Raw genomic sequence first — 72,089 nt, 5'->3', positions numbered from 1 at the left:
TCGACCCCACCCAATTGAAATGGAAAAAAATCTTATTGAACTTCCATCCCTTGCATTTCTAACTTTACATCTTGACATATCCCCTCACCCTTGATTTTGAACTCATTACCTACCATGACCCCGAAGGACTTAGTTCCATCGATCGGGATTTCCAATTTTTGCACTAACCCATGTGAGATAAAGTTATGTGAGGCTCCACTATCTACTAACACCACCACCTCCTCGCTTCCAATCTACCTTTGAAGCTTCATGGCTTGATTTGATGTAATGCCCACAATGGAGTTCATGGATAGCGATAGAGGATTACCTTCCGCGGAGTTTTTTGTCTCTGGTTCACTCACGGTTTCTCCTCTGTTAGGTTCATTGTCATCCATCAGCAATAAAACTTGAAGAGATCGACTCTTACATCGGTGATTTGGCCCAAATTTCTCGTCACACCGGAAGCACAGTCCCCTTTCGCGCTTATATTGCAGATCTGCCTCTGTCAGTCGTTGGAATCCGTCATTGCAGGGTGGGGTGGTTGTTCCTCCCATCGTTTTTTCTCTCCTGTCCCACAGTCGGTTGTTCTGTCCTGTTTCAGTGGGTTTGACTCCCATATTCCACCCATTTTGTCGTCCCAGATCTGGAGAAATGGAGACCCGATTGTAACTCTCGGGTTTGCCCATTTGGGTTTTAAAAAATCTGGGCTTAGTTTTGTCTAGGACCCAATTTTTCTCTTCTATTCTGTGGGCCTGGTCAATAAACTCAAATAAACTGTTGGATCTACTCACCCTTAGCTCAGCCCTTAATTTTTCTCTAAGCCCATTTGCAAAGATGCCCATTAGGAGATCTTCTCCTAACTCACGCAGAGGGGCTGATAATTCTTCAAACTGTTCAAGATATTCAGTCACAATCCTAGTTTGCCTCAACGCCACTAGTGCTTCAAAAGCAAACCCCTTATACGATGGTCTGAATCTTTCTACTACGCTGATTTGAAAGAGCTCCAGGAGGATATTGGCGACCAAGATTCGACACACTGGTACCAATTCAAGGCTCGACCCTCCACACGCACCGCCGTTGCCTGTACTTTCTCTTCTTCCTCGTATTGATTGATTGTGAAGTACCGATCAACTCTAAAGGTCCATCCAAAAGGATCATCTCCGTTAAATATTGGCAACTCCAGTTTGCGAATCCTCTTGTCCTCCTCATTATCTTTGCTATGTTTTCGTTCAGATTCCTTGTCTCGGCTAGAATTCTGATCCTTCGATGACAAGGATGATTTCTCCTTCTCCTTATTTCGTTTTTCATCCCTTTCTTCCCTCATACACATTAATTCGCGCATCTCCGTTAAGTACTCCCTCATACTTCCTAGGTCAGTTTTCATTGTGTCCACACTTTCCTTCACTGTCTTCATTTTCTTTTCAACGTTTTCCATTCTGTTCTCCATCTTGGGTTTTACCATTCCTCAACCTTGCTCTGATATCAAATTGATGAGAACACAACCCAATGCTTAATAAAATGCTATTAGTGAAAACTCAACAACACAGCTCTGTAACTAGAAACTAAACTGATATATATATTGAATTGAAAATGGCCAAACACTGCAAATAGAAAATAACAATGACAAAGAAAAGATAAAAAGAGTGGCTAGCACTTCAAGGGTCTAGCGGCCTCCCAACTGATTCCAGATTTCATGATGTCCTCAGCTAGCTATTGCTCTCCCTTATATACAACTAAAATCACACTCTCCGCACTCCCTTACGTGGAGATTCCTCCTAATTAATTTCTAATCTGAATTCCCCTTACTGCCCCTTTCCACTGAATTTCGCAGGCTGCCCTTTTTCTTCTTCTTCTTGTACAATTTAGTTATAGGAGGCCTATCAAGTTTTAATAGAACTTTTATTGTCTTGTGAAGAATGTCTATGGATGAACTTCATATTAGGACCAGAACATTCAGTTCATAGATTCAAGTGTAATTTTATACACAATGAAACTGGGTTTGAAAAATTTTAGGGTTCAAATGGTTTTGGGAAGAAGAGATTTCAAATTTTAGGGTTTTGAAATTATGGGGGAAGTGGATTTTATATTGGGTTCGGCTAATATGTGAAATTTGGGGTTTGAAAATTTTGAAGTTCGAAATTTAATGGTTAAATTTTATTTTATTTTTTTAAATTTAGGGGCTTGAATGACGTGGGTAACACGTGACGTGAATTAATTGATATTTCTGCTTCTATATCATTTACAACTTCTCTCTCACAGCAAAATCTAACAAGAAGTTTTCATTTTCTTTTTAGTTATCATTCAACAAAGGATAGGTGGTGGCTAGGTTTTACAAATTGAAATTGGGTTTGGAAAAATTTAAGGTTCAAATGGTTTTGGGGAGAAAAGATTTCATATTTTAGGGTTTGAATTATGGGGAAAATGGATTTAATATTGGGCTTGACTAATATGTGAAATTTGGGGTTTGAAAATTTTGAAATTTAAATTTAATGTTAAAATTTTTTTTTATAAATTAGAGGCTTGATTGACGTGATAAACTAGTAACGTGACTGATGAGATGACATTTACCACGTCAACTGCAGATAAGGGAAACAAGGGGAGTAAGGCAATCATCACTCTAATCTTAAAATGTAGCCAAGCGATAGTGGGCCCACAACAAATGGTGGTGAACATTAATATCCAGCTTCAAATTTTAATTCAAATAAAGAAAGAGAGTCAGAGAGTGGTGGTGTGGGAAAGAGATATTTTATCAGCGGCCAGCCCTAGACAGTAGTTGATAAGAGAGCAGTCACGGGAGCGTTCGTCGGAGCATGAAGCGAGGGCCATCCACGGCCAAGAAATCCGGAAATGAAAACGGCAATGGAAACATCTCCAACTCCAAGCCTGCTTCTCCTCCTCCTTCACAATCTTCTGTTGGTGGAGAGAGGACTGTTAAGAAGCTGAAATTACGAAAGCCCTAACTATTCCCGAGGGAACTATTGTCTCGATGCTTGTCGCCGGATGGCCGCTCGCCGTGTTGATGCTGTTTTGTTGACCGATGATAATGCTATTATCTGGAATTGTTACGACAAGGTTATTGTATTATCATTTTTTTTATGAGTATCCGTGTCTTCATTAATTTCTTTCTCTCTTTATTTTTTTTCCTTTTCTCAATGTTTCCTTCCGTTTTTTTTTTTTTTTTGTTTATTAATTTCGAAGGATGTTGCACTAGAGTTATAGCGGAAGGTTTGAGACCGGACCAGACAATTGTTTTAAAATCATGACGCGCAATCCTATATTTGGCACTTCGGATTCGTAGCCATTGAAGCTCTCCAGAAAATGGTCAAGGTTAGCTTCATTTCTGTAATTCTTCCTTTCGAAAAAACAAATAAAATTAAACATTTTTTAATGTACGCAAGTGAATTGGGGACTCGTTTTCGCTATACTGTTTAGACCTACTTATTGATTCTTTTGGTAGGAGAAGTTTTTAAAAGTTTCATGTAACTAAGAACTATAGCTAATGTTTCAGCGTGAAAGAGTAGTTTCTGTGTCTTATTTTACATCATGGAGATGGAACAAAATATTGGGACCAGTTTGGGCTCTAAAGGATATTTATTTTCTTGTTGCTTTTAGTATAGGTATCATGCTAAGGTTGTTAAGAGTTTAGCGTTTATTTTATTTTTATAAATCATCTATTGTATGGAGATAAGATTTGACACTTTGCCAACTTTGGACTTTTGCCTTATTTAAGTCATCATTCTTCGGAATACTCAGGCTACTGATGATCAAGTCAACTTTTCAATTCTAATGATGCAAAATATAGCATCAGGCCACTGGTTGCCTTACACACGTGTGCACTAAGAAAAATGTAGTTGAGGGGATGAGAAAGGACACTTTGCAACAATTATCAATTTGGTGGCAAGTAGCATATTTATTAGCATAGACATGATTGTTAAGAGCTTTACCTTATTATATTTTTTTAAACTTGTGGTGATATTTTTCCTTTTTGATACTCCATAATGCTTTCATATAAAAGGACTAAAATGACTTAATATATTGCTTGATTCTGATGAAATGTGGCAGATGCACTATTTGCAAATAATCAGGCGACGTCTGATTGAGTTAGTTTTATTTGTCAACAGGAAAGTGTCAGGCATCTCCCTGTTGTCGAAAATGTGAGGTTATTGCCATACTGGATATTACAAAGTGCCTTTATGATGCCATTTCGAGATGGAGAAGGCTGCTGAACAAGGGGAGTGCTATCGCTGCTGCAGTTGAAGGTGTGGAACGCCAGGGGGGAAGCAATTTTTCTGGTTAGTATATATTTTTATTTAGACTAACAACATATCACCACTTGTTCCTTTGGTACATATCACCACTTCACTAACCAAATGCTCGTGTTAAACATTTACAGCTTCTGTTTCACTAATGAGAATTTACTCTGTTGTATATATCATTTTATTCCTCTGTCAATGGGAATAGGGGTGGGGTATTATAAACTTATTTTTCTGACACTGTTTAAATACCCTCCATTGAATTCAATCCAATGGTTCAAACATTTTATAAGCTAACATTTTAATAACTACTGCTTAACTTCCTTCTTTCAACTATTGGATTGAATTAGATAGATGGTTATTAATTGGTGTCGAAAATTAAAAGTTACACTATCCTGACCTTATAAAAAGTAAATTTTTTGATCTCTCATACAGAGAAGGTAGTATTCAAAAGATTGTGATATACAAGGAGAAAGTTATGGAGAGAGAGAAAAGAGGAAGATTCTTCATACTCCTACGGCTTTTGGGGAGATCTTCAAGAGATGTTCGTAACAATATTTAATCAGTTAAGATGAACACTTACAGGTTATATGACTTAGGAATCTTGAAAGTGGATGGTTATAATTTGTTTGTTGGCTGTGCTTACTGTAATGAGGATTATGGTTTAATTTTTTTTGTAAAGGTTTTGTGATGGGTGTAGGGGAGCAAGGACTGAAACTAGATTACAAGGAAATAGTTATAAAAGAAGGATGAATAAAGAGTAGAGATAGAAAAGATGAGAGAAGGAAGAGAATATAATAAAGAAATAGTGAAGGAATTAGAAATAAGGAGTAGAATGAAGAGATAAGAAATAGGTTAGGAAGACAAGAATTTGAGTGGAGAGGAGATGGATAAGAGAGAGGGAAAGAAACAAAGTTAGTATAACTATTTTATTTATCATTCAGTTAATAGATAAAAAGAAAAAAATTATTAAGTTTGTTTAATAAAAATTATTAATGGAAAAATTCTTGATGAGATTATGATGAGACCCTGAGTGTGCTGGTTTATGTAGGAAACAAAGGTTGGGAAGGAGGGGATTTTGGTGATGTGGCAGGAAACTTCCAGGGGTTAAGCTGGGACAGGTGGCGATTAAGGGTTGGGACAGCAAAGGATTCAGTTAGGGAGAGAGAGAGAGCTGGAGGATAAAGGAGAGGAGACAGCGATTACAAGGGGGGAGAAATTTAGGGAAAATTGGGAGGAGCTAACCCTCGAAGTTAGCAATTAGGGAGGAGCTGGCCCTCGAAGTCACACATATATGTTTTTCCATTAGTTTCCATTATTTGTTAATTGAATTCTTGTAAATGACGTTGAGATATGTCATAGTGAGTGTAATTCTGAACTTCTCATGCAATATATACTCTGTATTTGGATGTTTTACATGATATTTGCAATGAACCGTTGATTACTTTGGTGTGTTAGTATTGTGTATGAGTGAGCAAGAGATCTGGGTAGGTTCGCATCAAAATGGTATCAGAGCAGTTTGGTCATGGGATGGTTGGTACAAAAATGGAAGTTAGAATAGAAAATGTAGAGAGGGAAGTGTCAAAACTTGGGGAGAGATATTGGTGTTGTCTGGATGGTTTAATGGGATACGAGAATGGATGAGGAGAGAAAGGATGAAGAGACGAGAGAAAAAGAGGCAGAGAAATTTCGTCGAAAAGACAGAGGTCAAGAGGAAAAAGACAGGGACGAAATATGGAGTACCGAGCGAAAGAGAAAACTGTAGAAAGCTGGTAGGCAAGTCGAAAAACATGGGTTGCCGAAAACTAGAGCTACCCATTTTTTTCGGCGAGGATCCTCACGGGTGGTACTCCGAGCCGAACAATTTTTCAGTCAATGGAATCACGAACCAGATCGTCTCGCAGTAGCGGCCACGTGTATGGACGACGATGCCGTAAATTGGTACCGATGGATGGAAGTTCAAGCTCCGATAACTTCTTGGGACTTAAATTGTCGCTGCTTACCATTCAGGGGTCACAGGAGGGAAGCTCATATGAAGAACTGATGGGAATCCAGCAGCTGGCATGGTGGAGGAAGATCGTCGGAAGTGAAGCGATCTTTGCTCCGTTGGTTGAAGTGAAAGAAGAAGTTTAATGGTTGCCTTCTTAATGGGCTGGAATCAGAAAATGGGCCGAAATCAGGTTAGCCCAACTAATAATGTAGTTCACTTGTTAGATTTGGCCCAACAAATAGAGAAGAAAAATTGGGCCTGGAGGAACTTAAAATTTGGGTTGGACAAACATGGGAAAACAATTATAATGGGGCATAGGCTTGGACAAACTGAAATTGGGCTTGGGAGAGGGATGGGGCAGCAAACTTGGGGCTGGGGCAAGGAACTGGGTCAGAGGAATTGGGTCAAGGGTCCATTTCCCTTATAACAAAAAAAATCGCATGACTCCAGATCTTCCTTCTCCTCGACAGTCCAAAATATCCAGCCAACCCAAGCCGGCACGCCGATCTGGGAGGAGGCGCGTTCTAATTCCATGCCAACCGTCGGTTACCGGAGCACAAGCTTGGAAGCGCTTCGAACGACGATTCCAACATCCTCAACTACGAACATCCTTTCCGACGAATGACAAAAGTGGATGAGGGATTTAGTAAGGAAGTAGAGGGCGATGAAGGAGTGGAGGAGCGGGTGTGTCGGGTAACCAATTTCCCTCCTTCCACTGGGACAGGTGGTACTGCTTGGGGCGGGTAATGATGAGACCCTGAGTGTGCTGGTTTTTGTAGGAAACATAAGGTTGGGAAGTAGGGGTTTGGTGTGTGGCGGAAAGCTTCCAGGGGTTTAGCTGGGACCGGTGGCGATTAGGGTTGGGACAGCAAAGGAATTCATGTAGGGAGGGAGAGAGGCTGGAGGATAAAAGGAGAGAGAGACAGCAGTTATAGGGGGGAAATTAGGGAAAATTGGGAGGAGCTAACCCTCGAAGTTAGCAATTAGGGAGGAGCTGGCCCTGAAGTCCAGCATATATGGTTTTCCATTAGTTTCCATTATTTGGTAATTGAATTCTTGTAAATCTGACGTGAGATATAGTTCCATAGCTGGGGTAATTCTGAACTTCTCAATGCAATATTACTCTGTTATTTGGATGTTTACATGATTTGCAATGAACGTTGATTATCTGGTGGTAGTATTTGTGTATGAGTGAGCAAGAGATCGGGTAGGTTCGCATCAGATTATAGAGGAAGATACTGATATTTATGGATAAGATTGTTCTTGCTTATGTGGATATGTCTCCAATGAATTTATGGGAACTCTTTTCTATTGAAGAAAATTGGGAAGCATAGTTACATTGGATTTGGGCTTTGGTATTTTAAAAGATTTCTTTTTAAGTGGACTATTGGTGCATTTTTTTCGAATTTTTTGTATTAATGTTATTTCTGTTGTATTAGAAAAATCTTAATTGAATTTTCTCGAATATTAAAATTATACTATGTTTGTTTGCTTACAAAATGCTTTTTGCTTTGGAGGAAGAGAAAATGCTTTGGTATTGTAAAATTTTGACAAATGACTGTTCTGGGTTTTACGTTACTGTTCTGGGTTTTATGTTGGAAAGAAATAGAAGAATTTTAAGATGTTAGGAGGAAGAAAATTTTATTTTTACAGGATAAGCAGTTTTTTGGGTCACCATATCTTGGATCATTAAATTTTAAAATATCTATGCTTTTATCCAACAAAATGGAAAGCCATTGTCAGATGAATGCTTCGACTTATTTGAGGTTTTTTTTTTTTTAGTAATACATTTACACCATTTTCATACATCATGATGGGCAAATGTATAACCATACAAATTTTAATTTTAATAATAATAGAATTTTGTGGATTGTGGCATATGCCACCAATGAGTAATGAAAATGGTGAAAAGAGTGGTGTACATGTAACATTATTCTTTTTTTTTTTCTTGCTTTATAATGAGCAAAGATCAGTGGATACTGGTCCACTTTTGTGAATTAACATGTACATCAAATTTTTATTATTTTTTTTTAATATGGAAAAATGGAAAAGATTGTAATGTTGGTTGAAGGGAATGTGATGGACTAGAACGAGGTGTTAATCTTGGGGCATGACTTGGTATTGTTTTACAAAGTTGTCTTCTGAAAATGGATTTAAATGAGATGGGAAATTGGAATTTTGTTTTTGTTTCATTTTTGTTTTTGAAATTGGGAGCATATATAATATTGATGTGGCAACCTAAGAGGGTGGCTGAATTGGGTGTTGAAAGTTTGGTGTAGTGATGACAAATCTTGGTAATCGATGCAATTCCTGAATGTGTACGATGTGAATCTATAAAATAAGTTGAAAAAAAAAAAAAGTATTAAGAGTTTGAGGACATGCATTGGATATTTATTTTGATTCAACTAATTCTCTGCCTGCGTGCATGCTTCCATGCTTTAGATAGATTATAATATATAATGTTTGTCATATTCAATTTCAGCCCACTTCCATTCATGAAACTTTGAGGGAGAAGATGTTCAAGCCTTCCTGTCTACCATCATTGCTGACAATACAAGTAATTTCCTAATGAGCTATTTGTTAGCTTCTCTTTCGCAAAATTTAAGTTACTATTTTGATATGGAGTTGGCGTTTTCTTATTTCAAGCTTTTAATAGTCAGGGTTGCCATTGTGTTGCCATCTGATTGTTTATGTTGCTGCAAGAAAGATGCGGAATTGCGGTGCAATTCAGTTATCATTGTTACCGGAAATAAATCAGGGAATACTAACGTATTGTTCGTCTTCACGGGCTCTCATAAGTAATTTGAATATTTTGTTAGTTTGTATGCCTTTAATGACATTTAACTTTTCATTTGACATCTATGGTATTTAATTATGCTTTTTATCCTTTTCATTGTAGTTCGAAGGATATCCTTATGCGAGTTGTGGCACAAATCTTTCTCCTGAGTTGACTTTAGTGGAAAAGGTTCATTTGAGAATTTATTCTGTTCATATGGATATAGTTATTTTTTATCTGAATCTTTACGTGGTTAAATTGCAATATCTTTCTCACTCTTTTACTTTTTTCTTTACTAATAATGTCAAAAATTATATTGAGGATTTTTTTTTAGTTTGAATATTGTGGTTTACTTGTGTTGGTCTATAATTTACTGATGGAGGAGCAATGCCATGATTTACAAATTGGTTTTCCTTTTTTGGTGTTCTTGTGTGAGTTTGATTGGGGGATGATTCCTTGGTGATAGATAAATTTTTTTGCAGTAGGATTTTGCTTTATTTTGTTTCTTTTGCATAATCCAAGATCAAAACCATATTGATTGCCATTAAGTATAAGTGCTTATTTGTATAGCACTGAAAAAATGCTAAGCCTTAATTATTGGCATATTCAAACTTTTATGAACAAAGTAAACCTACAATTATGATATGGAATCAAGGTTTCTCCTCAAGTTTTCGCCCAAATTTGGCACGTGGATAGGTTAATGCATTGTTGTATTCAAGTAGGTACTCTAATGCTTGTCTTTTGAGATGATTTGATGTTTTTCGTTCTCCAATTCAGTCTTTAACTGTAAGGAAAGTAAAAAGTTTCTAACGTATAGTTTTTACGTGTTGGTTGAAGTGTTTAAGAGTTTAGATAAATAGGGTGTTAAAAGTCTGTGTGTCTCGTTGCATTGATCATCATTGTGCATTTGGAGAAAAGCTCTGGTCTTTTGGAGATGTTGTAATCTGGCTGTTTGGGATTATTTGGGTTGATGAGATAGGAGGATCGTTGATGCTTCGTGGATCAGGACGTGGATATGCTCTGAAATAGAGTTTGTATTCCTGATTTTTGTGGGTTAAATTGCAAGAAAGAGAAATGTAGGGATTTCTTCTTTTCTTGGGTGAGATGGGATTCTGTCCATATGGCGTGGTAAATTGATGTAGGATGTAGGATAGATTAGTTTTTTTTTTTGTTTTTGTCTTGGTTTTAGGGATTTGATATTTCAAGATTGTTTGGAGTTTGTTATGTTCTGAGTCCTTTTAGAATTTATTTCCTATTTGATTAGGAGCACAGTGTGTGTTATATAACAATTATGTTTTTGTTTTTGATTGGATTTGAACTTCAGCTCAGAAAAAGAGGCTTTAGTTATTAAAGAAGAAGAAGTCTCTTTGTCTCAAAAGACTTGAAGACGCTTCTTTTTCCTTATCCATCTTAATGGTTAGGGGTGCAAGTTGATTCTTGTTTTTTTGTCTTTTCAAGATGTAGTAAATATATTTTTGTTTTTATTCTCTGCAATAGGTTATTGAGGTTCATTTTACTCTTTCTAAGGCGTTGGACCCTAGTTAGAGGGTTCTTTTGTAGTAGTGCATACCTGGGCCACTGTTTTTAGTTTTTTTACCATATATGTTTTCATAAGAAAAAAAAATTTAGAATGTATTGTAATATTAATTTGTTAAAATGTTGTATTTTAAATATTTATATATTATTTAATGTGAATGCTGATTATTTGTAATATATTTATCACTGTTTAGTTAAATATTGAACATTTTTAATATGTGTTTTAGGTACAATATGCATAATATATTTCATGATGTTTTAGTTAAATTTGTTTGTTAGGTAATATGCTCATGTTGCTTATTCCTAAATAGTCTACGGTTATTTATGGTCATTTTATCGTTCTTTCTTAGCACACGCAGAAATGAGGGCATAGATGCATTTTATTAGCATTTCAGGTAAAGAATGGGGTTTTGCTAAGGGATAGTTTATGTATAACTTAAGGGGTAGTTATGTACAATTTAAGAAAAGGGAGGGGTTATTTTTGACAAATGGGGACAAACTTGACATTTGATTGTCAATTTTTGAAAACCCAAGAATAATAAGGATTGCGCACCTGTTGTTTTTTAATTTTCTAAGTCTTTGTGATTGGTGTATTTTTTGTGGTATCTTTGTAAATTAATTTTAGTTTTGATGAGAACACAACCATGCTTAATAAAATGCTATTAGTGAAAACTCAGCAACACAGCTCTGTAACTGGAAACTAAACTGATATATATATTGAATTGAAAATGGCCAAACAATGCAAGTAGAAAATAACAATGACAGAGAAAAGATAAAAGAGTGGCTAGCAATTCGAGGGTTAGCGGCTCCCAACTGATTCCAGATTTCATGATCCCCGCTAGCTATTGCTCTCCTTATATACAATTGAAATCACACTCTCCGCACTCCTCACGTGGAGATTCCTCCTAACTAATTTCTAATCTGAATTCCCCTTACATGTCCCTTTCCACTGAATTTCCCAGACTGCTTTTTTCTTTTTCTTGTACATTTAGTTATAAGAGGCCTATCAATACCCCCTTTCCCGCCCCGCCCCTTTTTTCCTTCGAGACCCACCTTGTCCTCAAGGTGAAAATCTGGGAACTGCAGCAAGATCACGTCATAAGCCTCCCAAGAGGCCAATGGTGGGAAGTCCTGCCATTTAATCAGAACTTCCAGAGAACCATCCGAACTTGCGAGTGGAGAGCGGCTTCAGGTTGCACTTGTGTTCTAAGTCTTCAGTTAAAAAAGAGGGAAGCTGTTGAACAGGGATTGTGAGAATGTAGACTTGGTTTAAGTTGGGAAACATGAAACATCGGGTGGTGCGAGAAGTAGAGGAAGGTCCAATCGATAAGCCACTGGACCAATTCTGTCGAAACCTGGGGCCATAGAAGAGAGGGCTTAGCTTTCATTGAGCTTCCTAGCTAAGGACCGAAACTGATATGGTTGGAGCTTCAAATATACGAAATCCCAGGTTGAAAAAGACATCTCGGCGGTTGAATCCGCAGATGCTTTATTTGATCTTGGGCAACAGCCAAATTGTGCTTGAGTTCTTCCAATATGGCATTTCTGTCCCTAATCGTTGGTTGACATCTTCAATCAAGGAGGGGCAATCAGTGAACTTTAATAGATGGGAGGGTCCCTGCCATTAGAGCCTTAAAGGGGGTCATTTTGGTGGAGCTGTGGTACGTAGTTTTGTACCAAAAAACTCAGCCCACATTAACCATTTGGGCCACTGTGGGGTTGGGAACTGCAAAAACAGCGGAGGTAGGCCTCTAAGCATCGGTTAACCACCTCTGTTTGCCCATCTGTTTGGGGATGGTCGGCGGAGCTAAATTTAAGAGATGTACTGCTGATTTAAACAATTCTTGCCAAAATTGGCTCATGAAGACCTATACGCGATCAGAAACAATAGATTGTGGAAAGCCATGAAGTTTTACCACCTCACATATAAAAACATTAGCGACATCTTAGGCAGTGTAAGGATGGGTTAACAATAGGAAATGAGAGTATTTCGTGAGACGATTGACCACCACAAAGATAAGTCAAAACCTTTGGCCTTAGGCAAACCACCTATGAAGTCCATTGAAAGATCATTAACACTTGGGGTGGATAGGAAGGGGCTGTAACAACCCTGTAGGTTTGAGTGAAGAATGTTTGTTAACTTGGCAAATGGCACATGTCTGAACAAATTTTAGCACATCCAGTCTGATACCCTCCCAAAAACACAACCACAATTTTGTATAAGTCCGAAAGAAGCCAGAGTGGCCACCACTGGACTACAATGAAATCTCCAGTAGCTTAGGAATGAATGTTGGTTTTAGTGAGGACCAACTGTTTTTAAACACATAAACAACCTCACGGAGTTGGTAGTGAGGCGACTATTGGTCTTGTACAATAACTTGTAACTTCGGATCAGCTTGTGCTTCAGCCGCTATAGCATCATAACCATGAACCGAACTGTGGTAATGACAGTGAGTTTCCTTGTGTCCTCTCTCCAGGACAAGGCATCAGCTAGCTTCTTAGAATTGCGGAAGGTAGTGAATCTCAAATGAGTATCCTATGAGCTTTGAAATCCACTTGTGCTGATCTGGTGTTTTAACCCTTTGGTCTGTAAGAATTGCAAGCTTCGCTGGTCTGTCTTGATGATAAATTTGGGCCAATGAGATAATAACTTACTTAGAACGGCAAAGACAATAGCCATAAGTTCCCGTTCATAGGTTGACTTAAGCCGAGATTGAGAGGAAAGCCTTACTGATGAAAGAATAGGCCTAGTATCGTACTAAAGCAACACCATTCCAGCCCCTGAAGCATTGTTGAATTGAATGGAAGCTCAAAATTGGGTATCGTTAAAACGGGCACAGTGGTCATGGTGGTCTTAAGATTGTCAAATGCCCCTGAGCTTTATCAACCAGCTAAAGGATCCTTTTTTAATAATGGGTAAGTGGTTGAGCTATGGAACCAACCTTTCACAAACCGCGGTAATGCCCGTAAGCCCTAAAAACCCTCTCAAGCTTTTTACATTGTGCGGTACAGGCCAAGATACATTGCTCAATCTTTTGCGGGTCAGCCTTTACCCCCTTGGCTGCTATTAAGTGGCTAGTATCCAACCGTATTGAGCAAAAAGACTCTTCTTTTGGTTGACAACCAGTGCATTATCCTGCAAAATTGGAAAGTTTGTCGCAAGTGTTGAATGTGGGTAGTATGTCAAGGCTGTAGATGAGAATATCGTCAAAGAAAACCAGAATGAACTTCCGTAATAATGGCCGAAAAATTGTATTCTAAGGGCCTGGAAGGTAGATGGTGCATTCGTTAACCGAAGGGCATCACCAAGAACTCATAATGGCCCTCGTGGGTGTGAAAGGCTATCTTTGGAATGTCCTTTTTAACTCGAATTGATGATACTCGAACTTTAAATCTAACTTTGAAAAGACTGTAGCCCCTGCTAGCTATCCAGCAGTCTTCAATAGATGGAATAGGGAAATTGTTGGGTATGGTAATGCATTTAACGTCTCCTAATAATCAACTTGAATTTAATAGTCGAACCTGAACGCAAACTAAGCAAGAGACTTTTTCCCCATAATCATCTACATTGTTATCGATGCCAATTGTGATCTTTAGAATCTTATCAACAAATTCTCCAATTAATCCTTTTGAGCAACTGGTGTCAAAGATGTTAGACATGTCCTCAAAGCACACTTCAACCCAGTGAAATTCTACAGAAGTTGATACAAAGAGCATATGAAATTTGTATTTCAAATAATTGTTAATCAAACAAAACATTATGACTTTTAAATAATTTTAAAAAATCAAGCTCAATATCACATTTTATAATCTAAATGAATACCTCTTTAAAATCTTTAAAAGAAAATTTATCTACCATATCTTTAAAATCCAGGAATGAGAACTATAGGATGTACATTTATGAGAAATTAAGGTTCCCAATGACTAAAAGTAAGATAATTTCACCATATTGGGGCCGTTTGGATCGGGGGTAAATAAGATAACGGGGGTAATCTTCGTTTATTTTGCAAGAATCCTGTGTTTAGTTAGCAAGTAATAAAATATTACTGGAATCTTTTATTGCAAATAGTGATTACTGTTGGTAGTATGGGGGGTAATCGTATTACCTTGCTAGAGGGTGTTATTAAAATATTACTAGGGTCATATGATTTTTCTACCCATTTTGCCTTTAATTAAAAACCATTTCGGACACAATTGCCCTCAAATGTCTACCAAATAACAATTACCCAACCCCCCTACATTTGAGAAATTAGCTAAAACACTCCAACCATAAAAAAGTTTAAAAGTTAACAAAATACCCCCAACCACCCATGACCACTGCCAGCCACTGACGTCGGTCGCCGTAATGGTGCACGACCAGCAAGACAACTAAAAACGACTAGATTTGGTGTTTCTATGGCTGTTTCACGGCCACAAATCTGGCCTTTTTTTTACCATGGATTTGTAATCCATGGCCCTTTTCGGTTTGTCGATGCACAACCAGCCATATACGGCTAGTCGTGCGCCATTTCGTTGACTGTCGACTGCTATCGGTGGTGGTGGCTGGTTGCCGGCAGTGGCTTGGGGTGGGTGGGGGTGATTTTGCTATAAATTAAAGTTTTATATGGCTAGGGTGTTTTAGCAAAATTTCAAATGTTCGGGGTTAAAAGTGATTCAAAAAATAATAATAAAAAATACTATTATTAATATTTAAAAAAGATGGCAATTTAATAATTTATATAACATACCCATCCATTTATCCTCCCATCCAAACATATTATTCACCAATTTATTCGAACCAACCAAATCCATTTTCTAAACATTCCTAGTAATCTTCAAGGTGATATTTCTTTTCGTTAATATAATATACCCCTATAATAAAACATTATATGATCCAAACAGTCCCATTAAGGTAACCTTGGCATGCATCAAGCAGTACTGCAAACTCTCTAACACTTCGCTGATCCTTGCTTTTTGCAATCTCAATCCAAGCAAATCCCAACAATCATAATTGTAACAACTTTGAATTGTAGGCTGGAATCAATTATGATAAATGTCAAAATAGTCATAATAAAATCAATGAGTTTGGATCTAATGCCGCTTTAATAGATCAAATCCAAATGTGTCATTAGTTAAATTAACAACCCCAATTACAACAAAATTTAACTCATCTATCTAAATTTGTTATAATAATAGGACCCTGATGAACCAAAATAGGCTCTCAAATAAATCTTAAGCAAGTAAAAAACTATGAATCATATATTGGACGTCCAATAAGTCACCAGTTCAACGGTCAATCTCAAAAGCCCAACGGTTGTTTAAGGCATTTTATTTGATCAAATAAAGTTGAAACAGCTGAGATCACACCCTTGACATTAAAACAAATAAAGCAACGATCTACAAAAGTAACAATTGAAGAACTAGAAAACATTACAAAAATTTTTAATCAAAAACTCAACTTGAACAGTAAAACTAGAAAGACGAGAAGATGGTAAAAAAAAAGTTATGAATGAACAAAACAAGATCTACATGAAAGAAAATATGGAAATAAAAACAGAAATGTGCAAGATTCGCATTAAAACACAAAAACAACAACAATAATCAATGAATATAAACTTAGAAAATAACAATTACCTAGATGCTAAATTGAGATGTAGAATTTGTGGAAACACAAACTTAAAAGGGTACTCACTTACATGTACAACTGAGATGTTAGTACAGAATAGAAACGATCAAAGACAAAACTTGTCCGCCATTGAGATCCAAAAGAGTGAAGAGAGAATTGTTTTTGCTACTTGGGTAGGATTAAAATTATATTTGATATTTCTGCTTCTATATCATTTACAGCTTCTCTCTCACAGTAAAAATCTAACAAGAAGTTTTCATTTTTCCTGTTAGTTTATCATTCAACAAAGGATAGGGGTGACTAGGGTTTTACAAAATTGAAACTGGGTTTGGAAAAATTTTAGGGTTCAAATGGTTTTGGGGAAGAAGAGATTTCAAATTTTAGGGTTTTGAAATTATGGGGGAAGTGGATTTAATATTGGGTTCGGCTAATATGTGAAATTTGGGGTTTGAAAATTTTGAAGTTCGAAATTTAATGGTTAAATTTTATTTTATTTTTTTAAATTTAGGGGCTTGAATGACGTGGTAAACAAGTGACGTGAATTATATTTGATATTTCTGCTTCTATATCATTTACAACTTCTCTCTCACAGCAAAAATCTAACAAGAAGTTTTCATTTTTCTTGTTAGTTTATCATTCAACAAAGGATAGGTGGTGGCTAGGGTTTTACAAAATTGAAATTGGGTTTGGAAAAATTTTAAGGTTCAAATGGTTTTGGGGGAGAAAAGATTTCATATTTTAGGGTTTTGAAATTATGGGGAAAATGGATTTAATATTGGGCTTGACTAATATGTGAAATTTGGGGTTTGAAAATTTTGAAATTTAAAATTTAATGTTAAAATTTTTTTTTATAAATTTAGAGGCTTGATTGACGTGATAAACTAGTAACGTGACTGATGAGATGACATTTACCACGTCAACTGCCAGATAAGGAAAACAAGGGGAGTAAGGCAATCATCACTCTAATCTTAAAATGTAGCCAAGCGATAGTGGGCCCAACAACAAATGGTGGTGAACATTAATATCCAGCTTCAAATTTTAATTCAAATAAAGAAAGAGAGTCAGAGAGTGGTGGTGGTGGGAAAGAGATATTTTATCAGCGGCCAGCCCTAGACAGTAGTTTGATAAGATGAGCAGTCACGGGAGCGTTCGTCGGAGCATGAAGCGAGGGCCATCCACGGCCAAGAAATCCGGAAATGAAAACGGCAATGGAAACATCTCCAACTCCAAGCCTGCTTCTCCTCCTCCTTCACAATCTTCTGTTGGTGGAGAGAGGACTGTTAAGAAGCTGAAATTATCGAAAGCCCTAACTATTCCCGAGGGAACTATTGTCTCCGATGCTTGTCGCCGGATGGCCGCTGCCGTGTTGATGCTGTTTTGTTGACGATGATAATGCTATTATTGGAATTGTTACCGACAAGGTTATTGTATTATCATTTTTTTTATGAGTATCCGTGTCTTCATTAACTTTCTTTCTCTCTTTATTTTTTTTCCTTTTCTCAATGTTTCCTTCCGTTTTTTTTTTTTTTTTGTTTATTAATTTCGAAGGATGTTGCCACTAGAGTTATAGCGGAAGGTTTGAGACCGGACCAGACAATGTTGTTTTAAAATCATGACGCGCAATCCTATATTTGTCACTTCGGATTCGTAGCATTGAAGCTCTCCAGAAAATGGTCAAGGTTCAGCTCATTTCTGTAATTCTTCCTTTCGAAAAAACAAATAAAATTAAACATTTTTAATGTACGCAATGAATTGGGGACTCGTTTTCGCTATACTGTTTAGACCTACTTATTGATTCTTTTGGTAGGAGAAGTTTTTAAAAGTTTCATGTAACTAAGAACTATAGCTAATGTTTCAGCGTGAAAGAGTAGTTTCTGTGTCTTATTTTACATCATGGAGATGGAACAAAATATTGGGACCAGTTGGGCTCTAAAGATATTTATTTTCTTGTCTGCTTTTAGTATAGGTATCATGCTAAGGTTGTTAAGAGTTTAGCGTTTATTTTATTTTTATAAATCATCTATTGTATGGAGATAAGATTTGACACTTTGCCAACTTTGGACTTTTGCCTTATTTAAGTCATCATTCTTCGAATACTCAGGCTACTGATGATCAAGTCAACTTTTCAATTCTAATGGATGCAAATATAGCACAGGCCACTGGTTGCCTTACACACGTGTGCACTAAGAAAAATGTAGTTGAGGGGAGTGAAAGGACACTTTGCAACAATTATCAATTTGGTGGCAAGTAGCATATTTATTAGCATAGAATGATTGTTAAGGCTTTACCTTATTATATTTTTTTAAACTTGTGGTGATATTTTTCCTTTTTGATACTCCATAATGCTTTCATATAAAAGGACTAAAATGACTTAATATATTGCTGATTCTGATGAAATGTGCAGTGCACTAGTTTGCAAATAATCAGGCGACGTCTGATTGAGTAGTTTTATTTGTCAACAGGAAAGTCAGGCATCTCCCTGTTGTCGAAAATGTGAGGTTATTGCCATACTGGATATTACAAAGTGCCTTTATGATGCCATTTCGTAGATGGGAAGGCTGCTGAACAGGGGAGTGCTATCGCTGCTGCAGTTGAAGGTGTGGAACGCCAGGGGGAAGCAATTTTCTGGTTAGTATATATTTTTATTTTAGACTAACAACATATCACCACTTTGTCCTTTGGTACATATCACCACTTCACTAACCAAATGCTCGTGTTAAACATTACAGCTTCTGTTTCACTAATGAGAATTTACTCTGTTGTATATCATTTTATTCCTCTGAAATGGTGAATAGGGTGGGGTATTATAACTTATTTTTCTGACACTGTTTAAATACCCTCCATTGAATTCAATCCAATGGTTCAAACATTTTATAAGCTAACATTTTAATAACTACTGCTTAACTTCTTCTTTCAACTATTGGATTGAATTAGATAGATGGTTATTAATTGGTGTCGAAAAATTAAAAGTTACACTATCCTGACCCTTATAAAAAGTAAATTTTGTTGATCTTCATACAGAGAAGGTAGTATTCAAAAGATTGTGATATACAAGGAGAAAGTTATGAGAGGAGAGAAAAGAGGAAGATTCTTCATACTCCTACGGCTTTTGGGGAGATCTTCAGAGATGTTCGTAACAATATTTAATCAGTTAAGATGAACACTTACAGGTTATAGACTTAGGAAATCTTGAAAGTGGATGTGTTATAATTTGTTTGTTGGCTGTGCTTACTGTAATGAGGATTATGGTTTAATTTTTTTTGTAAAGGTTTTGTGATGGTGTAGGGGAGCAAGGACTGAAACTAGATTACAAGGAAATAGTTATAAAAGAAGGATGAATAAAGAGTAGAGATAGAAAAGATGAGGAAGGAGAGAATTATTAAAGAAATAGTGAAGAATTAGAAATAAGGAGTAGAATGAAGAAGATAAGAAATAGGTTAGGAGACAAGAATTTGAGTGGAGAGGAGATGGATAAGAGAGAGGGAAAGAAACAAAGTTAGTATAACTATTTTATTTTATCATTCAGTTAATAGATAAAAAGAAAAAAATTATTAAGTTTGTTTAATAAAAATTATTAATGGAAAAATTCTTGATGAGATTATGATGAGACCCTGAGTGTGCTGGTTTATTGTAGAAACAAAGGTTGGGAAGTAGGGGATTTTGGTGATGTGGCAGGAACTTCCAGGGGTTAAGCTGGACAGGTGGCGATAAGGGTTGGGACAGCAAAGGATTCAGTTAGGGAGAGAGAGAGAGCTGGAGGATAAAGGAGAGGAGACAGCAGATTAAAGGGGGGAGAAATTTAGGGAAAATTGGGAGGAGCTAACCCTCGAAGTTAGCAATTAGGGAGGAGCTGGCCCTCGAAGTCAGCATATATGTTTTTCCATTAGTTTCCATTATTTGTTAATTGAATTCTTGTAAACTGACGTTGAGATATTGTCATAGTGAGTGTAATTCTGAACTTCTCAGCAATATATACTCTGTATTTGGATGTTTTACATGATATTTGCAATGAACCGTTGATTACTTCTGGTGTGTTAGTATTGTGTATGAGTGAGCAAGAGATCTGGGTAGGTTCGCATCAAAATGGTATCAGAGCAGTTTGTCATGGGATGGTTGGTACAAAAATGGAAGTTAGAATAGAAAATGTAGAGAGGGAAGTGTCAAAACTTGGGAGAGATATTGGTGTTGTCTGGAGGTTTAATGGGATACGAGAATGGATGAGAGAGAAAGGATGAAGAGACGAGAGAAAAAGAGGCAGAGAAATTTCGTCGAAAAGACAGAGGTCAAGAGAAAAACGAACAGGGACGAAATATGGTAGTACCGAGCGAAGAGAAAACGTAGAAGCTGGTAGGCAAGTCGAAAATATGGTTGCGAAAACTAGAGCTACCCATTTTTTTCGGCGAGGATCCTCACGGGTGGTACTCCGAGCCGAACAATATTTTCAGTCAATGGAATCACCGAACCAGATCGTCTCGCGAGTAGCGGCCACGTGTATGGACGACGATGCCGTAAATTGGTACCGATGGATGGAAGTTCAAGCTCCGATAACTTCTTGGGAACTTAAATTGTCGCTGCTTCCCATTTCAGTGGTCACAGGAGGGAAGCTCATATGAAGAACTGATGGGAATCCAGCAGCTGGCATGGTGGAGGAGATCGTCGGAAGTTGAAGCGATCTTTGCTCCGTTGGTTGAAGTGAAAGAAGAAGTTTAATGGTTGCCTTTCTTAATGGGCTGGAATCAGAAAATTGGGCCGAAATCAGGTTAGCCCACCTAATAATGTAGTTCACTTGTTAGATTTGGCCCAACAAATAGAGAAGAAAAATTGGGCCTGGGGACTTAAAATTTGGGTTGGACAAACATGGGAAAACAATTATAAGGGGCATAGGCTTGGACAAACTGAAATTGGGCTTGGGAGAGGGATGGGGCAGCAAACTTGGGGCTGGGGCAAGGAACTGGGTCAGAGGAATGGGTCAAGGGTCCATTTCCCTTATAACAAAAAAAATCGCATGACTCCAGATCTTCCTTCTCCTCGACAGTCCAAAATATCCAGCCAACCCAAGCCGGCACGCCGATCTTGGGAGGAGGCGCGTTCTAATTCCATGCCAACCGTCGGTTACCGGAGCACAAGCTTGGAAGCGCTTCGAACGATCGATTCCAACATCCTCAACTACGAACATCCTTTTCCGACGAATGACAAAAGTGGATGAGGATTTAGTAAGGAAGTAGAGGGCGATGAAGGAGTGGAGGAGCGGGTGTGTCGGGTAACCAATTTCCCTCCTTCCACTGAGGACCAGGTGGTACTGCTTGGGGCGGGTATGATGAGACCCTGAGTGTGCTGGTTTTTGTAGGAAACATAAGGTTGGGAAGTAGGGGTTTGGTGTGTGGCGGAGGACTTCCAGGGGTTTAGCTGGGACCGGTGGCGATTAGGGTTGGGACAGCAAAGGAATTCATGTAGGGAGGGAGAGAGGCTGGAGGATAAAAGGAGAGAGAGCACAGCAGTTATAGGGGGGAAATTAGGGAAAATTGGGAGAGCTAACCCTCGAAGTTAGCAATTAGGGAGGAGCTGGCCCTGAAGTCCAGCAGATATGGTTTTTCCATTAGTTTCCATATTTGGTAATTGAATTCTTGTAAATCTGACGTTGAGATATAGTTCCATAGCTGGGGTAATTCTGAACTTCTCAATGCATATATACTCTGTTATTTGGATGTTTACATGATTTGCAATGAACGTTGATTACTTCTGGTGTGTAGTATTGTGTATGAGTGAGCAAGAGATCGGGTAGGTTCGCATCAGATTATAGAGGAAGATACTGATATTTATGGATAAGATTGTTTCTTGCTTATGTGGATATGTCTCCAATGAATTTATGGGAACTCTTTTCTATTGAAGAAAATTGGGAAGCATAGTTACATTGGATTTGGGCTTTTGGTATTTTAAAAGATTTCTTTTTAAGTGGACTATTGGTGCATTTTTTTTCGAATTTTTTGTATTAATGTTATTCTGTTTGTATTAGAAAAATCTTAATTGAATTTTCTTCGAATATTAAAATTATACTATGTTTGTTTGCTTACAAAATGCTTTTTTGCTTTGGGAGGAAGAGAAAATGCTTGGTATTGTAAAATTTTGACAAATGACTGTTTCTGGGTTTTACGTTACTGTTCTGGGTTTTATGTTGGAAAGAAATAGAAGAATTTTAAGATGTTAGGAGGAAGAAAATTTTATTTTTACACGGATAAGCAGTTTTTTGGGTCACCATATCTTTGGATCATTAAATTTTAAAATATCTATGCTTTTATCCAACAAAATGGAAAGCCATTGTCAGATGAATGCTTCGACTTATTTGAGGTTTTTTTTTTTTTAGTAATACATTTACACCATTTTCATTACATCATGATGGGATGTATAACCATAAAATTTTAATTTAATATATAATAGAATTTGTGATTGTGGCATATGCCACCAATGATAATGAAAATGGTTGAAAAGAGTGGTGTACATGTAACATTATTCTTTTTTTTTTTCTTGCTTTATAATGAGCAAAGATCAGTGGATTACTGGTCCACCTTTTGTAAATTAACATGTACATCAATTTTTTATTATTTTTTTTTAATATGGAAAAATGGAAAAGATTGTAATGTTGGTTGAAGGGAATGTGATGGACTAGAACGAAGGTGTTAATCTTGGGCATGACTTGGTATTGTTTTACAAAGTTGTCTTCTGAAAATGGATTTAAATGAGATGGGAAATTGAATTTTGTTTTTGTTTCATTTTGTTTTTGAAATTGGAGAAGCATATATAATATGATGTGGCAACCTAAGAGGGTGGCTGAATTGGGTGTTGAAAGTTTGGTGTAGTGATGACAAATCTGGTAATGATGCAATTCCTAAATGTGTACGATGTGAATCTTAAAATAAGTTGAAAAAAAAAAAAGTATTAAGAGTTTGAGGACACGCATGGATATTTATTTTGATTCAACTAATTCTCTGCCTGGTGCATGCTCCATGCTTTAGATAGATTATAATATATAATTGTTTGTCATATTCAATTTCAGCCCCACTTCCATTCATGAAACTTTGAGGGAGAAGATGTTCAAGCCTTCCTTGTCTACCATCATTGCTGACAATACAAGTAATTTCCTAATGAGCTATTTGTTAGCTTCTCTTTGAAAATTTAAGTTACTATTTTGATATGGAGTTGGCGTTTTCTTATTTCAAGCTTTTTAATAGTCAGGGTTGCCATTGTGTTGCCATCTGATCTGTTTATGTTGCTGCAAGAAAGATGCGGAATTGCGGTGCAACTCAGTTATCATTGTTACCGGAAATAAAATTCAGGGAATACTAACGTATTGTTCGTCTTCACGGGCTTCATAAGTAATTGAATATTTTGCTTAGTTTTATGCATTTAATGACATTTAACTTTTCATTTGACATCTATGTATTTAATTATGCTTTTTTCCTTTTATTGTAGTTCGAAGGATATCCTTATGCGAGTTGTGGCACAAAATCTTTCTCCTGAGTTGACTTTAGTGGAAAAGGTTCTTTGAGAATTATTCTGTTCATATGGATATAGTTATTTTTTTTTTTATCTAATCTTTTACGTGGTTAAATTGCAATATCTTTCTCACTCTTTTACTTTTTTCTTTACTAATAATTGTCAAAAAATTATATGAGGATTTTTTTTTTAGTTTGAATATTGTGGTTACTTGTGTTGGTCTATAATTTACTGATGGAGGAGCAATGCCATGATTTTTACAAATTGGTTTTCCTTTTTGGTGTTCTGTGTGTGAGTTTGATTGGGGGATGAATTCCTTGGTGATAGATAAATTTTTTTGCAGTAGGATTTTGCTTTATTTTTGTTTCTTTTGCATAATCCAAGATCAAAACCATATTGATTGCCATTAAGTATAAGTGCTTATTTGTATAGCACTGAAAAAATGCTAAGCCTTAATTATTTGGCTATTCAAACTTTCTAGGAACAAAGTAAACCTACAATATGATATGGAATCAAGGTTCTCCTCAAGTTTTCGCCCAAATTTTGGCACGTGGATAGGTTAATGCATTGTTGTATTCAATAGGTACTCTAATGTTGTCTTTTGAGATGATTTGATGTTTTTCGTTCTCCAATTCAGTCTTTACTGTAAGGAAAGTAAAAAGTTTCTAACGTATAGTTTTTACAGTGTTGGTTGAAGTGTTTAAGAGTTTAGATAAATAGGGTGTTAAAAGTCTGTGGTCTCGTTGCCTATTGATCATCATTGTGCATTTGGAGAAAAGGCTCTGGTCTTTTGGAGATGTTGTAATCTGGCTGTGTTTGGGATTATTTGGGTTGATGAGCATAGGAGGATCGTTGAATGCTTCGTGGATCAGGACGTGGATATGCTCTGAAATAGAGTTTGTATTCCTGATTTTTGTGGGTTAAATTGCAAAAAGAGAAATGTAAGGGATTTCTTCTTTCTTAGGGTGAGATGGGATTCTGTCCATATGGCGTTGGTAAATTGATGTAGAGATGGTAGGATAGATTAGTTTTTTTTTTTGTTTTTGTCTTGGTTTTAGGGATTTGATATTTCAAGATTGTTTGGAGTTTGTTATGGTTCTGAGTCCTTTAGATTTATTTCTATTTGATTAGGTGCACAGTGTGTGTTATATACAATTATGTTTTTGTTTTTGATTGGATTTGAACTTCAGCTCAGAAAAAGAGGCTTTAGTTATTAAAGAAAAGAAGTCTCTTTGTCTCAAAGACTTGAAGACGTTCTTTTTCCTTATCCATCTTAATGGTTAGGGGTGCAAGTTGATTCTTGTTTTTTGTCTTTTCAAGATGTAGTAAATTATTTTTGTTTATTTTCTCTGCAATAGGTTATTGAGGTTCATATTACTCTTTCTAAGGCTTGGACCCAGTTAGAGGGTTCTTTTGTAGTAGTGCATACCTGGTCCACTGTTTTTAGTTTTTTTACCATATATGTTTTATAAGAAAAAAAAATTTAAGAATGTATTGTAATATTAATTTGTTAAAATGTTGTATTTTAAATATTTATATATTATTTAATGAATGCTGATTATTTGTAATATATTTACACTGGTTTAGTTAAATATTGAACATTTTTAATATGTGTTTTAGGTACAATATGCATAATATATTTCATGATGTTTTAGTTAAATTTGTTGTTAGGTAATATGCTCATGTCTTATCCTAAATAGTCGCGGGTTATTTATGGTCTTTTATCGTTCTTTCTTAGCACAGCAGAAGTGAGGGCATAGATGCATTTATCAGCATTTCAGGTAAAGAAGGGGTTTTGCTAAGGGATAGTATGTTAACTTAAGGGGTAGTTATGTACAATTTAAGAAAAGGGAGGGGTATTTTTGACAAATGGGGACAAACTTGACATTTGATTGTCAATTTTTGAAAACCCAAGAATAGATAAGGATTGCGCACCTGTTTTTTAATTTTCTAAGTCTTTGTGATTTAGGGATTTTTTGGTGGTATCTTTGTAAATTAATTTTAGTTTTGATGAGAACACAAACCACTGCTTAATAAAATGCTATTAGTGAAAACTCAGCAACACAGCTCTGTAACTGGAAACTAAACTGATATATATATTGAATTGAAAATGGCCAAACACACTGCAAGTAGAAAATAACAATGACAGAGAAAAGATAAAAGAGTGGCTAGCATTCGAGGGTCTAGCGGCCTCCCAACTGATTCCAGATTTCGATATCCCTCGCTAGCTATTGCTCTCCTTTATATACAATTGAAATCACACTCTCCGCACTCCTCACGTGGAGATTCCTCCTAATAATTTCTAACTGAATTCCCCTTATGTCCCTTTCCACTGAATTTCCCAGACTGCTTTTTTCTTTCTTCTTGTACATTTAGTTATAAGAGGCCTATCAATACCCCCTTCTCCCGCCCCGCCCCTTTTTTCCTTCGAGACCCACCTTGTCCTCAAGGTGAAAATCTGGGAACTGCAGCAAGATCACGTCATAAGCCTCCCAAGAGGCCAATGGTGGGGTCCTGCCATTTAATCAGAACTTCCAGAGAACCATCCGCAACTTGCGAGTGGGAGCGGCTTCAGGTTGCACTTGTGTTCTAAGTCTTCAGTTAAAAAAGAGGGAAGCTGTTGAACAGGGATGTGAGAATGTAGACTTGGTTTAAGTTGGGAAACATGAAACATCGGGTGGTGCGGAAGTAGAGGAAGGTCCAATCGATAAGCCACTGGACCAATTCTGTCGAAAAACCTGGGGCCATAGAAGAGAGGGCTTAGCTTTTCATTGAGTTCCTAGCTAAGGACCGAAACTGATATGGTTGGAGCTTCAAATATACGAAATCCCAGGTTGAAAAAGACATCTCGGCGGTGTGGAATCCGCAGATGCTTTATTTGATCTTGGGCAACAGCCAAATTGTGCTTGATTCTTCCAATATGGCATTTCTGTCCCTAATCGTTGGTTGACATCTTCAATCAAGGAGGGGCAATCAGTGAACTTAATAGAATGGGAGGGTCCCTGCCATTAGAGCCTTAAAGGGGGTCATTTTGGTGGAGCTGTGGTACGTAGTTTTGTACCAAAAAACTCAGCCCACATTAACCATTTGGGCCAATGTGGGGTTGGGAACTGCAAAAACAGCGGAGGTAGGCCTCTAAGCATCGGTTAACCACCTCTGTTTGCCCATCTGTTTGGGGATGGTCGGCGGGAGCTAAATTTAAGAGATGTACCTGCTGATTTAAACAATTCTTGCCAAAATTGGCTCATGAAGACCTATACGCGATCAGAAACAATAGATTGTGGAAAGCCATGAAGTTTTACCACCTCACATTAAAAACATTAGCGACATCTTAGGCAGTGTAAGGATGGGTTAACAATAGGAAATGAGAGTATTTCGTGAGACGATTGACCACCACAAAGATAAGTCAAAACCTTTGGCCTTAGGCAAACCACCTATGAAGTCCATTGAAAGATCATTAACACTTGGGGTGGATAGGAAGGGGCTGTAACAACCCTGTAGGTTTGAGTGAAGAATGTTTGTTAACTTGGCAAATGGCACATGTCTGAACAAATTTTAGCACTCCAGTCTGATACCCTCCCAAAAACACAACACAATTTTGTATAAGTCCGAAAGAAGCCAGAGTGGCCACCACTGGACTACAATGAAATCTCCAGTAGCTTAGGAATGAATGTTGGTTTTAGTGAGGACCAACTGTTTTTAAACACATAAACAACCTTCACGGAGTTGGTAGTGAGGCGACTATTGGTCTTGTACAATAACTTGTAACTTCGGATCAGCTTGTGCTTCAGCCGCTATAGCATCATAACCATGAACCGAACTGTGGTAATGACAGTGAGTTTCCTTGTGTCCTCTCTCCAGGACAAGGCATCAGCTAGCTTCTTAGAATTGCGGAAGGTAGTGAATCTCAAATGAGTATCCTATGAGCTTTGAAATCCACTTGTGCTGATCTGGTGTTTTAACCCTTTGGTCTGTAAGAATTGCAAGCTTCGCTGGTCTGTCTTGATGATAAATTTGGGCCAATGAGATAATAACTATACTTAACGAACGGCAAAGACAATAGCCATAAGTTCCCGTTCATAGGTTGACTTAAGCCGAGATTGAGGAGGAAAGCCTTACTGATGAAAGAATAGGCCTAGATATCTGTACTAAAGCAACACCATTCCAGCCCCTGAAGCATTGTGAGAATTGAATGGAAGCTCAAAATTGGGTATCGTTAAAACGGGCACAGTGGTCATGGTGGTCTTAAGATTGTCAAATGCCCCTGAGCTTTATCACCCCAGCTAAAGGAATCCTTTTTTAATAATGGGTAAGTGGTTGAGCTATGGAACCCTAACCTTTCACAAACCGCGGTAATGCCGTAAGCCCTAAAAACCCTCTCAAGCTTTTTACATGTGCGGTACAGGCCAAGATACATTGCTCAATCTTTTGCGGGTCAGCCTTTACCCCCTTGGCTGTATTAAGTGGCTAGGTATCACAACCGTATTGAGCAAAAAGACTCTTCTTTTGGTTGACAACCAGTGCATTATCCTGCAAAATCTGGAAAGTTTGTCGCAAGTGTTGAATGTGGGTAGTCATGTCAAGGCTGTAGATGAGAATATCGTCAAAGAAAACCAGAATGAACTTCCGTAATAATGGCCGAAAAATTGTATTCCTAAGGGCCTGGAAGGTAGATGGTGCATTCGTTAACCGAAGGGCATCACCAAGAACTCATAATGGCCCTCGTGGGTGTGAAAGGCTATCTTTGGAATGTCCTTTTAACTCGAATTGATGATACTCGAACTTTAAATCTAACTTTGAAAGAACTGTAGCCCCTGCTAGCTCATCCAGCAGCTCTTCAATAGATGGAATAGGGAAATTGTTGGGTATGGTAATGCTATTTAAGGCTCTAAAGTCAACATAGAATGGCCAACTCCCATCCTTTTTCTTAACTAACAAACCGGGACGGAGGGGCTTGTGCTAGGTGGATAATCCTGCATCGTCATTTCCCAACTAATCTCCTAAATTTTTTTTAGAGGTAAGGGTATTTTTAAGGGTCTGATATTGGGTGGGTTGGTTCCTGGTTGCAGGGTAGTAATGGCATGGTCAAGTTTTCTCGGGGGGGGGGGGGGGGGGGTGGTTTGGTCAAAACTGGGCGAAATCATTCAGCACCTCTTGCCACCATAGGTTCTAATTCCTTCTCTCCTGAATATCTGACCTCTATGAACTGCATTCCACACGTATCCACCCTTCCAGTGGCAGCAGCTGAGTAAAGTTTTCAGGAGAAACTACGTCTTAACAAGTGAAGGATCTCCCTTGAGTATCACCTGTTTACCTCCTTATCCAATGTCATAGTCAACTTGCCCCAATTGGAATAAACTCACCTAAGGTGCTTAGCCAAATAATTGTAGGACCACATCGACCCCACCCAATTGAAATGGAAAAAATCTTATTGAACTTCCATCCCTTGCATTCTAACTTTACATCTTGACATATCCCCTCACCCTTGATTTGAACTCATACCTACCATGACCCCGAAGGACTTAGTTCCATCGATCGGGATTTCAATTTTTGCACTAACCCATGTGAGATAAAGTTATGTGAGGCTCCACTATCTTACACCCACCACCTCCTCGCTTCCAATCTACCTTTGAAGCTTCATGGCTTGATTTGATGTAATGCCCACAATGGAGTTCATGGATAGCGATAGAGGTTACCTTCCGCGGAGTTTTTTGTCTCTGTTCACTCACGGTTTCTCCTGTTAGGTTCATTGATCCCTCAGAAATAAAACTTGAAGAGATCGACTCTTAATCGGTGATTTGGCCCAAATTTCTCGTCACACCGGAAGCACAGTCCCTTTCGCGCTTATATTGCAGATCTGCCTCTGTCAGTCGTTGGAATCCGTCATTGCAGGGTGGGGTGGTTGTTCCTCCCATCGTTCGTTTTTTTCCTGTCCACAGTCGGTTGTTCGTCCTGTTTCAGTGGGTTGAGACCATATTCCACCCATTTTGTCGTCCCAGATCTGGAGAAATGGAGACCGATTGTAACTCTCGGGTTTGCCCATTTGGGTTTTAAAATATGGGCTTAGTTTTGTCTAGGACCCAATTTTTCTCTTTCTTCTGGTGGCCTGGTCAATAACTCAAATAAAATGTTGGATCTACTCACCTTAGCTAGCCCTTAATTTTCTCTAAGCCCATTTGCAAAGATGCCCATTAGGAGATCTTCTCCTAACTCACGCAGAGGGGCTGATAATTCTTCAAAATGTTCAAGATATTCAGTCCAAATCCTAGTTTGCCTCAACGCCACTAGTGCTTCAAAAGCAAAAACCTTATACGATGGTCTGAATCTTCTACTACGCTGATTTGAAAGAGCCCAGGAGGAATTGGCGACCAAGATTCGACACACACTGGTACCAATTCAAGGCTCGACCCTCACACGCACCGCCGTTGCCTGTACTTTCTCTTCTTCCTCGTATTGATTGATTGTGAAGTACCGATCAACTCTAAAGGTCCATCCAAAAGGATCATCTCCGTTAAATATTGGCAACTCCAGTTTGCGAAATCCTCTTGTCCTCTCATTATCTTTGCTATGTTTTCGTTCAGATTCCTTGTCTCGGCTAGAATTCTGATCCCGATGACAAGGATGATTCTCTTCTCCCTTATTTCGTTTTTCATCCCTTTCCCTCATACACATTAATCGCGCATCTCCGTTAAGTACTCTCATACTTCCTAGGTCAGTTTTCATTGTGTCCACACTTTCCTTCGTCTTCATTTTTTTTCAACGTTTTCCATTCTGTTCTCCATCTTGGGTTTTACCATTCCTCAACCTTGCTCTGTATCAAATTGATGAGAACACAACCCAATGCTAATAAAATGCTATAGTGAAAACTCAACAACACAGCTCTGTAACTAGAAACTAAACTGATATTATATTGAATTGAAAATGGCCAAACACTGCAAATAGAAAATAACAATGACAAAGAAAAGATAAAAGAGTGGCTAGCACTCAAGGGTTAGCGGCTCCAACTGATTCCAGATTTCATGATGTCCTCAGCTAGCTATTGCTCTCCCTTATATACAACTAAAATCACACTCTCCGCAATCCCTTACGTGGAGATTTCTCCTAATTAATTCTAATTGAATTCCCTTACTGCCCTTTCCACTGAATTTCGCAGGCTGCCCTTTTTCTTCTTCTTCTGTACAATTTAGGTTATAGGAGGATATCAGTTTAATAGAACTTTTATTGTCTTGTGAAGAATGTCTATGGATGAACTTCATATTAGGACCAGAACATTCAGTTCATAGATTCAAGTGTAATTTTATTTTATTTTTTTCAAGACTTAGAGACTCAAAAATTAAGATTGGAAATTGGGTTTGTAATTTAGTTTCCATGGAATTACACTGCCCCATGCTAAAATATTTTTTATTTTGTTTACTTCAGATTTTTTCAATTACTTAACAATCATGTGATTGGTTGACATAAATATAACAGTTAGCTTACCATTTACTTGTACTGCAACTGATTTTTCCTTCTACTGCATATGTACTTTTTCATCTCAGGTTCCAGAAGTAAGGATTTGGATGGTCATAGCATATGCTTTTCTTTTGAATATATGTTTTTATTATTGTTTTCACTATTTGTGAGAGCAAGTTTGAATCTTGATAACCTTATTTTGAACACACTAGTACGTTTGCTTACTTGTTCAGGTAATGACATCAAACCCGGAATGTGCAACGCTAGAAACGACAATACTTGATGCATTGCATACAATGCATGATGGGAAGTTTTTACATCTTCCAGTTGTAGAAAAAGGTCAGTATTCTTTTCCTGAAGTCTGATCCAGAGTAGCAAACTTTTACTTTTTAAAAAAATTCTTAGCATCTATTGTGCAGATGGATCTGTTGCAGCCTGCCTAGATGTTTTGCAGATAACTCACGCAGCAATTTCTATGGTAAATTTCTTTCATTCTGATGCAATGACTATAGGGTCTAAATATGTATTGCCTATAGTAGAGGAAAACATGCCAAAGTTCCTGTGCAGGTTAACAAAATTAAAAGGAATAGCTTTAGTTCTCAACTTAGTGATCATTAATGATGCTGTGAAATGAGACACTAGATATCCTTCTAGAAAGACAGTTCAAAGTCAAAGCCATGAACAAGTTCAATTCATGAGTAATATATAATACCAGTTGACACAGCAAAATTAGAAAGACTAGTTTATAGATTTCTTTCTTCCTCGTTTTTTTTATTCTTTGTAGATACCTGGTCCACAATTGTATCTTGTTATCTTTACTAATTTAATAAGGACTTTATAGTTTCTCAGAAAAAAAAAAAAAAATGTTACATATCGTTCTTGTCAGGCAGTTCAAATCTATGAACAACTCAAATATATTAGTTCTAAACTCCTGAATCCACTAGAGGTTTCATAAATATCATTGAATCTATGAAATTTTATAAATTTTATTAATTATAAGGTTTTCATTACTTGAAACATAAAAGATGTATTTATAGTATGCTATTCTTAATATGACTGGGATAAGAAATCGTGAGAAGGAGAAATTGAAATAACAAAACACGAGTTACTTAAATAAGAAAACTATGATTGACGGAAACTAAACCAAACTAGGAAAACTAATGAATTTGACAAAAACTATTTTACATCAATTAATCCCAACAAAAAGAGATATACTTGTTAATTTTACATAAAACTATCCTGTACTCCTTTTTATCATCAATACATTTCATTTTGTTTCCTATCAAGAAAAAGAATTATGCTATCATTGTCATTGGCATGGGAATTTGGAGACTTTGGTGAAACACCAAAATAAGTTTCATGTGGTTTTCTTGCAAAGTTTTGATATTAATGATAAAAGTTCTCTTGAGATTAGTGGTTAAAGGAATCAAGTTTTTTATTATATTTGTAGTGGGAGTAAATTTTGAAGGGTTTGTCTGGATGTCTTCTTTTTGAATAAAATAAATTTGCAGGCTTTTATTTATCATGTTTTGACTTTATCATTGTGAATGTTTGAATAATTATTATTTTTTTTTTTTTCTGTTTTTTCCTTCGACTAAGAGACATAAGAAATTAAGAGATGAAGTTAATCTCCAATTCACTTTATTCTTTTAGAAAATGAATTGATAGACATAGTAATGAAAATACGTTAAATTTTTTTGTTTATGCTTTTATTATTATTATTATTTTTTGTATGATATCGGTTACTATTTATTAAAGTCTTTATAATATAATTAATATTTAGAGGTTGTTTGGTTAGGGGTTATCCCTCATGATTGAGGTAATGTTATCTTATATTATTTACATTATCATGTTTGGTTGTCAAGTAATATAAGATTCCGGTAATCTTTCAAAATCAATAGTTATTACTGTTGGTTATATAGGTGGTAATCTGAATACTACTATTTTCTTAGTTATTATAAGATTACTTGGTAATGTTATTTTGTTATAATTTTATCTCTTATTAAAAAAATTTAAGACAGTAATGCCCTTGTTATCTAAACAATTTACAAGAATTTTGTGGACAATTTTAGCCTTGTTCTCAAGATTTTTAAGACAGAATTACCCTTGTACTTCAATCAAATTACCCAAGACCACAACCACCACCCTAGTCACCCAAGAGGACTGTCGGCCACCGTCGGCCACCATCGTCAACCATCGTCGTCAGTTATTGTAACAGTTGGCCATGCGCTGGTAAAGCCGTTTCCAACCATGGAAATGTGACCTATGTTCGGACAGCCATAGATTTGGCCGTGAAAGGCTAGATCTATGGCCGTTTCACAGCCAAAGATGTGACCGTGATGAAACGACCAAATCAGCCAAACGGCCTTATCGACGCACCAGATCCGATTAGCCGTGCGCCGTTTAGGCGACTGTTAGCGGTGGTTGCCGATGGCAGCCATTAGTCTTGGGAAGGTGGCTGGGATGTTTTTGTTAAGTTTTAAATTTTTTTGGTTGTTGGGATGTTTTAGCTAAATCTGAAATGTTGGGGATAAATAATAAAATACATATTAATAATAATATTAATAATAATATTAAAATATAAGGATAATTTAGTAATCTAACCCTTAAATATAACATACCCACCAATTTATTTCTCTCAATCAAAAACATCAATATAACATACTCTCTAATTTAATCTTATCTAACCCAACATATTTTTAATAAGATTCTCAATAATCTTCAAGGTTATTTATCTTCCTATTAGTATAACATTCCTAGTAATACATCATTCCCTAAACCAAACATCCCCTTAAGGAAAAGTTAGATATTCCAGTCAAAATTGGTCCAAATAGTTATTTATAAATATTATTGATTGCATGCGTGATTAGTAATGAAAAATAGATGGTTTGATGTGAGCGTATTTAACAAGAACTTTACAAGTGATTAATGAAATTGATTCTTTTAATAGTATGTAATGAGCTCGGATAAGTATCATATAAATAACAGATAGCAAGAAAGCAAAAAGATTAAGAGATCTAATAAAATTGAAGGGAAGAGGAAACGTAGTGTTTGAGACAAACACACTCTTCAATATTCATTGAAGTCTTCAACTCTAAGTCAGTGGCTTAATTATAAGCCCTAATACAACTCATGTGAGCAAATTAGAAAAAAAAAAAAAACTCAAAATTTAACTCTTAAATGAGTAATAATGATACATTAGTGTCCAATCCATATTCTTAAAATAAAACACTGCTTAAACTCCAAAATTTAGATTCTAGATTCTCTATTCTCCTTATTTGATACCTTAGGACATGTTTGTTTTGGGTGAATGGACTAGGGAATGGGAATCTCATTCCCAATCCTTTGTGTGGTTCATAGAAGTGATATAAGGGTAGAGTAACATTCCTTCCAAAATTGGGAGGAACGACATCCATTACTAGTAATGGAATGTTAAAATGTCCAATTTACCTTTTTTAAATGCCAATTTCTCATTATCCTGGAAGAAATGAATTGAAAACTAATTATTAATTTAATAATTTTTTTTTTAAATAATTATGATTTTAAAACTTCAAAAACTATTCATCACACTGTTAGTGTCATTGTCGGTGCGTGACGGATCAGAGGCCAACAATCTAATGATTTGGACGAATCCCGACCACCTAAGGCCGGGGTAGCAACGTCATGCGTGGCGGCCCTTGATCATGGCAACCGCACATGACGTTATGTTGCCGGTCAATCTACTTAGATCGACAGTGCAACTACCTTTCGATTGTTCACATCCCGACGATGACGATGACGCTGACAGCGTGACAAAAAGTCGCCGGCCGGCGATTTCGATTGACATTGACTGGTTTGAATTTTTTTTTTTCATTTTTAAAAATTTTAAAATACAGTATTTTGAAATTTGAAATTTTACATTTAAATGACAAATAAAAATAATCTTTATTAAATAAAAATGAATTAAGGGCATTTTCATTCCAAAGCAACAGACTGTTTTCTATTCCATGATCATTCTTTATTACAAACAAACAAAGTTATCTCATTCTACTCATTCATAATACTTTCATTTCATTGATTTCCATTCATAATATTTCATTCCGTCCATTTCTATCCACAAACCAAACATAACCTTATATCTTATTGTCTTCGAATTGGTGCATCCTGTGTGAAAAAGACTTTTAGAGTGTTGACCACTTATTTTTGCATTGCCCCTTTGCCACATTTTTGTGAACAATTTGCATAAGGAGTTTAATCTATTTTGTGCAACACCTTCTTCTTGTTCTTTAACCTTGTCAGAGAGACATGTTGCTTTGGGAGGCAGAAGAAAGGCTGTTGTGTTACGAAATGGTGCAGTTATAATTTTTTCTGGGTTTTATAGCTAGGAAGAAACAGGGGAATATTCAAAGATATTGCTATCACTAAACCACAGCCCGCTCTGCTGTCTTCTGTTTTATTTTTTGCTTTTATGATATGTGGTTATGGTGGCATCATTGCGTCATACTTTTTTATGTTCTTTGTCTAGTGCAATCGATGATAATAATCCTAAATTTAGCTAGACAACTGAAAATGATATTGGAAGTCTTTGTTTGCTTGAAATCCATGGTTAAGTTTCAGAAAGCAGAATATATTTTTTCGAGATAAGCAGTCATTTTTTGGTATTGTATATTGGTGTACACGTTGTAAGTGGCATGTGATAGTGTTAAAAGATATCAAACAAACAAATATAGACCCCAAGATCTGCGCAATCAAGGAAAACTATACCTAGACTTGATAGGTAGTAAACATACTATTTAGTATTTGCTTATTAAAGGATACTATTATAATGATATACTATTTTATCATATTTTCTTTTATCTTGTTTTATATCAAGGATTTTCTTCTTTTGACTGAATTATAATGGTCTTAATTAGGTTGAAAGTAGCTCTGGGGCTGTTAATGATATGGCAAACACAATGATGCAGAAGTTTTGGGATTCAGCACTTGCTTTAGAGCCGCCGGATGATTATGATACCCACAGGTATTACTGTTGCCGCTTTGGTTACACTCTTATCTGGTGGGTTTGTCAATTCCAGAAAATCAGGCCTAATCTTGTTCAAAGTACTTTTCAGTGAATTGTCTGCAGCTATGACATCAGATGGGACAGAACAGGGAAGGCTCACATACCCATCTCTTGGTCTTGGAAACTCATTAGCCTTCAAATTTGTGGATCTTAAGGGTCGCGTACATCGATTTAATTGTGGTGGGTTGTGAGAAACTGGGCCATGAATTTCTTATGTACTTATATATTTTCCTTTGCAAATTATATCTATAAGCTACCATATGTGTTAATTTCTTGCAGAACGTAAATGCCACCAATAAATGTGCTAGAAACCAAAAATATTGAGTATCATGCTTACCTATAATAATCGTTGTTTCATTTCATTATGACAATTTTTCTATGAAATATTGAGACGTTGAATATCTCTGATTATTTGACAATTTATTGCACATTTTGCACTCTGCATGTGTGCTAATCTTGTCTGTTTACAAAACAGTCCATGTTAGTTTGCTGCATTGCATTGTAAATTGCGAAGTCTGCCCAAGCAGTCTTATGCCACTAAACCATAATGTGTTTTAGGTGCTAGAGGTTATTTTCTACATATATAATATTTTAAATTGAAAATAGTACTTTCTGAAGTGTGATTGATATTTTTCAATTATTTTTCTAACTGATATCAATATGAAGTTAACTTTGTGTAGCAAAGGAATATATATATTTTGGAACCTTTGAATATCTGTTGATATTTGTATTTAAGAACCTTGATTTCACATTTAAATGTCAAAAAATTATCTTTCTTTTTCGTTAATTTGAAGTTTCTGTTTCCTGTCTCAGGTACTGAGAATGTTGATGAACTGGTAACTGCTGTCATGCAAAGGATAGGTGCTGGCAATGACCAAGATCGTCCTCAGCTTCTAGTGGGTATTTAACATTATATGAGTGAGTTATACATTCTGTATCTGTTGAAGAGTTGGTGATTGATGTTTTTCATCTATTATATCTTTCAGTATGAAGATGATGAGGGTGATAAAGTTCTACTCGCAACTGATGCTGATCTTATTGGTGCAATTGGTCATGCTAGAACTGCAGGACAGAAGGTGATAAATAGAACTCATATGGATACATGAATTTATATTATTATCTTTTTATGTTTGTTTTCTTTTAATACTTAAAACAATAAGCAGTTTTCACAGGCTTTATGCCAAAAAAAAGGCTGTTTTAATGAAAAAGGGAGTTGTTGCTTAGCTGTGCTTGATTAGTTCAATTTCAAGCTCCAGCTCATTCTGCTACTCAATCTTGGGATCAAGCCTCAGCTCAAGCTCAAGATGATTAAAATTTAAACTAAAAAGGGAAAGAAAAGTGTTTGCATTATGACTAAGATTTGACATAGCATTGATCCTTTCAAAACCATGTTGGAAGGTGTCCCACCATTAGGAAAGTTCCCTCGAGGAATTCCTCAACACGGGATAAATTAGCATATATTGGGGATCCTATTTTCAACACAAATTTAGGGCAAACTGGGAACCATTAGATTAATGCATTTCAAAGTGTTGAGGTGAAATTTGAATTGTCATTTTCAAGCTGCTTGTACATTTTAAATGTAAGATCATCGTAGTCTTGCCATCTATGGTAAGTGATTGTTTCATTTAGGAATTGGGAGAGAAATATAGAGTTCTCAGAAAACCTTTGGATGGTTTACTTTGTGTACCTTCAATCCTATTATTATTTTGTCTTACTTTGAGGCTAAACTAAAGCTTTAAATAGAGAGGTAAACTTCTATTTGGGATGGTTCTAAACTAATGTTCTCTTTGTAAAGTTGAATTAGGTGAAGTACTTTGAAAAAAGATTCTTATTATCTTCATATATAAGTATTTCTTGTCTTTTGGGATTTCACCTATTCAAGAATTTGTATGTGGGAAATGACATATAAAGTTGAGACTCGGGCAATTTATCGGTTATGGAAGATGTAAAGTTGATGGTGTGTCCTGCAGGTTTTGAGGGTGCATCTCGACTTTTCTGATTCCTGTAAGCAAGCAAGATCAGATTCAAGTCCAACCACAATGCAGCAATCAGGGTGGTCGTTGTCCCAGTCTGGTATCTTGGCAGGCACAGTTGTTGTTGCAAGCATTGGTGTAATGATCTACTTGAAGCGTGCTCAGTTGTGAGGTCATACTCATGCTTTCTCTAATGATCTTGAAATCTCTTTATAAAGGACTCACCAATGTTGAAATCCTCAAGTGATCTATTGTAGTAAATGGTAAATGAAGTGCATAAAGAATGACTGAAAGAGCACCATAAATTTTAGGATATTTTTGTTCTCGAGTCAGTCTCAAATTGATAGCTTTTTCTTGGCTAGATATTCTAGTCCCGTTTATACATTTGTATCACGTTAAAGATTTTTTAATGTATAAAGCAATTTTACTGTATTAAATAAACTTTCCTTTTAATTTTTTATTCATAACGTATTTGTATTATACTAGAAATAACAGTTTTACTTTTACTCCGACATATTGTATATTAGGCTCAATAACAATAAGGTTAAGGTAGTGTTACTTCTTTCTCAAAATTAATTATTATTTTAATAATCTCTTAAACTTATTCAAATTAAAATTAAGTTTAACCCCTCAATGTTAGAGAAATTACTTGCAAGTTTCTGTTTCAACACAAATGGTTGCCCGGCAAAAAATAAAGTTTATTTAATTTAATAAATTTTCTAAAAAATTAAATACATTGACACGCTTGAGTTGAGGTTTCAAGTTTTTCTAGGCGGATTAACAGGGGACCTTACATCGTTAATTTCTGTTAGGATACGTTTGAGTTATCTCTTCTTAGCTTTTAAAAATTCAAATTAAAAAGGTCATAAACTTAAAAATATTTCAATCCACCACCGTAAGATTTTTGTTATTGTCTTTATTAGACCTCAAAAGGCAAACATTTAACAGAGAGAGAGAAAAGAATAGTGCAATTGATGGCATAAATTTATGTTGGTCCGCCAGTAGGTGTCTGATTTTGGGACTGTTGAATTGATTTCCCGACTCTGCCACGTCAAGGCAGTTTTCTTTCGTTCGTCACGCCCCTTCTAACCTTCACTGCTCTTGCGCTTCAACCTTTTATTCCGGAAAACCAAAGTAAACAAAAAACAATCATTAAATTGGTTGCAGGAATGGACCTTGCCGATGTACAAGCTGATCTCCAAGCCTTGAGGAAATTATATTCTCTCCTTCAAAGATCAACTAATGAAATTGTAAGTTTTTCGTTTTTATCACCGGTTGTAGGTATGATAGGGTGCTTCCTTCCCTTTGAGTGTGTTATTTTGTTTGGCTGGCAAGTAAACAAAATATATTGAACTTTGAAGAATCTGGAGCCAAATCTTTTTTTATTTTTTATTTTTTTTTTAATTTTTTAATTTATCTATTCACGTTGTCGACTTGTTCTTCAGAACATATCGAGAATTAAGATCCGGTTTCTTGTGCGGCCTATTCGGTTTATATAACCATTTCAAAGTTCTAGATAAATGATACTGTGATTGCTTACTTCAATTCTATAATGATGTTATTTTAATTTCATCATATGGTTGTCTCTTTTTATTAGAGTCCTGCTTTCCCTTCCAATTATTTTACTATACGCTTCTTTCTGTAAATTGGAAACAGTTGGATGAGAGAGCCAAACTTTTCTTGAAGAATCTGCTCGATGGTGCTACAGAGAAGGCTTTGGAGAGAAGTTCAAAGGTGATATATGTAATTAAATTCTATGAATCATACTGACTTTGCAAAATTTTATCAATGTATTATGTTTAAATATACAAATTTATTTACAGATCATAGCAGCAGCAGAATCGGATTTCTCTAAAGCCCAAAAATTCAGCATCGTCCCAAATTGCTCTACTTTTACTTCAAGGAAAGATGAGCTATCACCCAATAAGCGAACTCCAGAAACGGTCGTTTCAGGGTCATCTAGATTCGACAAAATTTCAAACAGAAAGAAACGTTGCGGGTTTTGTGAAGGACTTAGTATGAAGCAGCAATGGAAACCAGGCATAGTTGCTGCACACGGGGTTAAAAGAAATTATCGATATGTGAAAAAGCAGGGTAAAGAATCCGTGAAAAATAATCTAACTCCAAGTGGTAAAATAATCAAAGAAACTCAAATGAATCCAAGTGATGCTAAACCTATTTTGGAATTGGAGAAGAAATCAGGGAATGCTTCAATGGATGTATCAAATACAGTCAGATGGATTGAGTCTGCCATTTCGTTCTCGAAATCATTTTCTCATCTTAATGTTGAGTGTGTCAAGAATGGTCAGTCCAAGAAGTCTAATTCGAGCGCTAATCATATTATTGCTAATTCCCAGCAGGTGAGTCAGAGGACTTGGAACAATGTGAACTCTACTCCGCAGGTGAGTCAGAGGACTTCGAACAATGTGAATTCTACTCGGCAACCGGATCAGATTGTTAGGAAGAATGTTGAAAGAAAAGAGTTACTGCGTCCATCAGCTAGCCGAAATGATCATCTGGCTGAAGAACCTTTGAAATTGCAGAAGCGAAAAGAGGATAAAACAAGTTCGGTAAAATCTATTTCATCTATAATGTGGCCAACTTTGTTAGGGGCAGACCGTGATTTGAATATAGACCAAATGAGAAGGCACATGGACGAGGGTTCATCGGCTGATGGTTCAGAATCAGTGGACACTGCTACTTCATCTAGTGTTTCAACCCAGAAAACTTGCTTAAGTACTAATAACGATAGTGACAATAAGGCTAAGTCATTGCTCCACCGTCGCTTTGCTGACATGGGAAACAAAAGTAGCTCTAGCTCAGAGGAAAGTAGTTCTGCTTCTCCAACTAGAAAGTACAGATTTGACCATCATGCAAATCCTGAAGCTGGAATCGGACGGTTGAGGAGGTTAAAAAACAAGTTTAGATTCATCTTCCATCATCACCATCACCACCATCATCATCATCATCATAAATATAAAGATTATGACAGTGATGATAATGGTCATTGTAAGGTTCACAACATAAATCCTAAGATGAAGCATTTACCCAATGTGTTTCATGATGAAAACAAAAAAGAGGTTTATGGAAAGCAGGGATTTGAGAAGTTGAGAAAGTCAAAGGCGATTATGATGCCAAATAAGGGTAAAGGTAATTATTTTCATACAATAATGAAAGGGTTGAGAAGGCACGTAAGGGATTCGAAGAAATCAAAGGCAGGGAGAGGAAGAAATAGTGTGAACAAGTTACATTGGTGGCAGAAGTTTAAGCGCAATGGCGGAGTAAGAGTAAAACTGGGGAAAAAGGGACGTATGAGGTTAGGGGTTAAGAGTAAAAAATTAAGATGAGTTTTCAGAATTAGCTTTGAGTGTGTGGAGTGTAGGTGGGTTCATTTACGTTTTTATTTATTTGTTTTCAAAATTTGGTTGGCAGATGAAATAACGACCTTGATTTTATGATTTTATGATAAATGATAAAATTTTATATTCAATGTGTGAAAAATATAAAAGATAACAAATTTATTTTTGAATTAGTATCAAATTATGCTAAAGATCAAATAATAAGAATTTATAATTTAATTTATAGGCTAAAATAACCGATATAAACAAATAAATTAGAGCCGGTATTTTTTGTACAAGAATCTCTGTTTTAAAACCTGAACCAGACCGGTCGGTCTGATCGGTTCGACTGATCCAAGTTAGCATGAAAACTGAAAAAAGCATAAAACTCACTTTAGACCGGTAATAGACCGATGGAACAGTATAAAACTGTCGGTCTGACTGGTATGGATCTTAAAATAGTTTACTATTTTGGGATAATATGATCCCTAATTTCTAAATCAGCTTTGCAGCACATTTCATTCTCTATTTCATTGAGTCAGCAAGCATTATCTATTTTATTTTAATATCATTTTCATCTCCAAAGACTAAATTGCATCTTTTATTCTTCTTTACTTACTTTAAAATCTATCGTATAAAGAAGAAGAAACAAGGGGAGGGGAAGGAAGAAGAGTAGAGGAAGGAAGAAGATTAGGAGAAAGAGAAGAGGAGACAAAGAGAGAGAGAAAGGAAGAAGAAAGAGAAGAGAAAACAAATTACCAAAGAAAGACGGGAAAGGGATAGAAGAAAGAAGAAGGAAGAAAGTGAGGGGAGAGAAAAAAAAGGAGAAAGGTGAAAGTGATGGGGTGAGAGAAAAAAAAAAAGAGAAAAATGAAAGTGATGGAGAGAGAGAGAAAGAAATAATTAATAATAAAAATTACAGATTATTTCATACATACATGGACCCACGCGTCAATTTTGGGGGTGTATTTATAAGTTTTTAAGCTTATAAGAACTAAAAAAATTATTTAAAAACTTATTCAAAGATGTGTTTTCAAAGATGTGTTTGTTGTATACCGGTCAACGCGGGAACCGACCTTTTGACTGGGTTAAGAAGCGGTTTGATTTTTAAAACAATGATGAGAATTCGATTATGGCTTAATTGAACAGTAGTCTTTTTTAAGAATCCCTTTATCATATGGATTGGGATCCTGTTGAGTTGATCCCTTCATATGCTGACACGTGACCACTAATAAATGAATAGCCAAAATCAAGGTTCTAAAATCCGGACCAGACCAGTCGGTCGGATCGAGTTTTGGAGAGATGACCTGTTCACAGAGTAATAAAACCTGCTTTTAGCAGTCAAACCGTTTCAGATTGCTATTGGACTAGCAGTATTGTGTCAGACTGTTGGTCCAACCAGACCAGACATAAAACCGGCCTAATTAATATACCCTAAATTGAACCCATTTCTCCCTCATTTCATTTCGATTTCATCTGATATTTTGCTGCCGTTGTTGCGTTCTTCTTCAGTTCATCTTCGTTCTTTGATTCAAACCTTCCGTTATTATTCTAAGTTTTTCTTTAGTTCTTCGTCTAATTTCATCTTTGGTTCTTCTTTATTCATCTTCCTAACACCGACTTCATCCTTCATTCATCTTTAATCGACAATTTTCTCTTCAGTTCGTCTTCAGTTGCTGAATGATCTAGTTATTTTCGGCCTTTCGATCTTCAAACTTCAAATCTTAGTTAACAATCTAAATATTATTTAGATTTAAACTTCAAAACTTTTTTTTTTTTTGTTATTGTTTGTGTTTGATTGGAGTTGTTAAGTTGTTGTGTTCTGGATGCAGCAAGGTGGTGTTGTGGATTTGTTTGTGAAGCTGAAGAGTTCAAAGAATCAAAGGATTTACAATGTAAGGTTGATTTTTGGATCAAGAAGTGTAAATGGATTTTGATTAATTGATTAATTTATTTTTATCAATTGGGGAGTTGAATAATCTAAGTAGAATATTATTAACAAATGCAGTGCAGTGTAGAGTTGTTTGGGGTGCAAAGTTGACAGACTTTTGAAATTGGCAGTGATTTTGAGGCTTTTGTTGGAGTGATTTTGTTGATATTGTTTTTGTCTTACCTTTGTTGTTGTAGGGTATTTATTAATGAATTTTATACAAAGTTACAGTTTTTTCTTTGGCTGGCGTCATAAGATGATGTTATCAATCGGACTGGTTCGACCGCTTGACCTGTGACCACCTAGTCAGGTCACCCAATGGGTCGGGCTTTAGAACCTTGCTAAGGTTAAGTTGGTTTTCCTTTTTATAAAGAGACCAAAAAATCATTTTGTTTTTAATGGGAAAAGAGAATACACTTTCCCACTTCAAGTTTGCATTTTGGCCGAGTGACCCATCTTCTTCATTATTTTAGCAAAAAAAAAAAATATTCCCTTAAAGGTTTAAGAAAGGTTAGTCTATAGTTCTGCTGATTTCAAAATTTGCACCAACACATTGGTTTGTTGACTTCTTCATCTTTGGGGTGTTCCTTGACTAACGGAGGTAGAGGCTAAATACGGCAACAATCAACTTCAATTCAGAGTGCTCAAGTGCAAGTATTCTCTAAGTGAATATTGATGATATCATTTTATGTTGTTTAGCCCCCTTTATATAGTGAAGTAGATTAGGGTTTGAGAGAATTACTTTCTTTGTAGCTGTAGGATTTCTGTTTGAGGAAGGATTTCAAGTATTTTAGGAGGGTATGGGATCTTCCTTCTTATTTGGACCATATTTCATCGCCTATTTTAACTAGACCTGGCAAACAGGCGGGTGTACTCACGGGTTAACAGGTATCTGTACCCAACGAACGGGTACAGGTAACACATATTTTAACTCATGAGAATCTGATCCGTACCCGGCCCGTCCGTGATTTTTGCGGATGGACCGGATACTACCCGCGGGTATCCATGGACCCGCAAATTTGAAATTTAAAAAAAATATATATATATCAACAATTGTTGAATTTCACGCCTCCATTTCTTCTCAGTTCTCAAACCAACCCATTGTTGAATTTGTTCATGGTGTTCTTCATTTTGTTAAGTAATCACCAAAGTAGATATCAACAATTGAAAATATTAAAAAGATAAAAAGAATGAAAGCAAAGCAAAGCAAAGGGAGATCTTCTCATTTTGATATTGATGATAAAAGAACAACTACAACACGGGAACTTAGCTAAAAAGCCCAGTTAAATTTTGACATCCGTGACCTTCTGGTCATCTTTTAACACATTTTTTGGGGGCTCCATGGCAGGTGAAGGCGGTGGCTGCGATGGAGGAAGAGGAGCACGAATCTGAAACGACGGCTGGGCATGATTGGACGGTGGAGATGAAGGCTTATCTCTGTGAAGAAAATTAATGAATAAGATAAAAAAGAGGAAAGAACAGTGGTTATGCACTAATGCTTCATTGCTGATACTCATACGTTAGAGGTGTCCAATACTGCCCCAATAATATCTTCTCTCAACTGAAAAAGACGACAATATTTTAATGAGATAATCATCAACAGTGAATCTTCTATTATTCGGTATTCCAGATCTCTCCACAACCTTCCTCTCGCTACCTTATATCTCCTTTCCAATTCTCTCCCCACAATTCCATTATTCACTTATTCAGATTTCTCTCCACGCTTTCTTCACTTCTCTGATCTTTCGCTTTCTGCCATGGCCTCTGAAGCTGAAACTCCTGAGATTTCTTCTTTGTTTGAGCGACTCTTGAGGCACAGAGATATGTTTTTGTTTCTTCCCTTTATTTTCACGGGTGACCTATAACCGCATGGACGGATACAGATCATGAAAATGTCAACCCGTAAACCCGTGACCCGTTTCACCCGCGATCCTCTGTTACCTGGACCATACCCACCCAACCCACCCGTTTGCTAGTCTAATTTTAACTCATATTCCTTATATTACTTACTTGATGGGCAAGTAGTATTAAAGAGGGAATTTATTATTTTACCCTTGGAGAAATTCGGGCCCCCTCATTTGAAGAGTTAAGCAGCTGTCTTTGTAAACCAATTTTGCTGCTCGAATTCTCTGAGTCGACTCTTGCAGGGTCACAGATGCTACAACATTGCTGCTTTTTATTCCAAAGTTAGGCGTCTACACCACAGTCCTTTAGGCGATTAAATTTTGAATTATGAAATTTGCAGTTAGACTCCGTTATGGCATTTGATGCGAGGCGTTTATTCCCAATAATTGTTGTGAAGCGTGCGGGTTTTGTGGCTACGACACCTGGCATCTACAACATGCACCTTATTCCCTGACCATGAGTTTTATCTAATGGTTTAAATGGGGCATTGGCGTTGCTTTATATGAGCCCACACCTTGGCTTTTTCTAGCCTTTTCACCTTCACCTGTGACAAATTCTTGCTTTGGCGAAGATCCACTATATATATATCGCAGATAAAATCGAATAGGGTTTTAATCGGCAGCTCGAAAATGTTACGGCCTTTTCGATAATATTTGCACCATATGTACAATGAATTTTGCAAATACGATAATGCTTTTACTTTTGTATTGAGCATAAGACACGGCTTGTTTACATAAAATCTAGTTGCGTCACAATTAACAACTTGAAAATGTTACGAAAGTCTTTTACGATAACTTTTTTTTTTGGTAAGTAAATGTGTATTAAAAAGAATGAAGAATGTACAAATAGACCTAAAAAAACAGCCAACCTACCTAAAGACATGTCTTGGGTTAGAATAAAAAATGAAAAGCCAAGAGACATACAAAAATATACTCTTGTTTGTACAAAAGCAAATAAATTGTGCATCCAATTCTACCGTCCATGTTAAGACTTGAAAATGGACATAAGCAATCCCCAACAACTTATTGTAACTTCCCTTTAAGAATGGGCTTTGGGCTTGTTCTCTCCCTTAGACTTTTTCTCTTTGCTTTGGGCTTTTTATATTTTTGTTTGGACTTGGACCTATTACTTTTTGGTACCTATTTGACTGCATCCATAATTTTAGGGTTTTGGTTTAAAATTTTAGAATAGTACAAATTGATTATTTATTAATTCACACATTATCTAATATAATAAATGGATGTACAGTAATATAAAACAGGAATTTAATAGAACTAAAGTAGAGGACTGGCAGGTGGAGGGGAGACGAATTACGGTCCTAACGACCTCCTTCTCCTTGCCAATTTCCTGGAATAATAATAAAATTCCTCTTGAATCAATGAAATCAAATATAATCAATGAGTGATGAGTGGCATTGAATTAAAATAGAAATAGATGTACTCCAGTAATCTCAAAGGGTTTTTACTTGCTGTGGTCTCAAGTGCCTTTATAGGATCCAGTTTTATCATCAAGAAGAAGGGCCTCAGGAAGGCCGGTGTCAACGGTCCCAGTGCTAGTAACTTTCTTTTTCTTTTTCTTTTTGTAATTTTCAATATATGTATTGCTTTTACCATTTCTTGTTAGATTGATTTAATTTATTTTTTTAAATTAAGGTTCTGGAGGATATGGTTATCTGTTAGAGCCGCTATGGTGGATCGGCATGGTTACTAGTAAGTTTTTATTTTTTTAATTACGTTTGATTGCGCCTTTTTATTAATTTTTATTTATTATCATTATTAATTGTTTCTGTAGTGATTGTGGGAGAGATTGCAAATTTTGTAGCATATATTTATGCGCCTGCCGCTCTAGTTACTCCGCTTGGTGCACTGAGTATCATTGTTAGGTAATTTGAGTTTATTAACTTCTGTTCTTATTTTGTAGTGTTGTTTTCTTTACCCTAAGTTGTCGTGTCTAAAAATTATTTGCAAATGGGCAGTGCTGTTTTAGCGCATCTCTTATTGAAGGAGAAGTTACAGAAAATGGGAATGTTGGGGTGTCTTTTATGTGTAGTGGGTTCTGTAGTGATTGTGCTTCATGCTCCGCAAGAGGAATCTATTGATTCAGTTGAGGAAATCTGGGAACTAGCTACACAACCTGGTATGCTGCCCATCTTTCTTATTTCTTGGTTGTCGAATGTTCATCATCTATGATTCTAACTCATCTCCTGACTGGTTTATCTGTTCTTTTTTCCAGCATTTCTTTTGTATGTGGGCTCAGTAGTAGCTGTAGCATTGGTATTGATCTTGTATTGTGCTCCTCGATATGGCCAAACCAACATAATGATCTATATAGGAATTTGCTCTGTAATTGGGTCGTTGACGGTTAGTATTTGTGGCTCCTCACATTTTTGGATCATCCTAATGCGCTTAAAGAACCTTGGTTTAATGAGTTTTTTTTTTCTTTGTGGCGCAGGTTATGAGTGTTAAAGCCATTGGCATTGCAATAAAGTTAACATTAGAGGGAATAAACCAAGCCAAATATTTTCAGACATGGATTTTTGCAATGGTTGCAATTACCTGTATCATCACACAATTAAACTATCTAAACATGGTCAGTATCTTATTTATTGTAAGAGTAATATTTAGGGTCATTGTTATTGCTAGCGGCTAAAGTTCCTATTATTAGAAGAGGTAGCTGTTCTATTGTTGTGCTGACTGATTTGCTCTCTAAACTGATGGATTAGTGCTAGTGCTCAGATGATATCAACTTTGTATGGTGTCTTTTAGGTTGTCAGGTGGGACTCCATTAGGTAGAATGAGGACCTGGTTTCTTTTACATATCTCAAAATTTTCAAATCCTAGTATCTTCCATGATGCTCATGCTCATACTCCCTGGCCTGTGATAACATGATAACATTATTTTAAAGCTTGAATGGTTTGACCCTTGGTTTCCAGCTAAGAAGTCAGAGGTTTAGATCTCTTTAGGACCAAGTAATTGGGGATATCATATCTCAAAAGTTTCCTAGTTTCAAGTGTAGAATAACTATTGTCACTACAAAACCTAGACCATTTTTGGCAATTCTGAAGCAATCTTATTCCTCTTTCTTGGCCTTCACTAGTGTATATTTTTATAACCTTAAGTACTTTTGATTCCCCTAGTAAATATAAATTTAGGAATAATCCAAGGACATTATTTGGAAATATTCTCTGTTTAAAATGTCAATTAATTGGAGAGAGCAACTAGAAAAATGTTGAATCATAAAAGTGGAGTGAGCTAGAAGACATGTTCTGACATGTCTCTTACCTTTCCAAAAAAAAAAAAAATGTTCTGACATGTCTCAACTTTTGGTCTTTCATTTTGTTGTTGTCATAAGTCCTCCTTATGGTATGTGGTTATAAAGAGTAAATATGGTCCTCATGTAAATGATTGGGATTCTAAGATGGTGGCTAATGGATTCCCTTGAAGCCCTTGGAAATCTATATCAAAATACTAATATGCATTTCTTTCTCATATTATTCTAGAAGTAGGGAATTGGGATATAATTTGCCTTTTGGAATATGCTTGGCAGTAGGATAATCCTTTGTGTTGCATGTTCTATTATCTTTAGGGATGTTTGAGATCTCATAATGTCTCTATCAAATCTAGAGTGGTATACTTGGTTGCCCTCTCCACAGTTGAAGTTTAATTTTGACCTTTTGAGGAATTTGAATGAGATAGATATCTAGGATCTTTCTGTTCTACTGGTTTCAGTAAATAATGTTATCTATTAATGAGCTTAAAGAGGATCGGAGAGATTTGAAGTGGATTCAACTTTTTTTTTTTTTTATGTAAATCTTATTTCTCTTGGTTCATTAATGATCCCTCCTACTCTTCTTTGTTGTTGGATGGAATAATTTGAAAGGCCAAAGTCCTTTGTAAGGCTCAAATTTTTGCTTGGGCCCTAGCTCACAATAGAATCAATACAGGTGAAGTTTTTCACTGAAGATTCCTTATTCTGTCTTGACTCCCTCTTGGTGTGTTATTTAAAAGAAGCAAAACAAAGACTGTTTATTCCTTCATTGTCCCTTGCTATTGGTTTTTGGTTTAAACTGATTCAAATAGCTAAAATTTCTTGCATCATTCCAGCCTTTGATAAATTCTCTCTCTCAAAGTTCTTGGACACTTTTGGCAGGATTAATTAAGCTAAAGTTGTGGAAATGTGTTGTTTTGTCATTGTTTTGGGTAATTTGGATTGAGGAATTGAAGGTTTTCTTTATATTAACAGAGAGGAAGACATCCCTTCTTTGTGGGATATAGTTTGACATTTAGTTTCCCTTTGAGTGTCATTGACAATAATTTAGAGATTCTTCTTTCTTTATAATTCATTTAAACTGGGAGAGAGTTTTGGGGCATGATTGCTTTTGATTGTTGAAGCTTTTGGTTTATTTTTTGGTCATCTTTTTATGATTGTCATCTTTGGGCTGTTTGGTATACATTGTGTAAACCTTTTTTCTTGTTTTCTCAAGCTTGTCTTTCTTTAGAGGATTGCTTGTTCACTTTTGTCGATCTTTTCTATAATACATCTTTCATAGTTTCATATCCAATAAAAAAAAATAAAAAAAAAACATGGCAGGATGTTCTTCCCTCAAATTAATATTTATGTTCACTTAAGCTGCTATGATGTGCAGAATCTATTTTTCCAGTGGAGATTTCTTTAATATACTAATCAAAGTGACATGGTTATTTTGCTCTAAAGTTTTGAATGTATTCTTAGGGATTATGTGTCATTGTTTTGGATAATAAGAATGGAGAGAAAAACAAAGGAATTACAGGAAGAAACAATTTATAGGGGGAGAGATCAAATATTTGTATTCAACAATCCATCAAAGTCTTACATACAGCTGTAATCTAGGTCCTTATTTATATGATGGCCAGTCCTAAAAAAAATAGGAAATATAAATATACTTCTAATAGCTTGTTCAGTCTGACCTAAATTAAAAATTCAACTGTAGGGAATCAAATCTAAATATAACAAGTAGTAAATATCTTATTTCCCTAAATTAGTAGATCATAGGTTCTCCATGATTCTCTCCTGTTAAGTAAAACATGACTGCTGAGGCGTTGATCAGTAGAGAGGCACCATATATAAACTGAATGTTATCAATAGACTTGAAAATGCCTAATTTGATCTTACACTGGACATATGAGAGAGATCAACCAAAATGTAAGAATAATAATCCAGTCGCTTAGATAGAGAGGATTAGATCTCAATGTGGCATCAACTTGATCAAGCTATGGTAAATAATCCACAAAACTTCGTAGAAGAAACTACTAGAGGCTCGTAAATGCCTTGGTGAGTATACATTGTTTTATAATTAATTACTAGATTGTAAATTAACCTTGAAGAAAAGTTAGTGAACATACAATTAATAAGAGGCGCAACCAATGAAATGAATATTAATATTTAGTTTACGATCAATTTTAGCATGAGATGATTTACTAATTTTAATATGGTCTTCAGTTTTAGCATCATATTCACCATCATGTTTAACCTTGCTTCAAGCATCATTCTCACTCATAGGACCAGTTTGACTCTTATGATTCGTTTTACGAGTAATTGGTTGACAAGGTGGGTAAACTTTTGGAAAGTTGTCTGGGAAAAGAAGAAATCAAGCCATTCTTGGCTTAGGCTAAGTGGTATTTCAGGTGGTGGTAAAATTCTGACATAAATAGTTTTGAGGGGTGATCAACTGGCTAAAGATGTTTGAATAACTGGGAAAACCTTTGTAAAAGCTCTAAAAAATTAGTTTATAGTTTAGTTAAGTTGTCAATAAGGGAATTGACATGGAAAATTAATATAATATGCTTTAATTTCATCTATAGTAAAGTTAGTATAGATCAGAAAAAATAAGACAAGTATGTATGGTAACAAAATGTGACCCGGATTGGCAAGGTGTGGTCAGTGGTGAGGTACGACATATTGGGTTGTCGCTTGTCTCTATGTTTTTATCAGCGTTTTCAGGTTTTTGTGACATTTTTTTGGGTAGTAAGTGCTTATGAGGGAGGATGACACCAGAATAAATTTATCAGAAAGTAGATTTATTCATTGAGTAAGATAGATGTATATTGACAAGGATATAATCTTGGACCATTTATATTTATCTAGCAAATCAAATTCATCTGATTCTATAGTGTTATTTGAATGCTTAATGCCTTTAATCTGCTTTTATTTTTTTTTATTTTTTAATTTTTTTTTCATTTAATATAGAAATATTGTATTATAAAGAAGCAAGAAAGAATAAAGGTGGACCAACCGTCCACTTTAAAGGGGCTATTTCCTGGGAATGGTCAAGAAACTATGCAAAAGGCTCAAAAAAGTGTGAATATAATATGTGCAATCAAAAACAAAAAAAATGCACTATGTTACTATTGCCCAGAATATTTCTACTTTCTGCTAAGGTGTAACTCACTAGTTATCTTTTTTTGTTTTTTTGGATAAGTAAGCTTTTATAGAAAGGGGAAAGAATGTACAAAAGGCCTCAAAGTCGGCCAACCTATCTCAGGACAAGCCCTAGGTTAGGAGCAAAGGAATGATACTATCTAAGTCTACCCCTAATCTTCTCTTTTTCCCATTCTGCTTGTCAAAGGAATGGAACCAAGTAGAGATTAAAGAATACAATGAATCCCACTTATCATAGGACATGCCCTGGGTTAGGTTCAAAAGTATCAGAGCATAAAACCCATATGCATAAGCATTATTAATAAGAATTCCATAAACATGGACATTAACAAGGTAGGGCCCGTTAATGACACAAAGACAAAGCACTAGATCAACACTCTAAGACTTCCAATTGTCAAAGTAGCCTTTTCTAGCACAATCACCCGTCGGGATGTCATATAACCCAATCCCCTTACATGACAAAAAACCCATCACATAAATACAAACCATATAATTACCTCTCATGAGATGTTTTAAAAATAGACATAGGGAGACCCCATTTCTCGGCAAGTCTTCTATTGTAGGTATTCTTTGTGATCTTGCTAAGGTTTATAGTCCTCTCCCTCACCATATTCTTGATGGAGTTGTAGAGCGTATGTGCATGCTTGCATTCCCCACCAAAAATCCGGCTATTCCTCTCTCTCCAAATAGAGTAAACGGTGGCTCCCAAACTTAGCTTCCCTATAGAGTACTTTAGCTTTTTCTTCCTCCACCTACTAGTTATGTGCTCAACATAATCGTTCCAAGGCTAGGTGACATACCCAAGAGAAGAGAGCTCAAGGATTCGGTTCCAAATCCTTTGGGTGAAAGGACAAGCAAAAAAGAGATGATCGATCGTTTCTTGCCCATGATTACAAAAACAGCACGCATTGCTAGAGGCTATTCTATACCTCATCAGTTTGTCCCTGGTCTGAAGCCGATCCTTACATGCCATCCACGTGATCATGGAGTGTCGTGGATGCATTAGGCTTCCAAACAACCACGTCCTCGCCTGCCTTTGGATCAAAGTCGATAGAATCCTTCATGTCCATCAAAGCCTAAGAATTAGCCGTTGGCCATCGCCACCTTGTCCCATCCCAAATCTCCCACACCTTAGCAAGATGTTGTAGCCCCGAATCATATACAATGCGGCTGCCATATCTATCCTTGAGAGGGCCTCTTGGGTGCCAATTATCATGTCAAACATAAGTTGCTTGACCATTTCCGATGATGACTTTGATGTGCTCTCTAGCTTCCATTCTAAGCTTCAAAATACTCCTCCAAGCCCAAGAAGCATCCGAAAGAATAGGAATCTCCCAAAAGCTCTTCCTTGCCAAGTAGGTTGCTTTGATCTACTCAGCCCATCCGAAGCCGATACGTACTTGATTAAGATTCCAAACATGTCTCATCATGGCTGTCTTATTCCAATCTTTAGCTCTCACAATCCCCAACCCACCTTCTTCAATAGGGATACAAACCTCTTCCTATGCAACTTTGGCCTTTGAGGTTTTCATGTCACTCCCAGACCATAGGAAAGCCCTTAACTTAGCATCAATTTCATTGAGTATCTTTGAAGGGAGCACGAAAATAGATGACCAATAAACTTGAATGCTAAAAAGAATGGCCTTAATGAGAATTACTCGACAACATAGGAGAGGAATTTGCTTCGCCAAGATTGAATGCAAGCCAAGATTTTGTTTACCAAAGGTTTACAATCAGCAAGAGAAAGTTTTTTGGTTATGAGAGGGACACCCAAATACTTCATTGGTAGCTTTCCTTCTTGATACCCAAGGATCGACAAAAAAGCTTGTTTGCTCTCCTCACTCACCCCAGAGAAGAAAATGTTGCTTTTTGAGGGGTTTGCTTCTAACTCCGCCCAAAAGGTGAAACGATCCAATGCTCTCTTGACAATGCCAAGAGTGTTTTCATCCGCATGGCAAAAGATCATTAAATCATCTGCAAAACAAAGATGGGTTAGGTTTAACTCTTTGCACCTCCAATGGTGCTTAAAAGAAGGTTCCTCTGTTGCTCTATTTAGAAGTCTTGATAGCACCTTCATGGCAATCACAAAGAGATATGGAGAGATAGGGTCTCCCTGCCTAAGCCCTCTAGAAGCGCTAAAGAATCCGGTTAATTCCCCATTAACGGCTACAGAGTAATTTAGGAGTTTTGATGCATCTTCTACCATCCAATAAACTTCAAAGGAAACCGAGAAGCTCTAAAGCTTTAATAACGAAATCCCATCTTACAGAATCATAAGTTTTATAAGGTCTACCTTCATTGCACATCTAACCCCTTTGGCTGACTTCTTGTCATAGTGGTGGAGAAGTTTTGGCTCAAAAGGATATTATCCACAATTTTCCTCCCCCCCATGAAGGCACCTTGGGCTTTGCGACGAACTGAGGCAAAACTCTTTTAACTCTATTGGCCATAATCTTGGAGATGCATTTGTAGATGGTGGACAACCTGAGATCGGCCGAAACTCATTACAAGATGGGGATTTTCATTCTTTGGGACTAATGCAATAATGGCACAATTCACTCTCTAAGTATCTTCCCAGACTTGAAGAAATTTTGGATCGCTTTAACAACATCATGACTACAATATCCCAAGCTTTTTTGAAGAAAAAAGCTCCATATCCATCTGGCCCGGTGCTTGTCTTTACTCATTCCAAACATGGTCTCTTGAATCTCCTCTTGGAACCTCACTAATCATAGAATTGGCCTCTCCTCCAAATAACAGGGTTGATAAGTTCCTCTATGCCCTCTAGGAAACACCCGGACACTTATCTTTAAAAAGATTTGAGTAGAAAGACACAAACTGTCTTTGATTATATCTTGATCACTAGTAACCGAGTCTTCCCCAATTTCCAAGGACACAATCTTATTTCTATTCCTCCATCTAGCAACGATTTAAAGAAGTAAGAAGTGTTAGCATCCCTTCCCGTAACCATTTAACCCTAGACTTTTGCTTGGCTAGTGATTCTTCGGCTTTTGAAATCTTGACCATCTTTTCCACCTTACCTTTCCTCTTGCAAAAGAGCATCATCAACCGGATCCACAACAAGCCTTTCTTGGACTTGGGCTAGATCATCTCTTGCAAATTTTACTCTTTCCGAAATGTTCCAGAACTCCTTTCTATTTAGTCTCTTAAGCTCAACTTCAACGCTTTTAAGAGACCAGTGTACTGGGGTACCTCCACCTCTACACTCCACACTCTCTCCATAGGTAAAAAGTCCTCATGCTGCCCAAAAGTTGAAAAACTTGAAAGGGGATTTCTTACCTTGAAAGTTCAGTCCACTATCAACCGCATTGGACAATGGTCTGATATGCCCGGAGTAAGGAAGGATGCAAAAGAGTTGGGAAACTGCTGCTCCAAAGCATTACAACATCACCCGATCAGTTTGCACCAAATCTCCTATTGAGCTCTCCTCTGTTATTCCAAGTGAAGATGACCCAATGACATTAAGATATCAATACAACTTCCTTACACGTCAGTAAACTCTTCACATTGCGAATTCCATTGATTAGAACCTCCCTTCTTTTCCCCCGCAAATCTAACCGCATTAAAGTCGCCATAAAACCCATGGCTCACGATGGCTAACATTGGCATGGTGGATAAGCTCCTTCCATAGCTCTTCTTTCCCCTACACTGTTCACCCATAGACAATAGAACAAAAGAGCATGGAATTATCTTTCAAAATTCTAACCTTACAAGAATTGCTTGAGCTAAAGTTGGATAACCTGCACATGCAAAATATCTCCATCCCAACCTCCCCCAAATTCTCCCCTTTCACAAAAACAATAGTTCTCAACCATAGCCCAATTGCGAAACACCATTTTCCTAACAACATCCATATTATTCTCCCTAACCTAGTCTCCAAAACAGACATAACTTAATTATTGCTATAATAAGATTCCTTACCTCTTTTTGTTTTATGGGGGAATTAAGCCCCTAACATTCCACGCGACAACTTTAACCATGGCTATGAGGTAGCTTTAGTGGAGTTCTCGCCTTCTTCGCTAGTTTCTTCCGTTTATTCTTAGAAGGCTTCCCTTTTCTTTTAATCTTCCTTTTCATCCACGCGTACAGGTTCCAAACGGTTGATAAATGGAGAGCTAGTTTCCATGTCACTGCCTCAAATGTATTCAAGAAAACAACATTGGTAGTTGGAGTTCTCTCCTCTCTATCCTATGGCATTTGCAGCTTTCCTCCCCCAAAACCGCTCTACACCAACTTGTTCACTTTCCAGCCTTCCTCAATACCATTCCCGCTCTTCCTCTCTCCATCGGCAAACATCTTCTTTTCCTCACCCTCTTTGGATAGCACCACAAATTGGTTCATACTTTCACAAGGTTTAGGGGCCTTACCTTCCTTCTTTCCCTCAACCCTTTGCTGACCACTTCTCGAGCGACACTTATATTCTTCTTGCTAGCAACTTGTCTCCATTCTTGACAATGAGGAGAAGTTGGCTTTTGGGTAACAACGGTCCGGTTTCCTTAGGACCAATGATAGTTTCTTTGCAAATGCCCGAACGTTTTGCACCAAGCACAGGTAAATGGCTTCCATGCATACTCCACCTTAACTAATGCAATCTCACACACTTGGCATCTCAGCTCAATTCCTCCTTAAACTTTGCCAAAGAACCATCTCAAAGCACACTTTAGCAAACTCAAGCTTTCGCCTGACTCCGTAATATTGTCATATAAAGAGGGGGTGTCTATTACACTTGCTATAGACTTAAGCCCTTGGGGGTCCATAATTCAAGTGGGATACCGTAGAATTTCGCCCATATGGGTACCCTAGTAATCATTCATGCCCAGTGACAAATTCGGAGTCCATAACTTCAAAAGAAAGGTGCCCTCCTATGAACCATGGACCACCCTCTAGCACATCCATTTTAGTAACCTCATCTGGGAACTTGAGCAAATAGCCCCCATGCCCATATGAAGTGGACCCCACAGCTCCAAAACGACTCCAATTTCTATCAACATAGCTCCTTACTTGGTTAAATGGCAATTTCTTCCAAGGAAAAACCCGACTAGACAATGACTCCATTTGTCTATTCCTAAAGCCGCAATTTCAGTAGGGATTGAAATTCTAAACTTAGCACCTTCCTTGCTCATATTTGGTTTGACATATTCAAGGGAAATATCAGATCTCTTTGAGACAAGAACACTTGTCCAAGCTCTTTTTTCTCCCTTTCACCTGTTTTTGATCACCACAACCATTTGGCTTCTCATTCTATTCACTCCATCCACCACTTTGCTTAGGAGAGGGGGGTAATCCTTAGAAATCTTCATCGACCTTCGCTGTCACATTTTCATAAAATCTCCCCTTTGTCAGAGCAGCTCACTAGTGCGGATTGAACTCACCTTTAGCCAATGGCACATCATTCCGGCCTGATTTTTCTATAACAATATGTGGCCTTACAACCTCACGACCCTTATCCACAACATGACAGATTGTGTCTTGCCCATTTTCAGCTACCTAGAAGAAACACGGGTACCCTCCAAAGCACTCTTGGATTCAGCACGAACAGTCATTTATCCACCCAAATGATTTCTCCTTTCTCAAATTCAGAATTCCCTCCATTAATAGGTTTCACCAACCGGACTTGGACAAACTCTCTATTAGAAATGGTGGCCCCTTTCAAGACTCCAGTAGGTACCAAAGCACCATTCCTAACACTTTCAATTTTCTTTTCCTCAATGTTTGGATGCTGCTCACTCACAACCAAAGGTTCTCCCACGTTCAACAGCCCCATGGGAGGCAAGGAAGAGAGGAAGCAAGAAAAAAATGAAATTTTTTTTTTTTTTTTCTCACCTGATGATGTGTCACCTGGGTGACGTGGCACACGTGGAGGGATGAGAGATGACAAGGCAGTGAGGTGGCATGACAAGGTAGGAGGAAGATGTGGGATTTGTGTAGATAAGGGATAAAGGCAATCACAATAACCAATAGGAAAAATGAGGTGAAAAGGAAAATCATATGGAACTTGCTATTAACCAGTCCAAAGGAAATGGATAAAGCAAAATCCACCAAGCCAATAGAAGAAAAGGAATCTTAGCCAAAGATAAAAGGGGAAAGAATTCAAACAAACAACCACACTCACATTCTTGAAAAGGAAACCAAGACCAGCCACACCAGAAAAGCTCCAGCCAACAAGAAGAACCAAACTCCGACAGCACAGCTACAAGCTCCGAACAACAAGAAAAACCAAACTCCGGAGCACAACTACAAGCTCCGATGACAAGCACAACCAGCCCAAAGCACACCAGCAAACAACAACACGCAAGGCGTCCAACTCTCCTAAACAAAACCAAAAGGCTTCAGCTCAGCAGGATGAAACTCAGGCCAAGCAAGCCCAACTCCGGCCAACAACACTCCCAACACCAACCTACACCACAAAATCGCACCCAAACCAACAAGACTTTCACCACTCCAAAACACACCCACTCATAACAACAACCTCTCACCACTCAATCAACAACAAAATTGACCAGAAAAGTTCAGAAGAAAAACCCAAAAAAAAAAAAAAAAGACGAAAAAGATGGAGGATGGCTGGTTAGATGAGAAGGAGGTGTTTATTGGTAAAGGTGGAGGATGGATGATGAAGGTGGAGTGGAGTGAGGAGTGGTGGGTGGGGGGGAAAAAGGATAGAAGGTGGGCTGTTTCACTAATCCTAGAGAGAAGAGAGAGCATTTTCTCTCACTAACCTTGCTTTTTTTGCTGCTGCTTATTCTGTTCTAGTTTAGTTGTTTGCTTTCTTGGCCTCTGCTATCTTCTCCTTTGCTTGTTGGTGGTTGTTGTGGTTGAGCTAGTTTGTGTGGGCTGTTTCTTGGCTTGGCGGGATTGGGAAGAAGGTGGGTGGCTGGAGTTTTGCTGGTTGCTGGAGTTGTTTTGTTTATTTTCGTTTTTTTGGAGTGTTGTTTGGTGTTGAAGTGAAGTAGGAGTAAAAGGGCTGTTTGTGGTTCTGTTTTGACCGGAAGTGTAGAGTGCGTTGGTGTTGAAGTGAGGTAGGAGTAAAGGGCCTGTTGCTGCCGGATTCTTGCTGGTCACCGGAGTGTGGGTGCTTCTTTGGCCGGAGCTTTGCTGTTTTGGCTGGAGTTGTCTACCATTTTTTTCACTAGTTATCTTTTAACAAGGTGTATGTGATATTGTTGAAAATGAGATTTAGATATTTTAATAATTGCGCAGATGGACTTTTAATGCATCTCCTAAGTGTGTTTGCAATAGTTTTCCAGAATAATTGAATTTCTGATCTTATTTTTTACGGAATTATGTAAGGTACTTCAAGATCAAGAATGCCAAAACACTCTATTACACTGTTCTTTTTTTTTTTTTTTTTTTTTTTTTTTTGGGTAAATAGAGGGTAGTTAAAAGAACACAAATGTGATAGCTGGCTATGTAGAGACTCGAACATAAGATTTCTGGTTAACCCAAACAGATGGTTAAGGTCTTGCCATCCAACCGCAAGCCCAATAACTTTTACACTGTTTATCACTCTCTCATTCTCATTGTGTTTGTACAAAAGACAAAAAAATAAGAAATAAATGATTACTTTCATATTCATTGTATTTTTCTTTTTGTACATCTGTCAAAATAGAGAGTTAGAAGAGTGTTTTTAGCATTTTTCAAGATACTTTATCAATCAGCATTTGTTCTTGTTTCTCTAGGAAATCAAAATATCTGATGTTTCTTAGAAGTTATGGATCAATTGGTGAACATATGATGATTTTGCTTTCACCATTTTATTTCAAACTTATATAATGTCTACTTATGATAATTTGGCTTTCATCTTTTCAGTGCAAATTTTGTATAATATCTGATTTTGGCATGGTTGCAGGCATTGGATACTTTCAACACAGCAGTTGTTTCTCCTATATATTACGCTATGTTCACATCTTTTACAATATTCGCCAGTGCAATAATGTTTAAGGTAAAGCTCAGTCATCGCATACACTGCCATAGATACGCATATTCAGGCAAGTCTTATGTATCATAATGTCTCTAATTGTCTGTCTGGCTGCTCTAGGATTATTCTGGTCAAAGTGCAAGTAGCATAGCATCAGAGCTTTGTGGGTTTATCACTGTGTTATCGGGAACTACTGTATTGCATAGCACAAGAGAGCCAGATCCACCTTTTATTACAGGTACATGTCTCATGCATATCAGTGGGCAAACCTTTGATGTCTGTTGTAAATATATAATTTAGCAACCTGAGCACATTATATTTAAGTAATGCCTGATACATATGCCATCTGTATATACTGTTTCTAAAAGCTTAAATATAAATGTAATGAAATTCTGGATGTACTAGTGGAAGTATAATTGAACTACATGGAAGAAAAAATTGTAGTACGTAAACGGTGAATGTTTCTACAGGTAAAATTAGCATACAAAAGAAGTGTTTTTAATTTAAGAATTTGCTGCTTTTGCAGATATGGCAAAGCTGTTTACTCATGAACACTCTAATTTTCTTTCCCTTTATTTTGGTTTGATTTTCAGATAAGAATCATTAAAGAAAGAAAAAGAATAATGATAGTTGAAACATAAAATAATAAATTAAGAGGAAGAATAATGGAAAAAAGAGAAGATGAAGAGATGAAATTTTAAGAAAATGAAAAGTCGGTCTTTCATGACCTACTACTCTTTATATATATGTACATATTTATAAACTTTGATGGACAGTAAAAATTATAAAATATAGCATGCTCATTTGACCCAAAAAACCCAAACCCATAAACTATAAAAGTCATTGATAATAAATGAGAATTTGAAAAAAGTTAACTAGTAGTCCATCAATTAAAAAAAAAAAAAAAGTGTTTATGGGAGCAAGGGTGGTTATTCAGTATTAGATCTGTGTTAGAAAAGTCAAGTTGGGAGGAGGAATTCATAGTATAAAAGATTTCAATTTTTCTTTTTCTCACCAGAAAAAAAATTAATGGATCTGGTTCTGCATGAAGCTTATTTTATGTGGAACTGAGGATATAATGTGAAACATAGACTGGATAGATATTCAAACTGAAGCTAATTTGCCTTGTTTTAGCAGGATATATTGGAATAGTTGTTTCTGATCATTGCCCAATAAGATTAGATTTCAACTCTGAGATGGTGTCCTTTTCCTTGAAAATTGACCCTGAAGAAGCCTATGACCATGTATATTGAAATTACTTGGACTTTGTCTTGGAAGCTGAAGGTTTCTGGTAATAAATCGAGAAGGTGTATTAGAAAATACTTGTGTCTGTGGATATTTCTCGATTTTATAATGGCTTTCGTAATATAATTTGGGGCTTCAAGGTTATTTAAAAGACTTGACACGTTATCTTGGTCAATACTTGGTTATAAAAATATGGTTGATAGGGATCGAATTATGGTGCCTCATTTCAATGTTTTGATGATACTTTATTCTTTTCTTTTGGGAAGGACTTTACTGTGTCTAGTTTCTTTGATTGTTGGACTATTTAGATTGGTTTTGGGCCTCTTTAAGTTGTCAAAGAGTGTAATTGTTGGTGTTAATTTGCAAGATCAGGAAGCTGTTTCTTTGGCAAAAAGATTGGGTTGTAGTGTTGGTGAGTGGCTGTTGCATAAAGTGGTTCATCTGAAAAATGGATCAGGATGCAGTGTTAGTGAGTGGATGTAAACTACTGGAGTCTTCTTTTCGTAGATAACCCTGGAAGGGTAAGCTATGGAACCCCATTCTCAAAAAATTGAAGAAAAAGATTGCATAGCTGGAATGTAGAGCATTTTTATATAAAATAGGCTTTCAGTTTATTCGGTGATTTTAGTCTTATTTATTTCTTATCATTTTTTTTTTTTGAATAATTTATTATTTAATAATATCATCATCGTTATATTGCAGCTTATAGAATTAAACAATTTTCTAAGTGATTTCTTGTGGGATGGGACTATGGAGTTGAAGGAAAATAACTGCAGTTGGAAAAATGTTTCTTGGTCTTGGGGAGTAGGAATGGCAAAAAAACCCACCAGGTTGTTTCAACTTAGTTTGGGTGGGTATTTATGACCACATTTTATTTTCTATAACATTTTTTTTTAATAAATCATAATTTTGATATACATATGATTTACATGCATTTATTGAATATTATTAAAAACCTTTTATTATTATATATTAGAATAAATGCATTTTCATTTATACTAAAAGTCTTCAAAAACTTTTATTAAAACAATGTGATGAGTTACTCCTCACCCCGACAAACACACCAACCTAACCCACCTCTGAAATTTCAAGTGATGGTTTGGGGTTTAATGCATTCAAATCAAACACTTTGCTATCCCTCCATAGTGAAGAGAAGTATGGCTTTGTTGGGTAATGCCATTGGAGATTTCTGTTGGAACACAATTCTCTTTGGTCTGGGTTTATTAAAAGTACAATGTCTTCTTGGTAATGGGTGTGATTGTAGGGACGGCTAATACATGTCGAGGTCCTCAAAAAGCTATAGTTCTTTGTTTTTCTCTCATTTTGAGTTATGCTGTTGGGAATGACCAGAAAATTTTTTTTGGGAGGATTTATTTGTTAGTTAATTCTCTGCTTTGTATGTGTTTCCTTGCTTACACATTATTGGCTTCTCAATGAGTTTCTAACAAAAGTTCTTTGTTTTATGTTTACCTTGTATAGTGTGGAATTTTAATTTATAAGGACTTTTGAGTGGTTTGTATTGATGATGGTCTTCTCTTTTTTGTGTTGCTTGACAATTTTACCTTGAAATTTTTGAAGAAGGATCCTAGAGTTTGGAGGCTTGATTCAAGCTGTTTTGTAGTATAAAACATTTTTTTTATTGGCTTATCGTTGATTCACCACTGTATCACTTTCAACTGGCTTCAATGATGTGAGCGGCTAAAGTTGTGCCTGAAGTTCAATTTTTTATTTTTACTTTTTGTGTTTACTCCATGGGGGGATTAATAATTGTGATGTTTTTCAAAGACAATGGCCCAAGGTTTGATTATCCCTTGATTGATGTTTTATGTGTAAAACAAGGCTGAGAGTATTTGATCATTTGTTCCTTCAGTGCCCAATCGTTTTATATTTTTTGTTTAAGCTATATAACGAAGGTAGATTTTCTTTAGGTTTTTCAAACACTAAATTCTCGTGTCTTTGTTGAGGACCATTGAGCTTTTTATAGTATATATAAATAGAACTATCACTTCTGTTGTTGAAATCCTACTGAGATTGCTGTTTTTGATACTGGTCTTGATGAAAGAATGGGAAAAGGAGACTCAACATATAATAGCTCAAACATTTATTTGATAATCCTGAACATGCAGATCTTTATACTCCATTATCTCCGAAAGTATCATGGTACATCCAAGGCAATGGGGAAGTCTGTAAGCAGAAGGATGAAGATGGGTCACCTCCTAGTTTTGTCACAATTCTCCGGCAAGACTATTTCAAGTAAAAGAAATATGCATGGGACATGAAAATTTTGTGCTTGGGCCCATCAAAATACAGCTGGAGAATTCTTATATGATTGTGCAGGCGGAATATGTGGTAATATTTTGTCCACAAATTTTCTTATCCTTCTTCCTTTTCATCATCGTGTCAGATCAAATTATCTGAGTCATTTGGTGCAAAGTCGTGTAGCTATAGGGAGTTATTTGTTCAGCTTATTAATTTTCATTTTATTTTTTAACACCTCTTGACACTCCATTTTTGCGACTTGTAGCTACATCTTATTTCTTTGTAGAAACAAAGTGCGGGCTTGGAATACACTAATCCATGTAGGTCAGTGTTTGTAATATCATTTTTTGCATCTCATCTGGAAGAAATTGGTAAAATACTGTATCTTTTTGGTAAATTCGGTATTGATTGATAAGATCTCTGTTAGGGTGAGACTGGTTCCCAGAAATGAAGAAAGTTGTCCAACTGTGACTTGTCTGTTATCAGGCTATTTCTTTCTCAACGGGGCATGTCCTATATTAGAATCATATTATGATACGAATTCAGTACGTTATAATTGTGAGAGTTGTAATATTGCAATTCCTATTAATTTTTTTTATTTTTTTGTTACTTTCATAGCATATACTACCAGAGCTCGTTGTTCCAAAAAGTTGTAGGAATTTATATCTTGGTAGTATGGTTGCTCGTGGTGATATGCATTAGAATGGTAAAATGTTTTGTAATCTTTGAACATTTTCCAGTATTATACTTTTTTTTTTTTTAATTTTATCTCCATTGTCCATAAACAGAATTGTTATTTCTCTCTTTCATAATTATTTATTATATATTTTTTTACCAAAATAAAGTTATAAAACAAATTTCTTTTATGTAAATATTTGTGGCTCAAAAGGTGCTAACTACGGTGTCATGTTTGGTTTGTGAATTAGAAATGTTTGGAATTTTCGTATTATGAATGAATTGAATAGGATTGCATTGTTTGGTTGTGAAAAATTTGGATGGAATGAAAAAAACAAATTGTTTTTTTGATGAAAATACCCTCAGTTTATATACATATAATTGGAAAAATTTGAAAAATCTTCAAACCAGTCAACGTCGGACAACAGAATTCTTTTGTGCCAATGGCGTCACCGCTAGTGCGTGCAATATCATCGATTGGTGATCTATTAATCTGGGCAAATCTTGGTCGTCGAACAACTGCGGTATGATGACATGCGATGGTCCTGGCCAAGAACCATCACATGTGATGTCACTGTGTCAATTTAAGTGGTTGGAATCGATCTAGATTGACGGGCTCTAATTTCTCACGAGTTGGTGGTGACGTGAGAATAGTGATAGAATGTTGCCTTCTCACGCGTTGGTGGTGACGTGAGAATAGTGATAGAATGTCGTTAAGCAACGACTTTGATCGGTTTGAAAAATTTTAATTAATTTTTTTAAAATTTTATTAAAAAAATTTGGTATAAAGTAATTAATATTTTGATAAAACAATTATTAACTATAAAATGATTTAAAATTAAATAAATTGATTTACTTCAACTCTAAAACAAAATAATAAAGATTAAATCACAATCTAATCTCATAAATTCGCTCTCACAATCTTGACGCAACAGTTCACAATCAGTCAGACAAAAAAATTCATTAGAAACCAATTACAAACTATGTCGTTGGAGTGAAAGTTTGTGAGATTGAGTTATAAGTATAAAATTGCCAAAAACAATAATATTTAAAATAAAGGAAACAAAACTAAATACAAAATAATATAAAATATAAAAAATTTATACAAACTCAAACAAAGCTGTAAAATACCAAAGATATAAAAACTAGAATAACCAAATTGTTATATAATACTTACAAATCTGAAGGGCTAGGAAAGGGGGGTGGAAAGCCACGAATAAGACATGTTTGCATAATCCAAATATAAAAATAACACTTTTCAAACTTACAAAATCATAACAAGGAAACATGAATAAAAAAATTTAACAAATGATAATAATAAAAAAAAACCTAAACAATCTAAAAAAGTAAAAAGTAAAACAATATAGAAATTAAAAACTTCAAAAAAAAAATTAGAAAATAATAAAAAAATCTAGAAACTTGAAAATTAATCTAATATAGAAATTAAACAACTTTAAAAAAAAAAATTAATTTTTTTGTAATTTGGCCAACAACCAACTATGACCAGTGTCTGACCTAGATCTGGCCGAAGTTGGACAAATCGAGCTTGACCTGATTAGTATTGGCCTTGATCGGATATATATCAACTTGGATCTAGTCGACGTTAGGAAAAATCTGGTATGACGTCGCCCAATATAGGCTAGGCCAAGCTAGCTGTGCTAGGTAGGGGTGTTCAAAACCAGTTAAGCAGTCCAAATCTTTTTTTTTTTTTTTTTTTTTTTAACCGAATCAAATCGAATTTCTGGTTCAGGGAAATTCCTAAACCGAAACCGAACCGATTCTAGAGGCAAACAAGTTATAAACCAATTTGGAAAACCAGTTAACCGGCTTTGCCAAAAAAAAAAAAATTGCAAAGAAATACAGTTTTGCCAGAAAAATCTGGTAGGAAGTGAAGTGAACACTGCGTCGAAGCCCACAATTTGTGTTCCCCTATTCATTCTTTTCCACTGCTTTCCTTTTCCATTCACATTCCCATCCACAAAGTATTCCTTGATTCATTCCTTTCAATTCCCACTCCCATAGCCCATTACTATCCACCCAGTAAACACCACATTCCCAATTTCCCATTTACGAAGTGGCTATAGAGTCGAACTTCAGTGATAACGATGTGCTTGCAATATTATTGGATTGGAATGGGTAAAATTTGTTGTCTAAAAAAATTAAAGGAATTGGTTTTTGTATAGTTTATATTTGATGGAAGAAATTGAGATATTCAGTTTGGGGTTAGAGGAGATGTGTGGAAGGTTGTTCTAAGATAGAGTGGAGTGAAAATGTGAGTGGTAAGTTGGCAAGGCTGCCCCCTCAGTGCAAATTTGATGATTCTTCTTTTTTTTTTTTTGGTTGGTGGAGATGAGACGGTGTAGTTTAGGCCATTGTGTATTGTTGTTCATTGGCTATTTTAGTAAACTGTAAACTTTTTTCTTTTTCTTTTTTTCATGTGAAGTATATATAACATCACTTTATAACATTTTACGATTAATGAAGTTTTGACACACCAATAATCATCTAATAAGATTTAAAGTTGGGATCTTAATTTTTTATAATTAGTTTTATTGAAAATATGATTAGGTGCAAAAGAATTAAGTTTGAAAATTGTTATTATGACAGTAGTAACAACTTTGAATTTCTCATACCAGAAAAATAAAACCAAATCCTTGATAGTTCAAAAACTGTCAAGGATTTAGTTAAAATTAAGCTAAATCAAACTATTAAGATATTATTGACGGTTTATAAACTATCAAGACTCTTTTTTGACAGGAGCTTCCTTGATAGTTCAAAAACTGTCAAGGAACCCCAGTTTGACCGTTAATAACTGTCAAGAATCAAGGTTTTCTTGTAATGGCCCCTCGTATTTGTACATCTTTATAGTTTCCTTTTATACATTTTACCTTTTCCAAAAAAAAAAAAAAAAAAAAAAAGTTACTCGCTCATCAGCGTTGACAATCCTTTTGTCCTTCATACTTGCTTCCTATTCTTGGTTGTCCTCATGGTTAGGCTCAATTTGGAATGCTCAAGTAAGAGGCTTTCTGAGAATGAATTATGTAATCATCCCATGCCTTTAGCCTCCCTTATAGTGAAGCAGAAAGAGTTAATGTTTTTGGAGAATAATTCTCTTTGGAGAGTAGGAATTTGAGAATGAATAGTTTAGGATCTAATTCCTTCTTGGAATAGATCTCATATAAATTCAATTCCCTATTTTACTTAAAATTCCTTATTTCCTCCGTGATTCTTCTTTTAACTTGGATTCTCCTTCTTTAAAAAATGGTGTCTAATAAACTCAATAAAAGCCAAATGGCTCAAAAGTATCTAGAGAATTATACAAATTACAATTAAAAAGTCAATTGGATCAAAGGTTTTTTGGGTAGTTAAGCAAATAAGGAGGGGTTTTTAGGTAATTTTTGGGCTCAAGAGTTAGGCCTTGCCACTCTTTTTTTTTATTTTATTTTGATGTTCATGAGTTAAGCGGATGGAAGAGTAAAGATTTCAATTGGGTTTGTCCAATTTAATAAAGGTTAATTAAATTATATTATTTATATATAGACTAATTTTACAAAATATTTAAATTCGATCAATCATCAGTAATTAAAGTAAATTTAATCTGATTTTTACAAAAAAATTGAGTTTCACTGTACAACAAATTAAATAACCCAATGGTAATTTTGTATTTTGCATCATTTCGATTGCTAAAACTATACAATCACTATTATTAATATTAAAGAAAAGAAAACACTTTTACCAATGCCTACATGACGTCACATCACTTCTAGGGATATTTTAGACATTATATATCATTTACTTCATCAATATAAATCATAAGGACATTCAAGTCATTTTCTTCCATAGAGTCAACTTGGGGTCATGGGTAGGGGTGCTTAAAGGGTCGAGCCGCTCACGAGCCGGCTCAAGTCTGGCTCGTTAACGGCTCGACTCGGTTCGTGAGCCAGAACGAGCCGAGTTCAAGCTATGCCTGACTCGGCTTGTTAGGCTCACGAGCCAAGCCTGGCTAAAAAAAAATTGATTTTTTTCTAAAAAAAGTTGAATTTTTTAGAGTCGGCTAGCGAGCCGGCTCGATATATCCTAAACTCTTTCGCGAGTCGAGCCGAGCCGTAGATTTCATGGCTCAGCTCGATTAATCTTCTTCTCTCACGAGCCGAGCTCGTTAAGCCGAAAACTCGTCTCGGCTTGGCTCGGCTCGTTAACACCCCTAGTCATGGGGTTAAAACTTAAAATGTTGTACTTTACGAAAATCATAGGGGCGTTCAAGTTAGCTCATCTCTCAGGAATGGATAATAATAACCAAACCAATAAGCTATATATAACATCTAGCAACATAATATTTATAAATTATAAACGTAATAAAATATGATAACAAGATTGTATTTAAAATTTCTATAAATATATTTGATATTTAAAAATATTAAATCTGATATATCAAAAAAATTCTTAAATATATTTGATAATTGATGATAGTAAATTAATATATGTAAAGTAGGATTTGAAATTTTAAACTTAAAATTTATAATTCTCAAAATATTTCAAACTTAATATATTTATCTATAATACATGAGATCAGGTTGGCAATATGATAAAATAGATAGCGGGTACTGTCTCCAACTTTTATTTCAAATTTTTTATTTATCTTTTTATTAAAAATTAAGTTTTGTGAAAAGATTTAGCAAAATTTAATAGTATTGTAAATTAATTTTTTTTTTTAAATTTATATATTTTTAGAGGTAAAAATTGATATTCTTTTATAAAAAAACTCAAATATATATTTGTCAAAATTTTAATACGCTAAATTCAATAATTTTACCTAGTTTACTTATGTTGGGTAAATTCTAAATAATTAATGTATGTAACTTGGTGGTAAAATATATTGGATTTCATTGCCAGGTTAGGGGTTTTTTTTTTTTTTTTTTCCTTACAAAATGGAATTTTATAGGACAAAAACAGTCAATTAATCAAAAGTATGGGTATAAAAGTGAAGTCACTAATAACTCTATCGTAGTGTTTAGTCGGGTTAGGTTTCAGTTATTTATGCCCAAGTCCCAACCCTAATGGCAATCATGGTAAATCCAAGAAAAAAATGAAAGTAGGAGAAAATTAATGAAGGATAAACACTGGAGAAGAAAGAAAGCTAAAAAAGGGGATGGGATGAAGAACAAAGGGGAAAAAAAAGAGAAGAAAGAAAAAGTAGGTTACAATTTGTCATGAGGTGTACAAATTAAATTGAGTCAATTACTATTTTATCCTTATGTACCATATTGATAGCAAAATTAAGAAAAAGCCCTTTATATCGAAATGACAATTTTACCCTTTAAAATTGATATGATTACGTGCCTATTTTGGTAACAATGATAAATTTAATGTTAAACTTATGTAATGACTATTTTAGGCTTAGAAGCTGAGTAAGTTTTATTTTGTTTGTTGCTCTTGGATTATTTAGTTTATAATTTATATTAAATTAAGAAAGTTGAGAGTCCATTTTGGAAACTACATATTTTCATACAATTTTCTTTGGAAAACCGTCTCTTAAAATTTTCAATTCAATTCCTCATAACTAAATTTTCCAAACCCATTTTCTTATTAATCATAATACTAATCAACGAACAACAAAACACAAACCCAATTTCTTTGAGACAAAAAAGCAAATATTTCAAATACAAACTCAATCGAACCAAATTATTTTAAGTAAACCAAAAACTCAATATTAAACTATTGCAAAACCATTATGCAAGACACTAAATCAATCTACCGTACTAGAAAGGATTCAAGAAAAACAATGACATAAACCTTTTCAATCTAACAAATCAGCAAATACAAATCCATTAATAATTAATTTTATTTAAAACATTATTATTTTCTTAAATCCTCATTTCAAATCCTCTCTCTCACTAAACAGCCATTAGAGAGAAAGAAATACTCCACTCTTCAACGGCATGATACCTATCCCGAGCAATAATCTGAAACCCAGACCAGAAGGTGATTCGATCAAGTGATCGGTTTTCGGTCTGAGCAATCTAACCGGTCTGACCGACGAATCAGACCGATGATCTTCAAATATATACATATTTCCTCACATGTCATTTCATCTTCTCTTTTTTATTTTCTCCTTCTTTCTTTTCCTCCTCTCTTTCTTCTTTATATTATATATTTTCAAAATGTCACCTCATCTTCTATTTCTTCTTCTCACCCGTCACCTCATCTTTCCATTCTTCTTCTCTACTTCATCTTATTTTTTTTTTTTTTCCCTCTCTTTCTTCTTTACTTCTTTCATATTCTCTTCTCTTTTCTCACCTCCTCTTCTCTTTCTTCTGCATCTTATTTTTTTTCTCTTTCTCTCCGTCCTCTTCTCTTCCTTCTTCTTCAGGTCTCGTCCTTTTATCTTTTTTTTTTTTTTTTTTCATTTTCTAAGCTCGAATCTAACTGAAGATGAATAAAGGTGGAAGAGAAGATGAACGAAGTTGGATTGGAAGCCGGCAAAAGATGAAGAAACAAATGAAAATTAAAGAAACGAAGGTTGAAGCAAAAAAGGCAAGGATTTTGTCTTTTGAAACAGTCACATATGTTAGACCGAATTTTCATTTGATCCGGTTGGACCGGCGGTCTGACACTATTCCTCCTATCCAATAACGGTTAAAAACAGTTTAAATGAAAACATCGATTTTTAACTCTTAATGAACCAGAATTATTGACGAAACCCGGTTGGACCGTCTGGTCCGAGTTTCAGAACAGTGGTCCCGAGTGCTGGATTCAAATATACCTGGGTTGGCTGAGCCCCCCGTCAACATCTTCCTCCTTAGATTTTTGCAGGTGACATTATAATTTTAGTATTGGTCTTATGCCATGCCCAAATCCTGCCTTTTGTTTTTTTTTAGGGTTTTCATTTTTCTAGTTTTGTGTGAACAGTTTTTCCAGTCACCGCATACCTCGCTAAGGAAATATTCCGCAAACCTTGTTCTTCTATATATATATTTTATTTTATTTTTCCATTGATTGCCATCTCCTTGACAGGTCAGCGTACTGTGATGCTCAATTACCACCTGAAAACCTGAAAGAATTCTTGCCACGTCTACTTCCGGTATAGTTAATGTTTATTTAATTTCCTTTTCTGCTAGTTACTTTTTTCCCAGAGTAATTTTCCATGATTTTACTCATGTCTGAAACAACTTTTGTAGGTTTTTCTTTCAAATATGGTTTATGTTGATGATGATGAGTCACTTCTCGAAGCCGAGGTTGACTTTTCTGTTCAATTTGTCTTTGAATGATTTTGAATATTGTATTGCATAATTTATGTGGATCAATTTATTGTTGCAGGAGGATGAGTCTCTCCCAGACAGGGACCAAGTTTATACTTTATAATTTTTATTTTTGAATATATGTGTGTTCATCTATTGCTTGTTCTGAAATCATGTTGTCTTTCTTGATATATTTTATTGAGTTAATCTATGTACACCACAGGATCTAAAACCTCGTTTTCATTCATCACGGTTTCACGGATAAGAAAACTGGGAAGATGATGTAAGTCGTTGCATCATCTCATTTATGTTAGCAGTTTTAAATTACTTGGTTAAGCAATCACTCAGTGAATATATGGAATTTACAGAAGTTGTGATTTAGTTAATATAATAGAGGATGTCATTCAGTTTTCTAAATGACCTGTTTGGTTTACAGGATGATGACATAGTTAATGTATGGAATTTGCGGAAGTGCAGTGCAGCGGCGCTTGATGTTCTCTCCAACGTGTTTGGGGATGAGATTCTTCCAACTTTGATGCCTATTATTCAGGTAACATCAATTTAGTTCACACAGCTGCTAAGATTTAATTTCAATGAATCTAAAATTTTCTGCTAGTAGCTCTGCTTTCAAGTACATGTTTTAGTTCTCAAGAATTTTTGCAGGCTAAGTTGGCAACTACTGGCGATGCAGCCTGTTTTGGCTCTTGGTGCCGTAGCAGAAGGTTGCATTAATGGCCTTTACCCTCATTTATCTGAGGTAATCTTTTGTTGGGGATCTTGTTTTTTGAATCTGATTGCAAATGGCTTGTACGTAATTGGTGGTAATTGGTGCAAATACAATGCTTAAATCTTTTTTTTTTTTTTTTTTTAAAAGAAAATTAGAGCTATGCTTAACACCAGTTTGTTATATTCATATTCCCCTTTTGACATTGCTTCTGCAGTATTCCTTAATTTTTTTCGTCTTTTTAATCCATAATTCTTCTTGAAGAAGCCTTTATGTAAAATCTTATGTGTCTTTCCAAGGGTTTTTATTTCTCTATTTACTCATG

At 36.0% G+C, this 72,089-nt stretch overlaps 2 protein-coding genes and 1 pseudogene across 4 annotated transcripts; all 3 read left to right on the top strand.

The window, feature by feature from the left end:
• Positions 1-17,213: 17,213 nt before the first annotated feature.
• Positions 17,214-38,560, top strand: LOC116144690 (annotated as a pseudogene).
• A 499-nt stretch (positions 38,561-39,059) lies between these two features.
• LOC116144699 lies at positions 39,060-41,518 on the top strand. Its single transcript, XM_031430148.1, has 3 exons — positions 39,060-39,346; positions 39,753-39,830; positions 39,920-41,518. Exons 1-3 carry the CDS (start codon positions 39,266-39,268, stop codon positions 41,441-41,443), a joined length of 1,683 nt encoding a protein of 560 aa, XP_031286008.1. The 5' UTR covers positions 39,060-39,265; the 3' UTR covers positions 41,444-41,518.
• Positions 41,519-46,522: 5,004 nt separating this feature from the next.
• Positions 46,523-63,731, top strand: LOC116144698 (probable magnesium transporter NIPA6). Of its 3 annotated transcripts, XR_004130301.1 has the most exons (10): positions 46,524-46,824; positions 46,922-46,978; positions 47,061-47,151; positions 47,245-47,405; positions 47,502-47,629; positions 47,721-47,858; positions 59,555-59,647; positions 59,744-59,861; positions 62,995-63,217; positions 63,393-63,729. XR_004130301.1 is itself a non-coding variant. In XM_031430147.1 (9 exons), the coding sequence occupies exons 1-9, from the start codon at positions 46,704-46,706 to the stop codon at positions 63,123-63,125; spliced, it is 1,008 nt and encodes a 335-aa protein (XP_031286007.1). In that variant the 5' UTR covers positions 46,523-46,703; the 3' UTR covers positions 63,126-63,731. The 3 variants fall into 3 exon arrangements, 2 of the variants coding, with proteins under 2 accessions (XP_031286007.1, XP_031286006.1); XM_031430147.1 differs by having other exon boundaries at positions 46,523-46,824; positions 47,091-47,151; positions 62,995-63,731; XM_031430146.1 differs by having other exon boundaries at positions 62,995-63,730.
• The last annotated feature ends 8,358 nt before the right edge of the window (positions 63,732-72,089 follow it).

The sequence above is a fragment of the Pistacia vera genome, unplaced genomic scaffold (genome assembly GCF_008641045.1).
Source record: "Pistacia vera cultivar Batoury unplaced genomic scaffold, PisVer_v2 Contig451, whole genome shotgun sequence".
NCBI lineage: Eukaryota > Viridiplantae > Streptophyta > Magnoliopsida > Sapindales > Anacardiaceae > Pistacia > Pistacia vera.
Note: the sequence above shows the minus strand (reverse complement) of the source record. Positions and strands in the feature narration are given on the sequence as shown.

Excerpts from the sequence above, each read along its gene's own strand:
- LOC116144698 (XM_031430146.1), top strand. The coding sequence starts at position 46,704 with ATGTACTCCAGTAATCTCAAAGGGTTTTTACTTGCTGTGGTCTCAAGT. Across the intron at positions 47,406-47,501 it reads GGAACTAGCTACACAACCTG|CATTTCTTTTGTATGTGGGC; the intron begins GTATGCTGCCCA and ends TCTTTTTTCCAG. Across the intron at positions 47,630-47,720 it reads CTGTAATTGGGTCGTTGACG|GTTATGAGTGTTAAAGCCAT; the intron begins GTTAGTATTTGT and ends TTTGTGGCGCAG.
- LOC116144699 (XM_031430148.1), top strand. The coding sequence starts at position 39,266 with ATGGACCTTGCCGATGTACAAGCTGATCTCCAAGCCTTGAGGAAATTA. Across the intron at positions 39,347-39,752 it reads AAAGATCAACTAATGAAATT|TTGGATGAGAGAGCCAAACT; the intron begins GTAAGTTTTTCG and ends AATTGGAAACAG. Across the intron at positions 39,831-39,919 it reads CTTTGGAGAGAAGTTCAAAG|ATCATAGCAGCAGCAGAATC; the intron begins GTGATATATGTA and ends ATTTATTTACAG.